The sequence below is a fragment of the Equus asinus genome, chromosome 4, assembly GCF_041296235.1.
Source record: "Equus asinus isolate D_3611 breed Donkey chromosome 4, EquAss-T2T_v2, whole genome shotgun sequence".
NCBI lineage: Eukaryota > Metazoa > Chordata > Mammalia > Perissodactyla > Equidae > Equus > Equus asinus.
This window is the reverse complement of record NC_091793.1, coordinates 92,293,520-92,365,608: the sequence shown is the minus strand read 5'-3', so window position 1 is coordinate 92,365,608 and position 72,089 is coordinate 92,293,520. Positions and strand designations below refer to the sequence as shown.

Genomic DNA, 72,089 nt, shown 5'->3' with positions numbered 1-72,089 from the left:
CAGTTTTGATTTAATGCATCATATAAGCATACCTATGTATTCAGAAACATTTTTTAAAATAATGTGCTTCTGAATCTTTCGATTCTTGTCACCCCTTTAAACTAGCCACCTTTTGAACTATAAGGAAAATTATCTGAACATAGAACATAGAAGAAATTGTTAGACAGATGCTGCAATAAACTACCTTCTATTGAACCAATATCAAAGTCCACTCACTCATAAACTGTTGCCATCACCAGCAGGACAAATATGTTTCTCGAGAATAATATTGACAATATGCCAGGTAGTAATGTTGGCATAATATGGCCTTAGCTTGACCAATGCAGCTTCTCCTCAGTCCTGAGTAGATGGAGCAGGAATCACACCCATTGTGGCCACTGGGATCCTGGACGAGGATCCAGAGCTGCAGAGGGCATAAGATCTCCCAGGTTTGCTGAGAAGAAAAGAGAAGACATTTTTCAAAGGACTTTGACATCCTTCACAAGAAGAACCTACGTGGAGACAGAGAAGAATGATTGTTGACTGAAGTACAAATGCACTGTTACTGTTTGATGATCAATGGAAATAACCCAGGAGTCTGCAGTATTTATCACCAGCAACGCACCCCCCCCCCCCCCCCCCCCCCCCCCCCCCCGCCGGCCCTGCATGCCCTTACTGGCTTTGTTATGCAATGATGGTTATTAGGTTGGTTGCTAGAGAATCAGGAAAACAAGCTGCTATTCTCAAAACTAGTCTGGAAAATATTAATTTCTGTTTGGGGAAAGACTTTTTAAATGGCTGTCAGGAATGCGTTTGAAGTGGAATGAAAGGATGGAGTGAACAGAGCTTCAATTTTCACAGTTTCCTATCAGGATAAGGAAAACAAAAGAAAACATTGTTTTCTAGAAAGCATTATTTCATTGTAATTATAATGAGTGATTCTGGCCATTTATTTTTTTTCCTGCCTGGGGCCACCTTTTGTCACAGTATATTTTGCATATGAAGTAGGGGAAAAAACTAATCTTAAATTAATAACTGCACAAAAGAATACATTTTTGATAGGAAAGGGGCATTCGTGTTTAGAGTTTACCATGCATTAAAAACAGATATTTAAACTTTACATCTAGCCCTTTCTTCTCATGAAAAATCACCTACTGCCTTATATTTTCCCCTTACTTTCCAAATCTAATTGCCAGAGTAACTGTGTGGTATAGACATGAAGAAGTAGAGATCCACTATAACTAGCAGCCTCTGCCACTGTCATAAAACCGAAATGTTGCTGCAGCAGAAATGCCATGATTCAGTTTTCAATCTTTTAGAGTCTTTCATTAATTAACTAATTTTAGCATTTGCTGCTATTGATAATAATAATAATAATAATAACAAACATAAGTTGTTGGGCACTTATGCTGGTCAGACACTAAGCTAGGCTCTTTTCTTCCCTTTCATTTTCATGATAGCCTGCAAGATGGCCATTATCAACCTCCACTTCAGAGCTGAGGAAAATAAAACTCAGAGAGGTGAAATAAACGGCATAAGGATACAGCAAGTTAACTCTGGGGCTGGGATTACCATGCTTATCTTTGGGATTCTATAGCCTGCGCCCACTGCCCTACATCCCACTGTGTCTCTGTCCTCTAAAACAGACTGTCCATGATTCTCCTTCTGTGATGATGGAAATGCTCTAAACTTGCACCTTCCACTGTTGTCATTAGTCACATGTGGCTATTGAGCAGTTGAAATGTGGATACTGCAACTGATGAAATGAAGTTTAGATTTTATTTAGTTTAAATTTAAAGTCATATGTGGCTAGTTGCTACTGTACTAGTCAATATAAGTCTAAAACAAGCAAGGCAGAGCTGTAAGGCAGAAGATACCTACCCTACTACGCTCAACAAGGATGACATTTGGACTGAACGATTTTTTATTGGAATCATCCGACCTTCATTCTTCTCCAGTGGAAATCGCTCGTGTTGTGCATTATGAGGAACACCTTTCCACCTGAAGGGAGTGAGGCTGCATGAAGGTGCCCACCACACCCCACTGCCACCCCTAGTCTGTAAGTAGATCTGGATCCCTCCATTGGTATTCAGTCTGCATCTGCTGCCCATTCTTTTCTCCTGTCCACCAAAATACCATGTACCCACAAAATTAAATATCCTACTCACACACAACATTAGTTTTCCAAATGGTAATGGGAAGACATTTCAGAACTTCCTCTCAAAAATTATAATTTCTTCTTTGAAGCATTATTAAATGTTATCTGCTAGCACCAACTTAAACATCAGCTCTCAGTCTTTAGAATTTAATAATGAGAGTGACAATCATTTCTCAAGGTCTACTCTGAGTAAAGCATCCATCTCATTTAACCATCACCACAGCCCTATGAGGTAAATATTAACATATTTTACAAATTAGGAACTTGTCTGGTTCACTTCAAGATCCTAAACTCTTTCCACCTTCCTACCCTGTCATTAACTTTCAAACTTGTCATTGACTCCTGTCTCTGCCCTGCTACATATTCATCTTGGTCATGGGACAAATATATCACACATAAAAAGAAGCAATTAGACAAATGTTGATACAAAAAAGTCTTGAAAAAGGCCCTTTAGGATCCTAACCTTCTCTAGATCAATGTTGGCAGAACAAGGAAAGTGTGTAGAAGTTAAAACACAATTGAACTTATTTGAGTTAAAAATGAAATCTGATTACTGCTCAAGATAAACTGCTGAGACCATATCTATGACAATGAAATTAGGTTAATGGGAAGATGAGATTTGATTAACTTCTTAGGATCATCCATCAAGATTTCATTGTGTTAAACTCGATTCTATTAGGTGAGGAAAAAATACCAACCGGTGTAAAGTTATGTCCTTAACAGATATCCTTGTTATACGTCAGATGAGCACTCCAGGTTGAACCTAAAGGTCTACAGAAATGTGTTCTCAAAAGACCTGCAATAGTAATGAAAACAACAAAAACGACATTTCACCAACCCACCACATAGTTCTCGAATTTTGTCTGTCTGAAGCTGTTAACCAGGAACAAACATGCGTTTGCATTTGGATTGACTTTTAGTATTTACAACTCTTTTACAGGGAAAGCTGTTATCAAGAAAATGTATCTCACTTCAGTATCTCAGTTTCTTCATGTGAAAGCAAAGGATGGAAGGAATTAGTCTCTGGGTCTTTTTAAATACTAGATTAAAGCTGCTTTTCCCCAATTAATGGTTTACCTACAGAATGTTATTTAATGTGAAGTGTGTATGTGTGTGTCTGTGTGAATATATGCTTTTTATTCTGACTTAGTCTAATTCTTACCATCATGCCTTTTAAAAATTGACATGTCATAGACAGGATCTACATTTTTAAAAATTAAAAGACAAATAGTAAGAGATTTTCTGCTTTGATCACACTCACTCAATTTTTCCATATAACATTCATAGCATGGGTGCAAAATTACATTAACTGTTTCTAAGTCTCTGAGATTACAATTCCAAAGTGTAGGACTGCTTCCCTTGATCTTGATTTCCTGAATGGTGATGGGAAGGCATCACTGCCATATTTTTTCTTGGTGCCTGTGACACTGATTTCCTATGTACCAACTAATCTTATTTTTCCCACAAGTCTATATTAAACAACATGGCTGCAGCTAGTCATCGTTCTGCACCCTTCTTCAAATGTAAAAGCTCCATCTCTGGGAGCACTCAGAGTCTGTCTAGGGACCCATTGCAAATGAAGATAAATTGACACTGTGCCTGGGAGGCTCTGGTCAGAAATGCAATTTTCAAGAAGATGGTGACTAGCCTCCAAAAGTATTCATGTCAATGAAACATGACAGGTGTCACCAGGAACAGAGATCCCAGGCAAAGGGAAATTAGAGCCTCTCATGTCCCTACTCATCTGTGGTTTCCTAATTGCGGTTGTTGGCATTAATTGATGCTGGTGCCATTTTTGATCATGTGGGGCTATCCTGAGTGGCTTGCATTTCCAAAGGGCTTGACATTCTGAGAGCCACAGCATGTTTGGATCAAATTCTCTTTCAACATGCCATATTCAAGAATCATCTTCCCGAAGGCCATTAGTGAAAATGACCTGGCAAATTCATCGCCCTCTGAAATTGCACGTACCGCCAAGGAAGCCATTCATGGTCTGTCTCTACTACAGCTATAAGAGTTGCTGGGAGTGTAGCGATTCATCAGTGTGGCTATGCAGTTGTATAATCAGGTATGTTTCTGATAGCTATCTTGTCTTCCAAATGATATTGTATGTTCTCCTTTAGGCACGCTTTGGAGGGTAACTATGTTTATTAAATGTTTTTGTTGGTTGAAATGAAACAGAAGTAATTCTAAGTTGCAAACAAGATTTCTTCTTTAAGGGGAGAGTAACTTTATTGTGTTAGATGCAACATGAAAGTTTGTCATAAAGGAAAGAAAAAAAGCCCACTTAGCTTTTTCTATTGATCGTGAATGTAGTAAAGCAAAGGAATTTATGCTCAAGTGCCATTTTGCTTTTCCAGAAGCATGTAAATGCAGCCTCATGAAATACACTGCTCCATTAGCATGGGTGACCTCCTGTTGGGTCTATTGAAGACTTACACAATTCACAGGACTCGGAGCAGTGATGCTTCCTTTATCTGTGCCCAGAGCTTAAGGATTAACATCGTTTCAGTGTTGAAAGCTTCACGATGTAATGAAAAATTGAGTCCAGGTTTGTAGCGATATGCTGCCCCTGGTCATTGGCTCTGCGTTTGCAATCTGTTCTGTTTGCCATTTAAGATCATAAAGAATAATAGATACATCCATCAGCAACAATGAAATCAATTACCAACATCTTTTTTATTATCATCATCATCCTTATTATATTATTACCAGCATCATTGTATAAAATGTTACATATCCTTTATACATTTCATTTAGTTTAATCAGAAGTACTTATAGTCATGTGCCGCATAAGGATGATTTCGTCAATGATGGACAGCGTACACTGTGGTCCCATAAGATTAGTACTATGAAGCTTAAGTGTGTAGTAGGCTCTCCCATCCAGGTTTGTGTAAGTACACTCTGTGATGTTCACACAATGACGAAATCGCCTAACAACACATTTCTCAGAACGTATCCTCGTCGTTAAGGGACGTGTGACTTTATTTGTTATATATGTAATACAAATATATAACATATCTTCTGGCACTTTGATGCAAACTTGTTTGAGATTTAGTTATGTAAACAGTCATGTTAAGATAGCTTTTCTTAATACCTCTTCATATCAGAATAACGCAGTATTTTAACAAATTTGTTCTTTTAGGATAAAGTATATATTTCCTGAATCTCTTTTATAAAGTCTACAAATTTCTTTTGAATGCCTCCTAGGTGAGTTAAGGAAAATTGTCCCATCCTTGGCCACCCAGAAGCATTTTTGTCCAAGGTCCATGATTGTTCCTGCAGAGTTTGAGGTTCTTTTTTCTGATCTCTCCTTCTCCTGCGGGCAATCATCCTGAGGTTTTCCTCTAACCTTCCTTCCTAATGGAACGGAGCTGGAGAAAGTCAACTCCCTACTCACGGAGATTTCCAGGAGACAATGGGAGAGCTGGATGGCCCGTGTGAAAAAAATTACTTCCAAAGAATCTTACAGCTGCTCTTGATTGTAGAAAACAAGGCCCCAAGAATCTTCTTAAAGTTTAGAATAGAGATCATGAGAAAACTTAAGATTTTATGTCTCTCTAAATTGTTTCCATTGCCCCCTCTGCCCTCAACTAAGGGCTATTGCTGCCAGACAAAAAACACAGTATAACAAAATATTTAAGGTGTATATTTGCTTCAAAACTGACCAGGAAGAGAAAAATCTTTTAGGGAGTAAATGGCACCCAAGGAGCAACCTCATTACTCAACCCTGTGGAGACAAATGAGCTTTCTGATAGGGCTGCAAGAGCCCATCTGGGTCCACCAACTGTACATCCCAAGCGCTCTTTGAATGCAGGGGCCCACACTCCTATCATCTTATTTATCTTTACTGACTTAACAAGTCCTTTTGTAGCATTATGTTTGGACATTTTATAACATACACATACAAAAAAAATTATAAAAGGGTGAAGTAAAATATAAGTACATACACAAGCCCTAACATTTTATTAGTACAACTAAATGTATCACCCCGTGCACACTTTGGGGTGCATGCACCCCACACATTTTGGAACACTGATTCCTAACAGAATGGAACCAACTTTAACCTCGAGTATTTCCTATTCCACTTTTACTTTTTCAGTCTGGAGGCCATGCTTGATGTACAAAGGTTGCTAGCAACTGATGTAATGATTTTTTATTTCTTCCCAATGGTTTGATAGCACAAACCTGACCACGAATCTTTGACTCTCTCCTTGTGATATTAAGACTCCATAACATAACTTGTATAAGAAATGCTGCAATTTCTCTCTTGCAAAAAGACATAAAACCAAACGCTTCTGGGTAGAATGCAAGGACTGGTAGAATGCAATCTGGAAGGAACCTTAAGTGAAGTATAATGATGGCTCTCAGAGAGTGTTTCGTTTTTCACCCATAAATAGGACAGATACCATTGAGATTTCCATGGCAACATGGGGGCAGCAGAGCCAATGTCGCCAGGGCAATGTATGAAGGAGCTCGGAGAAGTAAACGGAGACCTCAACTGCCTGTAGAAAGCCTAAGGAAGGGTGAGCACAAAAACAGAGTGTGGGACACACTTCAAATTTTTTTGAACAGAAGAAACTAAGTCATAGTGATAGAAATCAGAGCAGGGACTATGGGAATGCTGACTTGGAAGAGACACAGAGGAAATTTCTTGGGAGATAGAAATGTTCTATTTCTTAATTGGGTCAGTGGTTGCATGGATATACACATTTGTCAACAGTTGTTGAATCATACACTTAAAATCTGTGCATTTTGTTGTGTGTAAATTATACATTGATAAAAAGCTTAGCCAAAGCAAACAAAAAAAAGAAAAGAAAAGAAAAAAACCAGGCAGGTAAAGATTGAAAAAAATGCAAGATAAAGGAATTAGGAAATGAAAGTGAGTAGGTCTGGATTCTGTTTCTTAGATGTCATTTTGCTGTGGTAAAGCTTTCCCTTTGCCCTTATGGCAGATAACCTTTGGTTTTAGAACTAAGTATTCTCCATTTGAACGAGACCATGTTAGGACAACAGGAAAAGATACTGAGATACCAGTGTTCCTTTTGGTATTTTGTGAAATGTGTGCTGAAGAGGCAGAATAAGCCATCTTAGTGGACTCAAGTCAAGAGGAACTTATATGTTTTTTAATACTTGGAAATTTATCCCTAAATTCTCATAGCTTGGATGCTACATGATTAATTCTTTAATGACAAAAAATAGGTAAAATTTACTGATTATTTCCAATATGCCAAGTCCTGTGCTCAGTTCTTTATATACATCATCTCATTTGACCTTCATATTCACTTTATAATGTAAATACTGTTGTTATCTCCATTTTACTAATGAGGAAACTAACACTTTGGGAGGTAATTTGACCAAGTTTCCAACTAGATGAAAGATAATAATCTTGAGATATAAAATTCCATGCTCTTGGGGCTGGCCCTGTGGCTGAGTGTGGGCAGCACAGGGTTTCGCTGGTTCAGATCCTGGGCGTGGACATGGCACCACTCATCAGGCCATGCTGAGGTGGCGTCCCACAACCAGAGGCACTCACAACTAGAATATACAACAATCTACTCGGGGGCTTTGGGGAGAAGAAGGGGGGAGAAAAAACAAGATAGGCAACAGTTATTAGCTCAGGTGCCAATATTTAAAAATAAAATTCCACTCTCTTAAACACTATAATTTGAGTTTTTGATAAAGGTGGGTAAAAAAACACAGTGCCCATTTTCACGGAGTTAATAAACATAGCAGAAACAAACACTCCTGTAGATCATTCCATAGTCAGTGACTCTTTACGATGTTTTTGGATTACCAATCTCCATTTAATGAACAAGCTGGGTAAACTAGCCCTTGCTCTCTTTAATATATTGTCTATCACCTATGTCAGCTGATGTCCCTGACACAAGCTGTCCTGTGCAAAGACCACCCTACCTGCCTAACCCGCCTGCTCCCAACAGTTGAGCTGAATATTTACTCACAGTCCCGTGGGTTTATTAGAATTGTTCTTGTTATTATAATTATGAAAAGTATTAAATATGAATAAAATTACTAAAAGTACCAAAAACAGGTAGTTTTTGTTCTATTAAAAACTGTATAATTACTTTGTGGTGTCACAATCCGAGTAAGCCACTCAACTACTGTATTTATATGTAATCTATGAATCAACCAGAAAACTAATAAAAATTGGTGGTTGATCACGCATTTAACACACAAAGATGCTAATATAAAAAGGTACTCAACCTTCTTAATTATTGGGGAAGTATGAATTCAAACCACAATGTCATGCCACTACATGTATACCTGAAAGGCTAAAATAAAAATGACTGACAGTGCCTTGTGCTGATGATAGTGGATACGGAGTAGCTGGAACTCTCATACGCCGTGGGAGTATAAATTAACACAACTGCTTTGGAAAACTGACAGCATCTCTAATGATGAAAATTACATACCCTGTGATCCAGCAGTTTGACTTCTAGATGTCTACCCAAGACAAAGGCACAGTGTGTTCACCAAAGGAAATGTACTGAGATGTATATAGCAGAACTATGGTAATAGCAAAAAATGGGACCTGATCCAAATATCTATGATAAGTAGAATGAAATTGTGGTTTAGTTGTATAATGGAATGCTTCAGAGCAGTTAAAATAACCAAACTACATTTACACCTAACAACCTGGATGAATCTCAAAAGTATAAATTTGAACCAAAGAAGCAAGACACGAGAGAATGAATATATTCTATGTGATTCCAATTAGAGGTCAAAAACAGATAAAAATTATCTATGGCAACAGAAATCAGAATAATGATTACTCTTGGGGAGGATGGTGGGAAAATGACTGGGAGGGGGACAGAGGGACTTTGAAGATATTGGCAAATTTCTTGATCTAGGTAGCAGTTACAAAGATGTGTTCACTTGGAGGAAATGTATCAAAAAGTTTATACTCATATTATGTTAAGTATATTTTCTCTATCTGTCTATTCAATTTTTAAAACTTACTGAAGGGGCGGCCCGGTGGTGCAGAACTGAGGTTCGCATGTTCCACTTCTCGGCCGCCCGGGGTTCGCCGGTTCAGATCCTGGGTGCAGACATGGCACTGCTTGGCAAAAGCCACGCTGTGGTAGGCGTCCCACGTATAAAGTAGAGGAAGATGGGCATGGATGTTAGCTCAGGGCCAGTCTTCCTCAGCAAAAAGAGGAGGATTGGCAGTAGTTAGATCAGGGCTCATCTTCCTCAAAAACCTCAAAAAAACAAACAAAAAAACTTACTTAAGGAGAATTACTTTCAAATAAGGTATGGGGAAAAGAAAAACCAACCAAAAAAAGGCTGGACAGAAAATACAAGCATACAGACGGTTGCAACACTCTGACTGTTGGTTGAGGGTCTTTATTTTTTACTCCACTTTAAAGTCACTAAAACCGGACAGAGTGAATTATGAATAAATAAGATTTGCGTTAAAAAAAAAGACATGAAACTTATCCAAACTCAAAGACTATGGCCCTACGTCAGAAGATTGTCCAGTGTCTATGCACATATGTATTTTACATTAATATAAAATAATTATACAATTTAAAGTAGATATGCTCACACTTGTTTACATCATTCCACCAGCTAGCAGACCCCATTGATCAGTGGACCCAAGAGCAGGGCACAAAAGCTTCTCCTGTATCGACAGACAGATCTACATCCTCAGGCTTTCAGAAATCCCGACTCTCTAGGTCCCTCCCAAGCTGGCCATGAAACACTTTCATAGATGCAATTGTTTTCTCCTAATGAAGGGGGAGTGGATCTTTGCCTTTGACCTGGAAAATTACGAGGTGTCCTGGGCACCTCAGCGCCCTGTCACCTTCATTGCCATCCACGTCTACTGACATCTATTGGCCTTCCCATTTCTTAAGATGGCAATCTGTCCCTTGGAAATTGACCCAGCAAAAAGTTTACAATCACCTCAGACATTATCGGTAGGCGTGAACTACAATAAAATTCCCAACAACGTGTTTTGTAGTGAAAAGTGCCAGATAACCAAAATTAAAAAATGGAAATATTTAATTTTATGCCACAATAAATACTCAAAATATGTTGTATCTGCAATATAGTTGGGTAACTGTGTCTTTTTAAATTGAAAAGAATTCATCAATAAAATTGGCTTTCCTCCTTGCCAATGCCACCCACAGTTCCACTCCTATGTTCCACAGAAAGCCTTCTCAGAGGTTCTGTGAATTTCTGAAGCCTATGTTGTCAGGGTTTCTCTCCCTTTCGCTTCTTCTTCTCCCATACTCTTTTTTTTTTTTTTTTATTCTCCACAAAGTCCCCCAGTACATAGTTTCATATTCGAGCTGTGAGTGCCTCTGGCTGTGCTATGTGGGATGCCCCCTCAGCATGGCCTGACGAGTGGTCCCATGTCCGCGCCCAGGATCCGAACCCGTGAAACCCTGGGCCACGGAAGCGGAGTGCGTGAACTTAACCACTCGGCCACGGGCCGGCCCCAGCCTCCCCCATCCTCTTAATCTCCTCTTCTGCTCCTGTCCTCTCCTGTGAAATGCAAACATGTAGCAGGGACTCCTTTCCTCATTTCCACCAAAACACTTTAAAAAATCGTTGTTTACAATAAAAACACTCAGCATTTGGTCTGTCAGACACCAACCTCACTCCTCCAGCTCTTACCCAGAGAGCCTTATTTAAGTAACTGAATTCACTCTTAACGTATTCTTAAACTGATCATTTATTTCCTGGAGAGAAATTCTGTGGACTGCTCTTAAATCCAACACTTTTAATGCAGTGCAAAATATGTGGACACCATGATTTGTGTAATGGTCCGACAGACCTGCTTTATCATGTCTTCTTGGTGCATGGGTCCCAGCCGTTGTCCTCGAGACACATTTCTTTCCACCAGCTGCTCCAAAGCGCTCTGCTGTCTCCCCTGACCTGCCTCCTCTCCCTCCTCCCTCTTGCCTTTCTTTCTCTCCACCCTGTCGCATCAAGGAAAGGCCTGACATTTTGTTCATTAGCATAGCTGTTTAGTCTGGAATAAAAAACTGGCCCTGATAATAGGATTTGCATATCTCCCAGACAAAGGTTAAAAGTGTCGTCCTACCTGGGGTTCTCTGTCTGTGCTCTGGTTTTGCCACGCCACCGCCTGTGTGGGGAAGGCAGAGAGAGAAATGTACCCCTTTCAAATTCCGAAGCCTCAGAATGGATACTAGATGCTGAGTGTTTGATAGCAAAGTGATATATCAAAATAATGGATAATCTAAATTCTGGAAATCCAGATATGAAGATGGGCTTTGCCAAATAGGAAAGTATATTTAATTCAGGCATTCAGATTCAGATTATTCAAAAGAGCATTTCAGATGATAATAGTCTTGAGCGTTATCAGTCCATCTGGAGACAGTGATTTGGGGAAGCAGACTAATGGAATGTCTATGGAAATCCTGTAGGGCCAGCTGGTCCCAGGGGACTGGCAAGCCTTTCAATTATTTCCTCTGGGGTTAAGGCTGTATCACCCGTGAATTCTCCTTTGAGCAGTGAGTCTTCGCACCACACTGGTAACCCATTGCCTTTTTGGTCTTCTTGGGGATTCAGAAACTGTGTTCCATCAGTCTTGTCATCAGTCTCAGTTACAATTTCGCTGTTTTGTAATTATATGTTATTATCTGTACATCATCTCATCCCATTTTCTGAACTGGCTTCTCAGCCCTGTACTGAAAGACATGAGCAATTTTCTGTGCCACCGAAATGCCTGGTCTGTGCCCTCCCAGGTCCTTTTAAATCAAGGTCTAAAGCAGGGAGGGATGGCATCCTTGCTCAGAAAACGACCGTCACTGGTAAGCAATTACAGTGTTAAAAGCTAAATCTTGCAAGCTTTCCCTCCTGCTCCGCAGGGATACAGAAAAAAAGTCTGCTGTGTGGAAACAAAGCAATCACTTAAAATGTAACAAGACACATTCCCAAACTGAAACCATGACTCACCCTGCACATGCAATATTGATATTTCAGATTAGATATAATTGAACTGAGGTTGCAGTTTATTTTCCAAACGCAAACATGTGTTTAATTAGAGCAAAATGTGCATCTCTACAACACTGAATTTTAAGTACCAGGTTCTAAAGTTTATTGATTGATGATTATTGTGGGGAAACATGAGCTCTTATGCATAAATCTTTTGACAGGAGCTGTCTGTCAAAAATAATGATCCTTTTAAAACTCATGAATAAATAATGATGCAGGTCCACTTTACATAAAAATACATACTCATTTACACTCTGTCCACTGAAATGAAATATGGTTATTTAAAATAAAGACTCTGTGATGGGTGAGTAATGAAACATTATTAATTTAATACACATGGTATTTTATACTCACTCTCAAATTACACGCACCTATTTTCAATATTAACACATTAGGCTTTTTTTAAAAAAACCTCTAACAAAATATCTGGTACAGAAAATCCTTTCATGGATAAGATGGTGAATTTTAATTCTGCCACACTGGGGTCTCATTTTGGTCACTAACCTGAAAGTAATAAGTGGGCTGTCACTGTCGTGATGTTTTATTGTCTGCCCTGACTTAGAGCATCCAGGAGGAGCCACCTCCTTTTCCTCCCGCAGGAAAAAGCGTGAATAGTTGAGAGGGAAAGCCAGGATGCCATTTGTTCTTCTTCATCCTTTCCCATCTGGAATTCGATTCTGTTAATATGTCTTTTCTTCTTTTATCCCACCCTGATTTTCCATCTGTTTGCTGAGTAGGAGAAGATCCTAATATTTAGCACTTGTCTGAGTGCTTTCACCAGTAACTCAGGAACAGAGGAACAGGAAATTAGGGAAAATTACACCCCACTTTTCCTTTTAGAAGATTTAGATTCACTCCTCTGCTTCCCCTTTGACTTTTCAGGTTTTGACTCCTGCCCCTTTCTTTTTTCTCCAGTTATGATCCAACATCAGAAGTGGTGACAGAGGAAAGGGGGTCTGGTCAGGGTTGAGAGTGGGTGTGACCAGCTTTGGAAAGACGAGAAAAGAGGAATCATTACTCGGTTTCCTTTTCCTCAATTTTTCCAAGCCTGCTGTCCACCCTAGAAACTCCAGCTGGTTTTCAAAAGCCTAGGTTTTTGAATGTGAGGGACCCTGATGACAGTTTCTGTCACCATTTTATAGACGGGGAAATTGAACAGAATGATGCGCATCGTGCACACACACAGGCACACCTACTCGCAAGCAAGTAAACTGGTAGGAAACAAGTGCACGACGCTCTGCAAATAGCATCATCCTGGGACTGACCCTGGGGACTTCTTCGCCCTGTTCCTTGATGCCACCACTCCTGTTGTGCCAACACAGGTTTGGCTGCCTCGACTGCATGCCATTTTCCAAACTAGGAAATGTCCATGAGTTAAAAAGAGAAAACTATGTTCTACATTTTAAATCCACCATTGAAGTAACTCAGCCAGCGTTGTTCAGCCTATAAAAGTTTCCCACACTTGAAAGATAAAGTTTTGACTTTTTTCAAATGGAATCAATCTGGATTTAAGAATTTTGTAAACCCTTGAGATAATTTTAGAGCCCCTGTCATGTTGCAGTAGAAAGTTTAGGAATTCTCAGCTTACAATGTGGGCTTGAGAGACAAATAGCCAAGAGGAATTAATTTGAAATCTTTGGCTAAAGGTTAACTGTTTCTTAAAAATGATTTGAAAAGTGTCACCTTAAATGCCTTTCAAATGGATGTTTCATGCAAAAGACTGATTTAAAGTGATTCATAAAAATATACATCTACAAATTTCATGTTTAGATATGCCTCTTACATAATTATAAAGTGTGAATTTAGACACAGTATCAGGAAGGGGTTAACTCCAACTAGCAAATAATTTTCTTTTTAATTGTCTTCACATGGGACCTCTGAGCTGCAAATGGAGGTGGAATTGTTTCTATGTGTGTCCTTTTCACTTGCTTATTTATATAGCTAGATTGGCTCTTTTCCTTGATATTATCCAATTGCCAATTGTGTGCTAAAGTTACTCTTTTCTATTCTGTTTACATGCGATAAATTTTTGTTCTTTCTCATGTTCTAACTTTTTTGAGGAAAAAGACCTATAGATGTTTTATAGGCCTTATGCAAAGTTATTATTTTAAATTTGTGTCATTAGACTTAGGGAGAACACAATTTTTAACTGCATTTTACTGTGTAGTATAATTAAGTAGGCAAGTAACAAGTGTTGTAGTTTATGCTAAGTGTAAGATTGAATTGGGCCAGATAAAAAGAAATAGCATTAAAAAGACAATCACAAATGTAAAAGTTTCAGTATCACCTTCACCAATATTCTTCAAACAGATCATAGAAACATCAGACAAAATGGAATGTCACTAACTCAAACATCTCTCTTTAAGAATTCTAAGAATTTCTAAATATGCGTGCCATTTAGGGATTTTCCTTTTTTTATAAATAAACCTGTTCTCATTTATACCTTAAAGTGATAACTTCTGTCACTGATTCTAGGTTGTCTCCAAAATAATGCATTATTAATATTTGGATTTTGAAGCAATGGGAGCATAAAAGCAAAACTGACAATTTTCCGGCCAAAACCAGGAGGGTCCATTGAACCAGTGAGCGACATCAAGGGGGCATGCAGTTGATGTCACCCTCACATTCAGTGAGGCCATACTTAATCTTTCAGGCAGAGCCCAAGGCCTTACTGTTCTGGAAGCAATTTACTAATGTTTTTGCTTGTTTTCGCAGCCATTTTTGCCACCACATTGGTCATAACACTAGTTTATGCAAAGATGAGAATTATTAAGGTTGTACGTTCATAAAGATAGCTTAGCCTTTTGAAAATTTACAAATTAGGTAAAATCAATTTTGTGGAGGCATAGAGGAAATCAAAAATAAAATTACCATTTTCCAAAACAATAATTTATCTACTTCTGGATTGTATGTGAGAGTAAACAGACAAAATTTGACCTTTGGGCTACTTGTTTCACATTTAATAATAAATTACTTATTTAGGTATTTAATTTTGTTGTTTTTGTATCTTTGTATCTTTGGTTATTCATATAACTGAAACACTCATTTAAGATGAAAACATGTTTTAAAGACTTTCTAATGGAGGAAAAACTTTATAAAAGAGAAAATGAAAATAGCTTTGGTCCAGAGATCAAGAGCTGTCTTCTTGTGATCCTTGCTTTGTCATTATTTGTGTGACAAGTCACTGTTACATCCTGAGAGTCATTAGTTAAAAAACATAAAGTTTAGGGGCTGGCCTGGTGGCTAGTGGTTAAATTAGCGCACTCCACTTTGGCTGCCCGAGATTCCCAGGTGCAGACCAACATACCACTCATCAAGCCATGCAGTGGCAGCATCCCACATACAAAATAGAGGAAGTTGGACACAGATGTTAGCTCAAGGGCCAATCTTCCTCACCAAAAAAAACCATAAAGTTTGACAAAAGAAGTCAGACACAAAATATTACAAGAGCACACGCTGTATGAGTTTCTTTATATGAGGTACAAACACAATGCCCTTAGAGGGACAGCAGCTATCTTTGGGAGATGGGAAGTGTAGCGATCAGAGAGAGTAGGAGGAGGGCTTTTGGTTGCTGGAAATGACCTTTATTTTGTTTGAGGGTTTCTTTTTTTTGGTTTGGTTTTTCTTTTTAATGTGGATACTGGTTATGCAGGTGCATTTAGTTTTTTAAAATGTAGTGAGCTATATACTTTTGATATGATGCTTTTCTGTATGAATATTATATTTTATTATAAAGCAAAAAAGGAAAATAGGAAAGGAGGTTGCAGCAAATTTTTCTAATGGTTCTTCTTCCAAAATTCTACTATTCTGTGAAAATTGTCTTCTAATTACAGGATAAATCAAACACTTTTAGGCGACTCAGGGACATCATGTTGAACATTTAGGAATATACCGTGCAGTGATAGATTTCTGTTTGCTTTTTACATTTTTCTGCTTTCTCCCTCTATGCTAACTCTTGCTTGAGACTATCATTATGAGTGGCTTCCAATAGCCTTCTCATCCTTACTTCTTACTTACTCCTAATCTGCTGCAGGCTGGGAAAGAAACAGAAAATCAAGCTTGTCAAATCCAGATAAGCTTGATTATCCATTGCTGCCAAATTTTGCAGTAAAGATCAGAATGCCTGCATTCTGAAAGCTTAAGGTTGCTGGAAGTCTGACCTCAGATAACCATGCAGCAGTTATGTACTTTGCCACCAAAAAAACAACCTCAGAAAGAGCCTCAGATTTCTACAGTGGCCTTCCACATAAATGGGGAGTATTTTAGCTGGATCTTCAGAAGATTTAGTTGCTGTTTTATAGTCTCTCTTTGACTACTTCCAAGGATTCTCAAAAACAACTCTGTTGCCAACCCAGATATTCTATTGCAGAGTATTTATGATTAACAAGATTATTTAGGGGCTGGCCTGGTGGCACAGCAGTTAAGTTCACACGTTTCTTCTCTCGGCAGCCTGGCGTTCACCATTTCGGATCCTGGGTGCGGACATGGCACTGCTTGGCAAGCCATGCTGTGGCAGGCATCCCACATATAAAGTAGAGGAAGATGGGCACAGATGTTCGCTCAGGGCCAAGTCTTCCTCAGCAAAAAGAGGAGGATTGGCAGTAGTTAGCTCAGGGCTAATCTTCCTCAAAAAAAAAAAAAAGATTATTTATTCATTCTTTTTTTTTTAAACTCATGTGTACTTCTCTATAATTTCTGCACATTGGTCCTAAGACTTTCAATTAGAAAAGCAGAATCGGTCTACGCTGGTGGTTCTCAACATCAGCGTTTCATCAGAGCGCTCTAGGGAGTTTAAGGCAAACCAGATGTCCAGGCACCGTCCTGGGAGGTTCTGACTCAGTTGGTCTGGAGTGGGCTCTTTGCACAGCTCTGACAGGTGATGCGTATGCACAGTTAGGTTTGTGAAACACGCCGACACCATCTACATGACAACCCTTCCCCTCCAACATGGGAACATGGCCATTTTGTGTTCCCTGCTTTCCAAGCCTCATAGCTCTGGTTTCTTCAACTGTTCATGGGCCTCGGTTTGCAGGTCTCTCATCCCTTAGATCACTATCCCTGAGCATAACTTTCCTGATGCACTTTTTAAATGTGGCAACCGAGTGTTGAACTCAAAGCTGCAGATGTGGTCTCATGGGAGTGGAATCGAGTTTTTCCCTCCCTTTGTCTAGATTCTAGGCTTCTATTTCTGCAGTCTAACAATATGCTTGCTTTAGTCATGTTGTGCTATTGTCTTAAACTGAAGGTATGGCCAGTCATAAATTGCAGGATTATTTACCTGATTTTTCCTTCCTTTTTTCCTTTCTGCCTGCCTGCCTGCCAGCATTCCTTCTCTTCATCCTCAGTAACTACTGAGCTTTACTTGGGGTTTAGTCCTGGTGATTCAGAGGGAATCAAGAGAGACCCAGTGCCTGCCTTGCCAGAGTTGGGATCAGACACGTGGAGCAGCAATTACATCCCGAGGTTGGTTCTCACCTATGCTGTGCTGGTGTAACTGGTTTATGAGCTCCCCTCACTTGAGCCAGGAAAAATTGAGGGCTGTTGAGAGAATTCTCGAAGGAGTGCCACTTAACTCATCTTGCTCACATGGAGTGCAAGGATCTTGCCTGCACCAGCTGGGTTGGATCCAGTAACTGTATTTAACAAGACCTGGAAGGGCTCTTAAAGTCAAGACTTTATGGGGATAGCCGGAGGACCTGACAAGAACGACAGGACTTTGATTGTGTAGTGCGAACTATAAACATTTGATGACATAGTCTCTTATTCTCCAGTCATGATCGTCAGGCTGGTAGAGGTAACCATCTCTGTTCTGGTTCCTCTGGATCCCCTTTCCTTTGTCCCTCAGTGACTGTAATGACTGAGGGCATGTCACCATTCTCAGTGAGCCGATACTTGTGCTTAAAGAATCATTTTCTAGTGCTCACCTTTGCTTTCCTCCCAACGCTGGCTGGCTCTTTTGCCAGGTGGTGGGAAGAACTGTGGGCTGCTGCTGCTGCTGCTGTTTGGTTTTGGTTCCTGAAAGCTTTGTGTGTTCCCTTCACTGACCCTCTCTGAGGGTTAACTGTTCTACATGTTCCTGCAATTGAGTGGGCGTTTTAAATTCCCTCTGAATGCAAGAGCCACTTGTTTATGAGAGTCCCAAAGGCAGATCAACTCAGGGAGCCCTGCTGACATCACCACAGGGACTTTGTGAAACACTTCTTGGCAGCAGGAGCCCTGGGACCTTCTCTGTCTAACCACCAAAGCCCGACAGTCAATGTTTGCTGTGCTACGCCTACGTTATTCCTGATACATTTCCTCTTGTTGGTTTGGGGCTAGAATTACAAGTCTGTCAAGACTATTTTGAATCTTGATTCTGTCATCTTAGTTTTATGCTTCTGGAAATTTCATAATCATGGCTCCTTTGATGTTATATAAATCTTGAACCAAAGCACTGGCAATTTCAGATTAAGAAGAGAGAAATGAAAACACAACCAGACACATCTAAGTGGATATTGATCCACTAATATGTTCTATTTTGTTGTGGCCATTCAGCCAGTCCACATGGTTTTGTTGTTTGAACATTTTATATTGCGAAATGTAATATACATACTGAAAAGGACCCAAAACAAAAACATAGTTTAATAAATTATCGCAAGGCAAACAATTATGTAATCTCTCCCCACATCAAGCGTAAAATCTCCTCTCTCAGACGCTACCCAATCCTTACCCTCTTCTCCTAACCCCAGAGGGAACCACTGTCCTGATTTTCACGGAAGTCCTTGCTTTGCTTTATAGTTTTATCACGTAAGTATATACCCCTAAGCACAAGAGTTTAGTTTTGCTTGGTTTTGGAAGTTTATATGAATGAAGTCACACACCATGTCTTATTTTATGTCTAGTTTGTGTTTTTATATTCCTTGTGGTGTCCTTTGATGAACGCTTCTTAATTTTAATAGAATTTAATTTATCAATTTTTCTGTTATTGTGAGCATTCTTTCCCTACCCAGATCATGAAGATAATCTCTTATTTTACTTTTTTAGAAATTTTACCTTGTTTTGTCTTTCACATATAGATCTCTAATGAATCTAGAATTATTATTTTTTGCATGGTGTGAAGTAAGGGGGTCAAGATCCATGTCTCCATGTGGATATCCACTCTCGCCAGGACTGTTCGGTGAGAAGCCATGCAATCTCACTGCTCTGTAGTCACTCTTTGTCGCAAATCAAGAATCCGTGTATGAGAGGGACTGCTTCTGATTTCTTTAATCTATTCTACTTTGTGCCAAGATCATAGTGTCTTAGTTACCGGAGCTTTATAGTAAGACTTGACACTTGAGAGAACAAAACCTCACACCTTTTACCACTTCTTCAAGCATGACTTACCTACCTTGGTCCTTTGCATTGTCATACAAATTTCAGAATCAGTTTTTCAAACTGATTGCTTTCTCTTAATAATTTATAATTTTCTATCTTGGAAGTTGCACATAGATTGTTACATTTATTTCTAGATATTTGAAGCCTTCTTCAGATACTATTTTTAGTGAAACTTTTTTTTCTAAATTTTATTTTCTCTTTCTTTCTTGTATATATAGAAATACACTTGATTTGGGGGTACTTCCCTTTCATTTGACAGCCTTGCAAATTTCATTAATGAATTTTTACAGATTCTTTTGAAAGTGTGATATTTTTGATTCCTTATTTCTAACTCATATAACTTTTATTTCTTTTTCTTGACTCACTGAGGAGGACTTCCAATACAACTTTGAATAGAAGTGATGATAGCAGGCAACATTGAATTTTTCCCAATCTCAAAAGAAAAAAATCCAACATTTTAGCAGTAGGCATGATGCATGTCGTAGTTTTTTGTAGAGAGATCTGATAAGATTAAGTAAGTTTTCTTCTATCTCCACTTTGTCGTGTCTATTTTTAAATCTTGAATGCGTGTTTACCTTATCAAATGTTCTTTCTGTATCTATTAAGATGGTCATATAATTTCCTCTTTTATTCCTCCTATTTAGCAAATACATTAATTGGTTTTTAAATGTAAAAGCAATCTTGAATTCCTGGAAAACATCCAGGTCCTAGTTTATCATCCTTTGTATACATTGCCAGATTCAATTATGTAATATTTTGTTTAGGACTTTTACATCTAAGTTCATGAATGAGAATAGCTGGTATTTTTCTTTGTACTGTCCATGATGGATTTTAGAAACTAGGTTATACTGACCTAGAAAATGAGTTGGAGAATATTCCCCCTTTTACTATTCTCCAATATTATTTCTTCCTTAAGAATTTGGCATAATTCATTTGAGAAGCAATCTTTCGGGTTTTCTTTGTGAAAGTATAATCAATTAGAAAATCAGATACTATAGGACTATTTAGATTTTCTATTTATGTTTCAGTTTCAGTGTGTTTTATATTTCTAGAAATATGCCAATTTGCTCTAAATACTCAAAGTTATTGGTGTAGAGTATATAAATAACTTTTTCTTATGTTCCTTTTATTGTTGTTAGTAATATCTCTTTTGTATCTTAAAATATTTTCCAGTTTACATTTTACTTTGTTATTTGACCCATTGATTAATTGTCTTTCTTGATTTCCACAAAACAAAAGAAGAAAAAATTTTCGAGTTAATTTTAAAACTGATTGCTGGCTTAATTTTATTGTGATTAGTATGATTTCAAATCTTTGAAAGTTGTTGACAACAAATTTAATTAAGAAGCCTTAAATTAGACAGAATAGACTAATAGACATAAAGCAATTAATCTTTAGAAATTTGTTGAGGCTTGTTTCATAGAGACTTGCTTTGTGGCCCAGCATATTTGCTCCCTAAATGGCATGTGTTACTTAAAGGAATGTATTTTTTCTTAAGTTATTAGCTTTAGTTATCTATTAATGTCTATTATTCCAATTTGTTGTCAATAATAATGCTGTCAAATCTTCATTCTGTTTCATTTGGCTGATTGATCAGTTACAGAGACAAGTGTGTTAAAAATTTCCCATTGTGATTTCAGATGTGCTTATTTCTCCTCATGCTCTTTCGATTGTTGCTTTATATATTTTCAGTCTATTCACTATGTGCATATAAATTAGAATTCATTTTCCAGGTGAATAAAAACATTTATCATTATGAAATAGTCTTTACCTCTAATAATACTTTTCTTCCTGAAAGTTTAATTGGTCTGATATTACCAGTGACACTAGATTTCTTTTGATTAATTTTTCCATGATATTTCTTTTTCTATCCTTTTACACTCAACCTTTCTATATCTTTATGTCATTAATATGCCTTTTTTACTTTTCAGTTTGCCAATCTTTGCTCTTTGATTGTAAAATGTAGTTCATTTATATTTAATGTAATTACTGTCCTATGTTCCTTTCTCTTGATTTATTTCCTTCTTTTGGATCAATATATATTATTTTTAATGTATTTTTAGTAGTTACCCAAAGATTACAACATGTATCTTTTGTTTATCAAAATCTAAATTAATTGGTACTTTAACCATCTTCAGAAGCAATACAATGACCTTAGGACGTTTTTTTCCATTTACTCTTCCTCTCCATTTATCATTGTTGTCATATATTTAAATTCTATGTACATTAGAAAACCTATAAGCCACTGTTATTGTTTTACACAGTTAATATTTACTCTGATGTATCTACATATTTATCATTACATAACTTTCAGCATCTCTCAGGTTTGGGATCATTTTCTTCCTGCCAAAAATAAATCTTTTAGTATTTATTTTAAAATAGGCCTGTAGGGGGTCACTTAAAAAAACTTTACTTCATCTGAAAAATATTTCATTCTTGAAGGTTATTTTTATGAGTTATGGAATTCCATGTCAGGAGTTTTTTGTTTGCTTTTTTCAGATTCTAGAGATGTTATTCCTTATTCTTCAGTTTTATAACATTTCTGTTCAGTAATCAGCTGTCAGTCAAATTTTTGCTCTTTACAAAAGCAATCTGTTTTTTGCTTGTTTTTGCTACTTTTAAGATTTTATCATTGTTTTTGGCTCTCAGCAGCTTTGTTTTGATCCATTTAGATGTAGATTTTTAAAATTTTCTTGCTTTGAAGTTTTACAAATTTCTTAATATCTCCCATCAGTTTTGGAAAATTCACCACCATTATTTCTTCACTTGCTGCTTCTGTCCTTTTCTTTCTCTTTTCTCCTTAGAGGACTTCAATAAATATATATTACTTCTTTTCTGTATATATGTTTCATACCCACTATTCCATTTTCTATTCTTTTAACACTCTTATGCTTCATTCTGGATATTTTTTTCTAGTTTCCAGTTCACTAATTCTCCAACTGAGTGTAATCTGCTGTTAATCCCATTCGTTTAGACCTTATTTTCAGTTATTATAATTCTCAGTGTGGCAATTATAATCAGGTTCTCTTTGGTTCCAGATCTCTGTTGAACTTTTAATTTGTCTTTTGTATTTCTTAATATAGTAAGGATAATTCCTTAAAGTCTATATCTGATGACTTTATTGTCTTGAGCCACTGTGGTTTTGTAGTTCTGTTTCTGTTCGTTGTTTCTATTGGTGTCTACTCATATTGGCTTGTCTCCTTTTATGTCTGGTTACTTTGGTTTGCTGCTACTCATTTTATTAGCAAACATTGTTCATAGAAATAACTTGAGACCTAAATGATATTCTATTCCACCCTGCTAAGTCTCTTTGATTCTACCAATAAAAATTTCAGGGATTGAGGTGATTCAAAACAGTGCTAGGCTCCCCAGCACAATCTGTCCAATTGTAATTTACCATTAGCCTTAGGGTCTCAGTGTTCATGATTCCAACCATACGCAAAAGGCTTTCATTAGGGCTCCCAAATGTGGGAATTCTAATTCCTATCTCACTAGCTTGGTGAGACACTCAAAAGCACCATTAAATCTTTTTTCCCCTCAGCTTTTATTGAGATATAATTGACATATAAAATTATGTAACTTTGAAGCATTCAACGGGCTGATTTCTGTGGTGAGAACATTTCAGATCTACTCTCTTCGTAGCTTTCAACTATATAATACTGTGTTATTAACTATAATCACCATGCTTTATGCTAGATCCCCAAAACTTATTGATCTTATCATTGGAAGTTTGTACCGTTTGACTAACAACTCCCCTTTCTCTCACCCCCCAGCCCCTGGTAACTACCATTCCAGTCTCTGTTTATATGGGTTTGGGTTTTTTAGATAACACATATAAGTGATAATATACAGTATTTGTCATCCCCTGTCTAACATTTCATTTAGCAGAATGCCCTCAACATTCCATTCACGTTGTCACAAATGGACTATTAAGTCTTTTAGGCTCTCAGCTACTCCTACTGAAATCAGCAAGTGTACTTGGGAGAAAAACAACTCCAAAATACTGACTTCACTTCCATTGGGCATCAGTTTTCTGCCCAACATCTCATAAGGGCATATCTTTGGGAAAGCATTATCACCAAGAAGACAGAATATGGAGATGTGTGTTTCCTGTGAGTTGCAGCTTCTCACTGTCAAGGCAAATTAAAGTAAAAATAGTACTTGTCACCTTAAGCTACACAACATATATTATCTTGGGGTGGACTCTGATAAAGAAGTTCAAGTGTTGTACATGATGCATGAGATATGACAGTGGAGTACGGGTGGAAGGATAGGACTGTGGGATTAGTCCACCTTGGTAGAGGGGACTATTTTATCACTGTCATTATTTAGAGTTCATGTAGTACACTAATAATAAAAGGAAGACTGCCTTGTTGTTTGACTTTTTTACTGTAATTTTGTTTTTAAGCCCCCTACAGATAATATACTCCCTTAACGCCTATACTCAGAAGGGACTGCTCCCCCTGCCCTAAGCGGCCCAATTCTAGGCTAAATGTTAATGAATCAAACAAAAAATCTGAAGACTACAGTTGTTGTTTTATCGTATAATTTTGCTATTTTAAAAATAAAGAATGGAATGAATTAAGGCATAATTAATCAATAAATTATAATGAAGTTATAAATTTTGTTTCAATTTGTAAGGGAAGATTTATCCTGATGTAACAAATACAATTAGTATAAATGAGTTAAGTCAAAAGCAATGTGAGTCTTTTCAGAATAATGTCAGAATAGTACATGCAAAGAATTCTGCATTAAGATTCAAATGGCCTTTTTAAACACTTAGTTTTTGAGCCTCAGTTTCTTCATCCAAAAATTGGTACTTATGACTTTTTGACTACTTCACAAGAAGGTATGAAAATAAAAAAGAAATAGCAGTGAAAGCCCTTTGAACACTGTAAACCTGTGTACAACATAAGCCAAAATTTTATAATATGGAACAAAGATATAATAGAACTCTTTTAATAAGATATTTTCATTCATATTAAAATTTTACCACAGTTTCTGTGAAATGATTTAGTTTTATATTATTTCCTCATTCTCAGAGTACATCTGTTTCCAAGACTACTCCATTCTTATTCTAAAACAAAGTAAAACAAACACAAATGCTTGTTGTTCACATCCATCCCTGTAGAAAATAGACAATTGTCACATACTGTTTAATATTCTTTCATATAGTGAACCAAGAAACAATACAAAATAAAAAAGAACACTTTCAGTTCTTCTCTGTTTCCAGTTTTGTCTGATAGACTTCAAGTTGAATGGTACAGATTCAACCATGATTATCCCCCCAAAATGAGTATGATTTCTTTGGCATTTTTATGTGATGCAATATAAATTTTTGTCATTTTTTTATTACTATTTCAATCTAGAAAATGACATTTTCCCTACAGTATTTGGATCTCTGGTTTGTGAGTTTATTCATAGGAATATTATTTTTTTCTCTGTTTTTTTGGTGGGAAAATAATATTTAATGGAAAGATTTGATTTTAAAAAATGGGAACATGTGGTTTAAATTATATAACGAAGCAAAAATGGAGAGAAGGCAAGTAAAACACATCAAAGTTTTGTCAGTGTCTAAATTTTGAAGCAGGTTTGAGGCTGTCATTAAAATATAAAAAGTCATGGTTGATTTTATAGAATATATCCTTCCGGGGGTCAATCACTAGTATATGAGAAATTTGGACCCAGTTCTTTTGAAGGAGACATACGGAAAATATTTTCTTTCTTCTTCAAGTTTCATAAAAAAGGATCCTCAGAGCAGTTTCAGGATATCACTGTGTCTTACAACTAAAGGTCTGTGTGTATTTATATTTAAAATTTATATATTTCCCCCGAATCTACTCATCACAATAGCCAAGACTGTCATTTTGATGCTAGTATTATTTTTTCAATCATTTCTTCACCAGTTTTGCTCCTAACAATGTTTCTTATTTCTTTTTAAACCACAATGACAGAAGGATTTTGAGCAAATTTCTGACTTGATGTCTAGAGTGGCTTCTTACTATGGAATGGAATTATCCCAACATCTACCATGAGTGGCAAAGCTTTAGTCCAACATGTTTAGGGAAACTTGCCCAATTCTTGCAGTCCTAGAACTCTTTTAGATCTCTATTTGAATTCTCAGTTAACTTATCAAATAGGAGTGATAACATGGTTTTCGTTTAGTAGGGAAACAAACTCTTGTCAGAATTAGTTCTAAGGAGCACTCCTGCTGAAGGAGTTTGTATTTGACCCAAAATCGAGGTCCTTAACATGAGCAAACACTACAGAAGAGTCTGGCATTTCATGTAAAGTTCAAGCGGTCACTAATAATTATTAACACCAAAAGAGAGAGGTCATCTATCTCATTTTTAAAAACCTTACCTTTCTGATTCGGAAGGGACTCTATCATAACATTAAGAGGCACACATTCAATGGGAAAAGATGGGATATGCAACCAAATCATTGAGATCTGGGTTCTGGCTCCCATTCTTTCATTATATATATCCTATGTTGTAGACATAAAATAATTCTCTAAGCATTTGTTTCTTCATCTGTAAACCAAGAAGGTTAAATTAGTTAGACTTTAAGGTAGTTCAGTTATTCCTCAGTGGAAAGAGAGAGACATTATCAGCGATGGTATAAAGCCATATCTAAACCTCTCATTAGTGTTGAGCTGTTGGAGTGCTCTCTCTTTGTTGGCTGTGTAATCCAGCAATCTAAAAAGCTTTTGATGACAAAAATGGCTGTAAGCCACACGTCTGTGGAGCCAAATATGCCCTTAGAAGAAACATTTGACTTTTGTCAGTTAAGAGACATGGACTAAGTTGAAAAGGAATATGCTAAACAAGAATTTTGAACATTAAGCATTGGCACAAATTCAAAATATTTAAGAATTAGAGAGAAAGGCATTTCCTTTGAAATGTTCTCTAGAACCATTTATATTTTAAATATAATATTGTGCAATCTTGGATAACATTTAAGTTTAGCTGATATTATGAGAAATTTTACTTTTGTAAAGGAACTTGTTTTACTTCTTCCCTCCCTTTCGAACCAAACTTCTTGAAAGTGCTGCCTATACTTATTGTTGCCATTCCCTCACCTCCTACACTTCTTCCCCCCACCGCTGGGTTTTCACTATCACCACTTCACTGCCAAGGTCACCGGTGACCTATTTGTTGCCAAATGCAGTGGACATATCTCAGACAGTTTGATTTGACTTCTCTGCATCACTGAACGCTCTCTTCTTGAAATGCTCCCATCTCTTAGCTACCATGGTCCCATGCTTTTCACCTCCTCAGATTTTTCTTTTACTTTTCTGATCTATCCTTTTAGGTCTCTATTTTTTTAGGAGAAAAACCATTAATTATCTCATGCAGTGCACATGATGGTAGAGAAACCTAAACAAGAAGTAGCTCAAAACGGTGGCTCAGAATTCCAGTGTCTACAGTATCTTCAACAAAGGACAACAAAGTTGTAGAGAAATGATAGGACAAAGGAAAGCAGTTTTAGGCTTCCAAGGTCAGCAAATGGTGGGATGGTGGATATATGGGAGGAGACTAATGGAGTAAGTTTTGCTTGAAAATTCCTTTGGTGGTCTGATAAGAATGCCTTTTTTCCTCCTAGTGCAAGGAGTGTGCCTTTCACAAAGAAGTTGTATCTCCTTTTGGGCCAACTGATTGCTGCAGAGGTGTGATTTGGCTTTCCAGCCTGGAAGCTGTCCTTCCCCCAGCCCTTAAAAGTCTATTCAGAACTACACTCTCTCTTATCACACACTGGGTAACCCCGTCTCCTTCCAAGGCTGTGTGCTGATTCTCCTGAATTTGAGGTCCTTATATCCAACAGTCCTCTGGATATTTCCACTTGGATTTCCAACCAATACTTGAAGTGCAACATTCCCACAATAGAATTCATCAACTTTCTCCCCAGTCTGGGTCATTTTCCAGTGAGACAACTGGGAACTTGGGTTTGCTACTTAGATTTCGTATCCACCACAACTATTACTCATGAAGGGAACTGATAATTCTATATGTTTGCTGTATATTTCTAAAAATCACTTACTCCTTTCTCTCATTGTTGCATCATTGCCTCCATTATCTCTCACTTAGATTTCTCTAATTGTTTCCTGACTAACTGATCTACTGATGCTCTGTTCTCTCTACTCCAGTCATTGTAAAATCTTAAAAATATAAACATAATAACGTTGTTTTCTTTTGGGAAACTCGTCACTGCTTCTCATTGCTCTTAGAAAAATGCCCAAATTCACTAACAAGATAACTAAGTCCCCGCACGATCTGCTTTGGACCCTGCTCTCCTTTCTAGCCTGATTTCGCACCACTTTCCCCTCACCTGTCCTTATTCTCACCACACTGAAAGTCTTTCATTTCCTGAGGTACTCCTGCTCTCTTTAGGCTCAGTACCACTAACAGAAAGGTTTCTCTTCTTAGAATCACCACGTTATACCTCAGCCTCTCATGTTTGGCTAACTATTACTGACTCTTCATGTCTCAAATCAGCAGCACTTTCTTGGTGAAGCCTTCCTTCATGAACCACCTGTCAAGCCCGGGTAAGGCATTCTGCAAATAAATATATTTGCACAGATCTTTATATTGCCCTATAAAAGCACCTATTAGATTTTCCTTCTCTTCCAATGGTGTATAATCTCCACAAGGACAGGGACAGCGCAGATTTCATTTACCTCTGTGCTTTACACCCAGCAGGAGGCCTAACACATAGTTGGTGCTCAATAATTAAGTTTAGTTTTCATCTCATTTCCTTAGTTTCATTTTTTTTAATTTGTTTCATCTCATATAAACCATGCTTTTGCATAAAACATGACAGAAGCTACACTGCTCACCAGGGGTTATTGACCCTAGATTATAAGATCAGTTTGTTGGAGTCATGAAAACAATCCTTTGAAGGCTGGAACATACAGACATAGACACAACTGTTAATAGAAAAGAACCATTCAGCCTGGGCAAGGCCTAAATTGAGGTCACTTATAACATGACAAACTGTGATTTTATATAATGATGTTGATGATGATGATAATGATGGCCATAGTAAAATAAACGTCATCATAGCACCAAACCCCAGATGCAAGTTATCATTTTAAACCTGGCAATCAGCAGTACTCAGAATATATGATTTTCAGAATGTAGTATCGGTAACACAAGACTCATTATCCTAATCAAATCACAAATAGTCAGAGGCATTTTTAAAATCAAGTTTGTGGATTCCTTTAAGCACATTCAATGCCTGATTCCCCTTTCTGCTGTTTGTGTCACTGGCCAGCAGCTAAGAAGAGCAGGAGAAATTAAAGGGAATGAAATTCACACCTTCTAATCTTGCTTAAGGCAATTCCACTATTTTAAAAACCTTCAGGTTGGAGGTGGGCAAGAATAACAATCAATAAATGGGTTTGGGAGGTTCTCTGTCAAGGATAATAAAATCAATGAATGAGTCAGAGAGACTCTCCATGGAATTCAATTATGCTCTTCTTGCCCTCCATGAGGATGACTAATCCTAATTAAGTTATAAGTTAAATTTGCCTTTGTGTACAGGAAGCTCTGACCCACAAACCAAATATACATACATCATTTGAGAGTTTTTCTTATGAAACTCAGTGTCCTCTCTGAAAAATGAAATATAAATTATTGCTATCCATCACATTCTTATTCAAATTGGATATTTCTAAACACAATAATGTTCTACCTGAGGATCATGCCATTATAAACACCAAAGGGAATGCTGTCCTGTTATGGGAAAGAAAATTATAGTGAAAACAAGGCAAATCTATCCCAGAACTGAGCATAATCTGGTTCCTTAAGGATGCCTGCACAAGGAGGAGTCAAAATATTATATAATATTGGCAGGTTTGCTCATTAAACACAAAACTTTTGATTTAATGTGTACATGGAAATCTTGATGAGATTCATCTGAACTGCATCAGCTTGAAATACGAACCAAGTCCTTACTTTATCTCTTTTGCCTAAATGATAATACATAGATGCTTCAGCAAAACTCATGGAACAGACAAACCATCACAATAAGAGCTGAAAGTGCTTCCAGGTCTATTTTCCCTCAGAAATTCATGTTAAAACATTCACACACAACTCTTAGAGAAGCCACTTGGTGTTTACATCCCCTCACCTCCATAGTATCCTTATCCCTACTCCAGAAGAACATGAGTTAAAAAAAATAAAAGCCCAGGACCAGGTGGCTTCCCTGGGGAATTCTATCAAACTTTCAGAGAGGATTTAATACTTATCCTTCTCAAGCTATTCCAAAAAATCAGGGAAGATGGAATGCTTCCTAACAGATTCAACAAAGCCAACATCACTCTGATACCAAAGCCTGACAAGGACAACAAAAAAAATGAAAACTATAGGCCAACATCACTGATGAACATAGATGCAAAAATCCTTAACAAAATATTGGCAACCTGAATACAGCAATACCACAAAAAGATCATATATCATGATCAAGTGGGATTTATATCAAGGACACAGGGATGGTTCAACATCTGCAAATCAATCAATGTGATACTCCACATTAATAAAATGAGGAATAAAAACCACATGATCATCTCAATACATGCAGAGAAAGCATTTGACAAGATCCAACAGCCATTTATGATAAAAACTCTTAACAAAATGGGGATAGAAGGAAACGACCTCAACATATTAAAGGCCATATATGACAAACCCACAGCCAACATCATACTCAATGGGGAAAAACTGAATACTGTCCCTCTGAGACCAAGAACAAGACAAGGATGCCCGTTCTCACCACTGTTATTCAACATAGTACTGGAGGCTTTGGCCAGAGCAATTAGGCAAGAGAAAGGAATAAAAGGAATCCAAATAGGAAGTGAAGAAGTGAAACTCACTGTTTGCAGACAACATGATCTTATATATAGAAAACCCTAAAGAATCCATTAGAAAACTATTAGAAATAATTAACAACTACAGTAAAGTTGTGGCACACAAAATCAACCTACAAAAATCAGTGGTATTTCTGTACTCTAATAATGAACTTACAGAAAGAGAACTCAAGAATACAATTCCATTTATAACTGTAACAAAAAGAATAAAGTACCTAGGAACAAATTTAACGAAGGAGGTGAAGGACTTATACAAAGAAAACTATAAGACATTATTGGAAGAAATAGATAATAACATAGAGAGATGGAAAGAGATTCCATGCACATGGATTGGAAGAATAAACATAGTTAAAATGTCCATACTACCCACAGCAATCTACAGATTCAATGTAATCCCAATAAGAATCCCAATGACGTTCTTCACAGAAATAGAACAAAGAATCCTAAAATTCACATGGGGTAACCAAAGACCCCAAATTGCTAAAGCAATACTGAGAAAAAAGAACAAAGCTGGAGGCATCACAATCCCTGACTTCAAAATGTGCTACAAAGCCATAGTAATCAAAACAGCGTGGAACTGGTACAAAAACAGGCACACAGATCAATGGAACATAACTGAAAGGCCAGAAATAAAACCGCACATATACGAACAGCTAATCTTCGACAAAGGTGCCAAGAACATACAATGGAGAAAAGATAGTCTCTTCAATAAATGGTACTGGGAAAACTGGACAGCTGCATGCAAAAGAATGAAAATAGACCATTATCTCACGCCATACACAAAAATAAACTCAAAATGGATCAAAGACTTGAAGATAAGTCCTGAAACCATAAAACTCCTGGAAGATGATATAGGTAGTTCACTCTTTGACATCGAACTTAAAAGGATCTTTTTGAATACCATGTCTTCTCAGACAAGGAAACAAAATAAAAAATAAACAAGTGGGAATTCATCAGACTAAAGAGCTTCTGCAAGGCAAAAGAAACTAGGATCAAAACAAAAAGACAACCCACCAAGCAGGAGAAAATATTTGCAATTCATATATCTGATAAGGGGTTAATCTCTATAATATATAAGGAACTCGCACAACTGAACAACAAAAAAACAAACGGCCCAATTGAACAAAAGGGCAGAGGATATGAACAGACATTTTTCCAAAGAAGATGTACAGATGGCCAATAAACACATGAAAAGATGTTCAACATCACTAATCATCAGGGAAATGCAAATCAAAACTACACTAAGATACCACCTTATGCCTGTTAAAATGGCTATAATCACTAAGACTGAAAATAACAAATGTTGGAGAGGGTGTGGAGGAAAAGGAACCCTCACACACTGCTGGTGGGAATGCAAACTGGTGCAGTCACTATGGAAAACAGTATGGAGATTCCTCAAAAAACTAAAAATAGAACTACCATGTGACCCAGCTATCCCACTACTGGGTATCTACCTGAACAACTTGAAAGTAACAATCCAAAGTAACATATGTACCCCTATGTTCATTGCAACACTATTCACAAAAGCCAAGACATGGAAACAATCCAAGTGCCCATTGACTGATGATTGGATAAAAAAGTTGTGGTATATATATACAATGGAATACTACTCAGCCATAAAAAAGACAAAATCATCCCATTTGCAATAACATGGATGGACCTGGAGGGCATGATGCTAAGCCAGACTGAGAAAGATGAACACAACATGATTTCACTCATATGTGGAATATAAATGAACACATGGACAAAGAAAGCAGATCGGTGGTTACCAGTGGGCACAGGGAGTGAAGGAAGCACTTATATGGTGACAGACAAGAAATAATGTACAACTGCAATTTCACAATGATGCAAACTATTATGAACTCCAAAAAAAATTGAAAACAAATGCAGCCCTAAAAATGCTTTAGAACTTGGTTCTCAATCTTTCATTTCTGTGAGGTTTTGGGTTCTGAACTTCCAAAGAGAATTAACTAATTAGTTTTTATTTTAAAGCATGAAAGAAATGTATATATGTAAGGATATATATCCTTATTCAAAAACAACTTTTTTGTTTGGCTGAGGAAGATTCGCCCTGAGCTAATATCTGATGCCAATCTTCCTCTTTTTTTTTCACTTGAGGAAAATTAGCCCTGAACTAACATGTGTGCCAATCTTCCTCTATTTTGTGTGTTGGTTGCTGCCGCAACATGGCTGCCAATGAATGGTGTAGGTCTGCACCTGGGAACAAAACCTGGGCTGCCAAAGCAGAGTGCACCAAACTTAACCACTAGGCCATGGTGCCAGTCCCTTCAAAATCAACTTTTAATCTTGACTGGGTGTGTCTAAGGCTCTTTCCATCCCTGCTCACATGTTGACCTTTATAAGCCTCAGAGGCTGCAGTGGTTGTGAACTTTTTTCTTTGAATGATTGTCTTTAAGTGCAAGAGATGACCTGGTAACGTATCACACATTTCTGGGTGTTATGGCTAGGGAAGGGGAGGTCCCATCTATGGGGGTACTCAATACTGCTCCATCTTGGAACAATTTTTGTCCCTTTCTTTTCCTAAAGCATCTCCATGTAGAGGTCTAAGATTCTTTGTCATCTTTTTAAAAAACCCTTGATGATGTGTATAATTCAGTCAAAGTACAAGACTGAAAATTGATTTCTTAGAGGTAGCATTAAATAGCACAGTTTAATTGCCTTCCCCTATAATACTGCCATCATGTGACTCCAATTTGTTACGATAACAAAAAAACACATCATGATATGTGTTCTGGGTAAAAAAGTCATCTCTCCTTGTCCAAACGTTGGACCATCCCTTCATATTTTTATGTTAGAATTCTTGTTCTTTTAGCTACTCTCAGAATCAATATGATGTTAAGATTTCAGGAAATCTGATATTTTAAGCAATATTTTAGTTCAAATGTGACATTAAATATTCATCTTCTTAGCTATTTGTAGTCATGTATATTACTGATTACCACATTAAATTACCAATTTAAATATTTATTTAAAAAATATTCCTTGTAGTAGGGAATGGTGTGTGCTTCCTGGAGATGGGCCAGGTCGCTGAGAAACAGAGTCAGGAGGAAGACCGCCTAGAGAACTTTTGATATTTGAACCATGTGAATATTACCTACTTAAAAGAAATACTAAATGTTTTTTAAAAATGCAAACGCAAATATTTTCTTTGATACAAATTACATACGGGTTCTGATGGCTCAAAACCACTTTCCAAAGGGAGGAGGTCATTGCCGTTTGAAAGTTATTAAGAATTCAGATCCGTTTCCCCACTCTTATAGGCCTATAAATAAAAAACATAGAAGTTCTTCATGTGGCATCAAAAATAAAGATGTTTGCCTCGGATTAAAACTCATAGTTTGATTGGGAGATGAAAATTAGTCTATGATTTTGAACCCAGAATCTAAGGAAAGTTGTGGGGATTGCTGTGCATAATCCATGAGAGAGAGAGAAAAGGATTGAGGGACTCTTCCAGGACAACATTCCAGAGAATTTCCAATGTGCCGCTCTGCTGGTCTCCCACACCTGGTCTGCATTATCACTCTGGGGCCTGGAAGCTATAAAGAATAGCAACATATACAGGAAATGGTTGTAAATACATAAGAGAAAGTGGATTAATAAAAGAATAGCTCAGGGCTGGTCTCCTCAGCAAAAAGAGGAGGATTGGCAGCAGATGTTAGCTCAGAGCTAATCTTCCTAAAAAAAAAAGAAAAAGACTATCGGGTTTTAGAATACCCGATCTGGGTTCAAATCCAGGCTCTGCTACTTACAAGCTATGTAAATAATTTACTTAACTTCTTTAGGAGTCAGGTTCCCCATTTCCAACATTGGCATATCGACAGTGTCTGTCAGGTTTTTGGGAGGATTTAGTGCAACACATGGAAAGAAAGTACTCAGCATGGTGCACAGCACACGAAAAACGCTGACCACAATTATTATTATGCTTTCCTGCATTCCATTCATCAACTAATTTAGTGACTTACACATAGCTGTTACTGAATAAATGTTTATTATTTTTTAGGTAATGACGATGTTTAAATCATTCAACAAATAATTATTGAGCATACCATTTGTCAAAGACTAAAATATGATGCTGAGAACAGAGGCATAAATTAAGATCTGGTTCTCTGCCCCCTTAGAGGGGCTTTTTTTATTAGTCAGAAGTTAGATTAGACATTGCAATGAACCTAAGCATTATTGATCTTGTCTTGTGGCCAAACGCTAAATAGAAAAAGAAAATTTTGATATTGATGATAGGTGAAGATATAGCTATTATTGCTTGGGGAAATATTCATTCATTCTTTTATTCAATAAACATTTATTTATCAGTTAATATCTTAGAAGAGGAAAATAGGGTCATGTTGGGTGATAAAACATATAAAGTGGTAACTAGATAGAAATGAAATACATTATAGGAGAGCACAGAGAAGAAAGAGAAATGACAGCAAATCCATGTAAAGATGCATCATGTTTCTAAATGCTTCCACCACACTTTACCCACACATAAATCTAATGAGGCCGCTCATAACATCAGACATGTCGTCAAGTAAGATAAGCTCTTACAAGTTGATGACAATATGTGTCGTGAGTATGAGCATGGGCTTCAAGTAGGACCAAGATTGGAATACTAACTCTGCCACTTATTAGCTGTTTGACACTGGGAACATTACTAAACCTATTTAAGTCTTAATTTTCTCATCTGTAAAATAAAGACTAAGTACCTCCAACGGTTGTTACTAGGATTCGATGAGAAATATACCTAAGCTGTCTAAAGCAGTGCTTGGCACAGCCAAACTTCAGAAGGCACTTGTTATTATGACATGTAAGAATTAACACTAAGCTCAGGCTGCACAGCAGACTGCCAAAATGTGTCCCCCAGACCGCAGGGCACACAAACTCTTCTTGAGAACCCTTGCCATAGACCTTCATAGAGTTGGTGGCTTGGCTCAGTGCTCTGCTCTGATGTTGACCCACTGAGTCAACCTCCCATAGGACAGCTGTGCCTTCATCTATTCTACTTTTTAGTCAAAGCATATCTGTACAGGGTATAGCTCAAGAAGTTAAACTCATTCAAAGATGTCAACTCTGTATTTCTAAATAAGGTCTTCTGATGTTTTTGGTTGTCTCTTTGTTTGTTCAGTTTATTCTATTTGGGGGGTGCAATGGAGCTCCTGATACATGATGGCAAGTTTCTTTAGACTTTGCGTCTATTACTCCACAAAACATGCACAGTTTTACACAGACCATCTTATGGCACAAGCAGCTCCTCTGAACACCTCCTAAATGATTATCCACAGCATTTGATAAATATGAAAGCTTCTGAGCTTAAATTCTTTCTCTGTGGATTTGTAATATATTCCAGCACCAGCTCAAGATACGTTGTTCTACCAACACAGTAGATGTCCAATAAATATTTGTTGGTTGATTTATTTTGGTGAGTGATTGAACTCCAAGGCCTCATACAGTGTCCTTACGCACAGCTGTGTAAACTCTATTGAATGAAACTGAAGCTTGTCACATTCCAGGAGTAATAAGGAATGAGTTAGCCAAGTACCTCTTCTCTGACATGTCGTCCATCAAACAGCTTTAACATCTTGCTGACATAAAAGCAGCTTCAGGAGAATAACACTATGACAAAAAACAAAACCACTTACTCAAAGGATTAAAAGAATAATAGCAAAAGTATCAAAATGTGTCCATTAACAAGGGGAAGAGAGAGGGAGAGGAGATTGCTTTCAAATTGCAAGAGAAAATTAAACACAATTTCATAAAGTTCCCATGGTTTCAGCTTCGCTAGTGTAAAATTCCAAATCAACATGCTAGTAGGCCAACGCACTTAAATGAAATCCCTAGATACGCTCCTGAGTTTAACAAGCAACCTTATACCTTTAGACAGACGTGCTGGGAGCAGGAGGAATTGCTCCACGGCAGCTAGTGTTCGAGAACTTTAACTACCTTTGCTCCAACCCATCACAATAGATTCATAACCGGAGGAAAACTGAAACTCATTATATTCATCTCTGTTCATACTTGTTCCAAAAATAATTTTGGAAAAATTAGCTTGCTTGTTAGGGTTCTCAGAAAATCAAATTGGTTTTCATTTCTGGCTTAGAGATGATTAGCTAGATAGATAAATTGATTGAAGGACTCCCCTCCCCCATTCTAAGCCCTTTCCAATTTAAGTCTAAACTCATTCTTTGCACTTACGTGTAATAGAAAGAAGTGGAAATTGTATTATGTATGCTTTTTTGGCTAAGCCCAAATAAGCAGGATGCAGTAACAGAAGAAGGGAACATACCTAAACTCATTGCAGGGCTTGCTGAATTGCTGTTTCTCGCAGAAGTTTGGCATGGGGGTTCCCAAGGTCTCTTATCTTCTCTGCCCAATGTTTTAGCATTTCGACTGCTTCCTTCAGTTAGTGCCCATCCAAATCCTTCAAACTGCTTTGTCTCTTATTTAGAGGGAGAAATTACTTGTCAAGGAAAGGAAAGGAAGACAAGATGGAAAAGAGGGAAACTATAGCATATAGCTTGGAATACCATATTTTCACAGAAGCTGTCCAGAGCCCAGAAAAGATCTTGCTAACAGTGACGAAGAGAGAAACCCCATTCCTTGTGATCGTCAAGGGCCTTTGGCCTTGCTTTATGGAAATCACACCCTGGACAATTTTGCGTGGTTTGGAACATGACATGGAGTGGGAATACACCTTGGAGTTTAGAAAGCACTCCTCCTCCTAGCCCTTGGAGCTCAACTCAGCACAAAGGAAGAAGGTGACATTCTGAACTTCAATTCACACTGTGGAGCATGTGTTCCCTCTGGAGCCTGTGTTCTCCCTGATCTTACAAGCACTTAATTACAGTGAATTCGACTCCCATGACCTTTAGGGAAGCGCAGAGGGTTTTTTCCCAGTGCGTCCATTTCCGTCTCTCTGTTCTGCAGTCCATACGGAAGCTGATCTGAGAACCAGGCATTTCAGCAGAGTAAATCAAAGACGTGAGAGGGAAAATATGTCAGCTCTAAAACACAGGCTAAAAGATTTGCACTTCTTTTCTGTGGATGGTGATTGAAGTGAGTACCCAACTGAAATGAAGAAAATTCTTCCTTCAAACATACACGCATGCAAATGTGCACGAATGGCATGGGCACCTGACCCAGAGTCCTTATATCCCTCTGAATTTCCGACTTTCTTACGCGCTCTCCTTTCTTAATTATGTTTTACTTTCATGGACTCTTATTTGAGTTTGTTTGATGAACTAGGCATTCTAACACCATCTAGCTGTCAGCTCCTACGTGCTGTAGCTAAAGAGACTATTGCTATGAGAATAAAGTAGGAATATGCAAGGGCATGATTGCGCTTTGTATGGAAATTCTCACAATTCTGACACATGCCTTTAACATTTTGAGGATAATTAATTAATTATTATGGAATAATTTAAGCAATAGAAAAATAAAATTTCTAATTTCAGTTGTCTGGTCTATTACACCTTTAAACATACCCACACACTTTACAAAATGTGTCTTGATTTGGGGTTAGGAAATTGTTTGCCATGATCAGAGCTTCTATTTCTTATACAAGGGACATTGAGACATATTGTTTACAAACTTAAATCCTCATAAACTAAGCATGTGTTTTCACTTAGGCAACCTGAAGTGATCAGGAGCGTGAATGACGCTGATGGGTATCCAGTGCTCACTCTGCATTTGACATTCCCTCACACACAGTTCCCACGCCTCTCCATCTCTTGTTTCAAAGACTTCCTCCAGCCAATTCAAGAACTATATAAACACTAACACTTAATAAGGCACTAATTTTGAAATATGGCTTTAAGATGCAGCTCTGCTCCTACAAGTTGGATGATGTTGAATTGCCACTTAATCCTGCTGGGCCTCAGTTATTATAACTGCAAAATAAAGGTGTTGCAAAATATGATTTTTCAGTAACCATCCAACTCTACCATTATGCCTGTCGTACGGGATCTCTCAGGTGTTTCAGTTATTTACAGTTGTCTGTTCCCCCTACCTTTTTGCAAGAATTTTATGCTTTTCAAGGAACAAATTTTACATAGGTCTGACTAAACATAACTGGGAAAGAGTTCTGTAAAACATGGCTATTAACCAAGAACATTATGTTTTCAAATAAGAGTTTTGCTTAGCAAATTAAAGCTTTCATTAGAAAAACTATTACACTGATCTTAGAGAAAATTCCACAAGGGCCAAAGTGTATTGATCCAAACACATACTGAACTTCAGTGTCTCTGCTTCAATTTAAAAGGATAGAGAAACACACTTGGCAAATGCACCATTACTTTACAAAGCCCTTACATTTCCTCCTTTTTTTGAGTGGTTTCTGCTAATACTACCAGAGTAACAAAACTTCCTTCTAGAATTTATCCTTTTTCTTACACTGATAATTCTATGAAGCTGCAAATGGTAATTGAAACTTCAAAATTAAAGTCATGCTGAGACTTAATCTCTTGCTAAATTATTTGTCAAAATGAAAACCATTAGGGCACGTGCCAGGAGACATTTGGTGCCTCTGACTATTTGAATGCAGGCTTTTGACAATAGGGAACAACTCTTCTTAAGTGGTAAGTGGCTATTGCTCACATATATATAATGCAAACACATCGTCATTGCTTTATTATTTGTCCCAGAAGAAAGAATTTTCCTTTTCCTTCTAAGGAAAACAATAAGACACATGGCATTACATTAAAACTTAAACAGAGTGATAGCCAATGGAGCAGAGCCCTAGAAATATGTGTTTGGAAGTGGCGGATCCTGATGCTCCACTGTCTGCCCCAAGATCAAGGATTCCAGGGCTTAATGTTCTTCTCAGAGCACACCAGCATCTGTTCCCTCTACATTCCTAATTACTTACCTTGGGGTCTCCCAGTCCTCTGAGGGGAAGATTGTCAAAGAGCAGAGAAATAGCAAAGGCAACCAGGCATGCACAAAAAATTTGTTACATGCTTGAGCCAAGCTTGATTTCTTTTAGAACTGGGTTATGTGGCTGTGCGCAGAGGGAAATTCAGGTATAGGCATACAGATGTCTAAAACGTGTTATTTTTTACACATTTGTAAGAGCTCTTTACTTAAGAACAACTTAGCTGGTACATTACAGTCCAAGGGAAGGTGGCAAGTTATAAAACATATCACATTAAATGCTGGGAAGATATGCTTAGTAATTTCCTGGAATGACTTTTCCAAAAACCTTCCCAAGGAATAAACCTTCCCTAAGCTGATCCTCTTCCTCCCTTTTTGGTGAAAGGATATTCAGTTAGGAAATGTCATTCTAGCTCGGCAGAAGCAAGGTCTAAGCCTGTCTTTGTTAGCTGAAACCTACAAGCAGGTGAAAGCTTGTTTGCTAATTTCATTTGCATGCAGTGGTGCTACTGTGTGATGATGTGCGAGAAGATCCTTCTCCTTTTGCTTCATTCTTTTCTTTAATCGAAAGAGCAAAATCCTCTAAGAAAAGGTTTTCTATTTTTCAATCCAGAATTCTGACCATGAGAATAGAAACCCCATGCTATTAAAAGATATTAATGACTGAAAATCATTAGAATAACTAGCATATCTGCCACTTGAATTGTGTGCATTGGAGAGTTCTGCTAAAGCTCTTATTCTGGACTATTTTAATCAAAGCCCAACAATCTTTTCAAAGTCTAAGAACATAAAGTGATTAGGCTGTGTCTTAGAAGATTTAAATACGAAGGGGACTTCCAGCTATTCATGTGCCATGTGAACTGGATAGGATTTCTATCAAACATCCATATGATTCTCTCAGATGAAAAGAGTGGAATCTGATTTGGACGTCAGTTTGTACTATACGGTTTTGGTCAAAAAAGTATACCTAAGCCTGTGGTATCATCCATAAAATGGGGGTAATAATATTTACCTCAGAGTTATTGTGAGTGGAAAACAGCAAGCATTAAATAAAAGTTAGTGACAATCTCTTCCCTTAATTTTTCCTTTGAGCTGGTGTTGGTATTTAAAGATATACCACATCATCTCAAAGAAAGACAAGAAATATAATGTTAGTGAGCACATCGATCATGGTCCAGTCAGGAAAACAAATGCCCTAAAATTTCCAAAACAGGGAAATTTAATACAAGAAATTGATTAAAAAAGTTTCATTGGGTGGGTGAGTAAAGTGGGGAAAAGGGGTACTATACAGAGCCCAGAAATGTGCAGTTGCTGCTGGGGTTGCCACCAATGATGCTGGAGCCCGTGGTCATCTGTCATCCCCACTACTGCCTCCTCCTACTCTCAGATCCACTGACACTGCTGGAGGTCACTGTCACCTACAGTCACCTGTACATTTGGCCACAGCTCCTGCTGGATTCCCCCTTAGCTGTCCTTGCAATGGCACTGAAATACTTCCTGATGGCAAAACTTAATAGAAATCAGTCAGCAACAGAGTTAGGGCAATGCAGTTTCTAGGCGTCCAGACACTTCAGTACAGGGGAGGGCACGAAAGGGAAGACAGAATGGGCTGAACTCCAGCAGACATTGTTCTGAAGAATAAATAACCACATTAGTTACCACCCTGGCACCGGGAAGCAAGCAATAATTCTGGTTCGAAGGGATGGGCCTTGTTTATCTCTCCTCCAAAATCTCGTGGAAATGTCATAAAAGATGTAATGGAACTGAAATTGAGAAAGGGATCTGTGATGGTTAATTTTATGTGTCAACATGACTGGGCCATGAGGCGCCCAGATATTTGGCTAAACGTTATTCTGGGTGTATCTATGCATGCGGTTTTGGATGAGATTAACATTTGAATTGGGAGACTGAGTAAAGAAGATTGCCCTTAATGTGAGTGGTCCTCATCCAATCCGTTGAAGGCTTGAATAGAGCAAAAGAATGAGTCAGAGAGAATTCCCTCTCTCTGCTTGACTGTCTCCAAACTGGGACATAAGTCTTCTCCTGCCTTTGAACTTGCACTGAAACTTACATTATCAGCTCTCCTGGTTCTCAGGCCTTTGGATTGAGCTGAAACTTACATCATTGGTTCTTTTGCGTCTCCAGTTTGCCCAACTACAGATCTTGGGACTTCTCAGCCTCCCTAACCACATGAGCCAATTCCTTAAAAGAAAGAAAGAAAGAAGGAAGGAAGGAACTAAAGAAAGAAGGAAGGAAGGAATGAAAGAAAGAAAGAGAAATATAGGGATAGGAATAGATACACATAGAGATATAGATATCCTATTGGTTCTGTTTCTCTAGAGAACCTAGACTGATACGATAGCCATCAATAGATTAGAAATTTTGGTAAGTTCCTAGAAGAAAGAACATAAATGGAATCATATTGATGAATAGACCCCAACAGAGAAGGCTATATTCTGAAGATGCACAGGAGTCTGTGACACTGGACAGGGCAGCTAGTTTTCTTTAGTGGTGCCCAGCAGGTCCAGCTTATGCCAAAGCCAGAAAGCAAGAGTAGGCTGTAATCAGGGCAATTGCTAATGAAGTATCTATGGAATAGCTTGAGCAAATTATTCTTCCTCATGTCCCCTACAAAAAAAAAAAACCCAAAAAGTTGTGCAAGAAAAGTACGGCCCAAATATGAAGTTAAATAAAATTTGGCTCAACTTTACACCAATTAGGGAGTAATTGGATAGTAGAGCAAGAAATTCTCCATTTGACTTTGAAGTTTGGAATATTGTCATTCAAATGAAGAGCTTAATAACACGGGATTATATTCTTTCTCTATGAGCACAATCACACTATTTGGTTCTTGCAATACAAACATATTGTAAATATTGCTTATTGGTTTTCAATCAATTTAAAGTAGAAAACTTCATTACAGTTACAGAGAAGAATGCATGAAATATATTTTGGGAATGGAAAAGTAAAGATACAACCAACCAAGGTTGGGAGGGAGAGGTGGAGGAATAGAAGAAGATTCTGATGCATTTATTTCCTCATCTAAGACAATATGAAATCAATGGATTCTGTCTAAAGTTGATGGGTCAAGAAACATATTTACATGTATTGTTTCACAGTTGTAGAGTTAACCCTTAGAAGAACAGGAAAAAAATTAACAACTGACGGAGAATGAAAGAAGAGATAGAAATAGGGCTAAATTCTCCATCTTTCACATTCGGGAGTAAATAAAGTCTAAAACTGACGAATTAACAAGTCAAATTTCAAACATGTAATTTGGTGTTGGGAACATGACCATAGAAAACAACATTAGAAAGAGTAAAAATTGTTGCCTCTTGCAAGTAAGGCTATGGTTGGTGGAAAGAGGAGATTTAATTTTTTAATTTTTAATTTTAATACATTTTTGATATTTAATTTTTTATTCTGTACATGTATTATAATTTTATAATAAAAATAAACAAGTACAGAGGGAATTTCCCTGTCACTGGAGAGGGTATAGGAAAGGGCGTACATAGAAGCCGTTCCTTTTGCCTCCATTCAGTGCTTAGTTACAGAGATTTTATGAATGTAAAGCAGCTACAAATGTAAATTGAAGAGATAGGGAAATTCTACAGTCTGATAAAATGGAACTGACAGCGTTTATGTTACCAGGGACACCGCACCTAAGCAATCATTTGGGAGTGAAACCTTTCCTAACGCCAGCTGTCAAAGCAGCAGAGAATTTTCAAGCTGGTTCAACCCTTTTTCCTCCTCTTCCCAACGTTTAATTATGACATTTGAACTCAAAAAGAATTATTGGAAAGACAAACATGAAACTTTCCCTACAGGAAGCACTCCTTAGTTCCTTGTAGAAGGTATCATCACCATCAAAAAAGTAAATAAATAAAGCCTACAATGCCTGACAAGGTTATGTGGTCAAGAAGTCACTTTGGTTCTACCTTAAGGAATAAATCAAGTTGGCAGCACTTTTCTCACTTGTGGTTGAACATGCACAACTGGAGGGGAAGTTCTCTTATATCTTGTATCAGACCCTGTGAAAAGGGTCTTTGAAATGAAGCCTCAACTTCTCTTGCATTATGAGGAATCAGCTCGCAGTACACACTGAAGTTTCTGGCATTTGACCACACCTCTGTCACTCCCTGGAACTCTACAATCATAGTTCACGTTCATAAGGCTAAATAGTGACAGTTGGTACTTACTTAACTGATCCATGAGAAAATTGTGAGCAACCCCCTGGGTCCAGAAGGCCATAATGCCCAAACATCAAGGTTACAACCTTTGAGGTAGAATGGCAAGTCAATATATCTTTTTTGATCATCTTCCTATTTCCATCGCCTTCACTTCCTCTAGTTAAACCTCAGCTCAGCAAGTTCTTTCACAGTTTATACTCTTTACAGTTTATCTAGATTGTTCCTAATCCTCATTTGCAAAAATTTTCCCAGTTCTTTTCTTTGAAATAAAAGCCCATTACCTCCAAACAATCTTACCGAGTTACTTTTCACTAGATGCATAATGACCTTAGTGTTTAGCTTTCCAACGAAGGCTCAGAGCCCAGAGCTCCCATTTCCAGTGGGTCTTACTTGTCTAAAGTTCTCACACAAGTTTCCAACCTCATCAAGAGACTGACACGGTCAGAGAACCCTTGGAAATTCATGTATCCTTTTGAAAAATAAAGTCTCTCTGTTTAAAAATGCAACAGACCAAAACACAGCCGATGCTAACCCGTAAGAAAAATAATTTCAGTGCCTGTATGTGGAGAATTTCCAACTTCTAAACTGCTTGGTGTTCCCACATGGTCAAGATTAATGGGATTCCGTTCTGACTGGTTCTTCCTGTCCCCACGGGTGGAAGTGGGCTTGGAAACATGCTGGATGAAGAAATTTCCCAGTGTATCACTGTTACCAAGCCAGCTGTGCAAAGTCGTTTTTACATGGACACAGTTGAAATATTACAGATTTTTGACAGGCTTCATTATTGTACCTATCTTGTGAGCTCTGGGATTTGGGTCAGATGAGGGAAAATATGGGAAGTTTGCTGGACAACGGATAAGAATGCCCCCATGTATCATAAAGATCTTTGGTCTGGGACTTAGCAGTTCCAACTCTGCATCAGCACAAACAGACCCTTGGCCTTGTTTATCAGGACATACACAGCAGTAACAATTAACCACAACGCTTAGAGAATTGGGGGTTTGGGTTCCACTTAATTTACTTTTCTGGTTGAGTTGGGATTAAACAAACAAAAAACACTTTTTTATTCAAGTCTTTGGAGAGGGGAAGGAAAGAAACTAATATTTATTGACTACTGTAGCAAATCTTATGCAAAATTTTTTAAAGTATGTTATCTTCACTATAAGCCTATGAAATATGTATTATTTTTAAATTTTTTATAGATGAGAAGACAGACTCAGAAAGGTTGTTTCTCAAATCCTAGCATTCAGAAAATGTAAAATTAAAACCTAAGTTGTTCTGCTTCCCAAAGACCATGTCTGTCAGCAATTTTAACAATGTGAAATTCTATTTCCTTATATATGTAGATGTAAAATAATTAGTATATTTCAATTTTTCTTAAATCAATATGTTTTTGGCATCTATTAAGTGCTAATCTCTGGGCTCACCGTTAAAGATAGAAAAGTGAAGTCTATGTGACAATGCCTTCAAGAAACTTTCAGCAGCATAGGCATTACATAGTAATAAATACATAGAAAACAGAGTATTTATTTCTGTGAAATAGTTGTTTTCATGGTGTTCTGGGGACAAGATAGCAGGAGCTACTACTAATAGCCGGGGATAGAAGGATGGCATTAAAACAGGCTTCAGAGAGAAGGCAATTTAAGTTGATTTTATCAATGAGAAACATACATACACCAGGCGAGGAACAGCACGTGCAGGGGTAAAAAGGCGTGGAAGCACACGGCATATCACAGGCTCTACAAATGGTCTGGCACTGTTAGAACAAAGGAGACATATGGGACATTCATGAAAGTGAACCTAGACGGTAAGCACAGAGCCATAGCACTTAGGCAATAAAATGTGGTCTGCTTGTTCCGTGTGGGTGACAGAAACTGTGAAAGAAAGTGGAAAGACATCAGATTTGCATTTTAAACCAATCTCTTCAAAACCAATGGGGATCATTTAAAGTGACTTTGTAGACTGCAAAAACTTGGTGAAGGATTAACAGTCCAAGAGAAGGGGAGGCCCGGTGGCATAGTGGTTAAGTTCGCCTGCTCCGCTTTGATGGCCCAGGGTTCGCAGGTTTGGATCCTGGGCACAGACCTAGCAGCACTCATCAAGCCACACACTGTGGCAGCATCCCGCATAAAAGAGAGGAAGATTGGCACAGATGTTAGTTCAGTGATGATCTTCCTCAAGCAAAAAGAGGGAGATTGGGAACAGATGTTAGCTCAGGGCCAATCTTCCTCACACACAAAAATAAAATAAAATAATTGAGAACTTTGCACATCTTCAGAGTCATCTGCAGGAGGCTCAGTTACCTTTGGGAAATGCTATAGGTATAGAAGGCAGATGATACTGGATTGACTCTCAGCGTCTCCCAGTCATACTCTAAATTGAAAAAAGTCTGTTATTGATTTAGGTAACTAATATTTGCTTTTCTAAAAAAATGAGGGATATAGAAAAACTGAGTGTTTCCACAAATACAAATTTTACTGTATATTTCAAAAGATCAGTTGCTGAGATTTCTCCTGATGCTGTCGTCCTAACCCCCCACAACAGTGGATTTTGCTCATTGCCTGCAAAGTGTCCCTAAGGAGGGGAGGGTGAGTGACTACCCCAGGATGTCTGGGGAGAGGTCTCAAAAAGCTTGCCACTAGCTTCATATTTCTTTGAAGTCATTTTTATTTAAATTATGTGAATCATATATTCTGCTCCATAATATGTTCATTTTTAAAAATATAAAATGCCATCGTAAATTCTTTTACTTTTTTCCAAAATCCTTGAACAAATTTGAAATGCAAGGGAAATGTATCTGTTTACCAGTTGGAATTCTTATTCCTTCTCTGGCATAACCCCCCTTTACTTGGAGATTCCAGTACTACACTATTCTGTTAGCCAATGGCAGGCAACCCAGTAATTTAGAAAATTAACAAATAGATCTTCATTTCTTATGTCAATATGATGTAGGTACTCTTTATCAAACTTTATTCACAAGAATCCCATTAGTTGTTAAAAAGAAAAAAAATCAGATTCCCAGGATTCATCCAAGTAGACTATTTTAATTTAACATGTCCATGGAACTGATATTTAAAAGAAATAAGCATAAGGGCTTCTGTTGTTGTTCTGAAGTCCCCATGCTGAGAAACTCAGTTTCAGTGAAACTCTGGGCTGTGGGCAATACCACATGGCTCACAATCCCTATCATCTTCCACTATGTCGTCTAGCACGCTAACTCTGCAGCTGCCTCAGCCCCACAGCCCTTCAGCATTTGATACAACACAGACAGACCTCCAGGTAAAGGAGCCAGAATGTTCACATCCTCTGGACTGTGGGTATCAATGCGCTCAGACTAGAACTGCTGGACAGTGGAACTGTAGAATATTATAACAGCAAATTATGCTATATGAAAGAATATTTCTAAAGCATATAAAGTAGATTATAAGTATATTATAAAATAATGCCAAAGCAAAAAAAGACAAAGACAATAAAAAGAGAAAGGCAATCTAAAAATAAACGATTATGGGTTACCTTCTAAAATCTGCTAAGCTGAGTCTTCCATGATCATTTCAATCATTTAAGGAGTGTGAAGGGAACTAATAATTATTAAACATCCACTGTCTATCAGATAGAATCAGTAATGAGGTATGAATATTTTCCATTTTTTCCCAAAGAGAAGACAAAGCCTTACTGAGTTGTTAAACAGCAGAGCTAAACAAAAGAGTACTGAAATTCCTCCAAACTTATTATTAGGCTTTCTCTGGAAGCACTGATACCTGCTCGTAATGCACAACTTGGCAACAGTTACTTCCTTTGGGCTGTCCATTCACATCTCTTTGCCATAGCTTGGAACTCTAAACAAACTCTCCTTACTCATTGAGGACAAAGGTGTGATAACAGCTAAACTCAGGGAAGCCATTTGTCACTAGAGATGCCAGCAAGGCCTCAGAAAAGAGGAACATCATGCCACTCTCCCAGTTCAGTTGCCTGACCTAAATTAGCCTGGGCACCCCACCCTGTATCTCCCTGTGCCATCTTACCCCCATGCCCAGGGTCATCTCTTTGCTCTAAGAGCCAGAGGTACACACACACCACCCTATCCCAGGAGTGCCAGGAAAGCGTCTCGTTCTGGGGGAGGATCACCGACCAGTTGTCAGGAACCCAGCCAGCCTAAAAAGTGGAACAAAAGAATCAATTGAGCATGTATCTCCATTCCAGATTCTCAGTCCCATTTCAGTATTACAATGGGCTGAAATGAAACTAGAAGAAAAGACGTAGATATCTTCTTCTTTACATGAACAAACAAACTTGGACATAGAAGGTCTTCAAGAGAGTCTTTAGCCCAGTGCTTCCGTGGCTTTCTGGGCATTGCGCTGTCTTGTAGAGAGAAAAATCCTAAAACCTAGCAGGCAGAGCCTGCATCCCCTAAAGAATTTGTGACTTAAGTGGTTTTATTCTGAGTAAACTTCTCAGCCCCAAAGGGCTTTACCAAAACGGCAAGTTGGGAAATGCCAAAGTAATGCCTAATTGGTCACACCCAAATGCTGTTGCTTCCTGCCTTGGAAGTAAAATCTTGCTGTTACTTGCAGTTCAGAGACACACCCGGAGTCCGAGTCATGCAAGTCAGGCACCCTTTTAATAAAACTGACAAGCAGAGCTGCATTGCTTGACAGGTTTCTTTCTCAGGCCTTCTTGCATCTTCTAGAGGAATCTTTGATGTTAAAGTCGTATCCGTTTCTCTTCTCCCAGAGAAGAAATTTGGTGGCTATTCTTTAAGTGGGTGGTCTCAATCCCCTCATTTTACAGCACCAACTGTCTGTCATTCAGGCAGAAAAAGTCTTCAGGGAAATGGGGAAATAGCTCTTTCACACTAGCATTTTATAGTTCTTCAGAATCAACTCCAGATTAAACCCAAAAGTATAGTTTCTCAGTTTCTGATATGCTTTGTTGGGTTCTGCTGGGCTAACTGGAAACATTTCAGTCCAGGAATGAAGAAAAATGAAGCCCACCAGTTGCTCACTCGAACATAAGGAGGAGCTTTCAGAAACTACAATGAGGCTTCATGCATCTCTAAACCCAGAGATCTTTAGAGACTCAACAGCAGTTTGATACCTATGGAGAACAGAAGACTCACATTCTAGTTCTAGCAATGTGACCATGGACAAGCCAGTGTCCACTCTATGAAATAAAGATGAGCAACAAGCCATTTCAAACATATTTTTTCTGATAAAAATTTACACAATTCTAGTGAAGCACTGTGTGTTGGAAAGGAAACAGCATCAAGAACAAGGAGCAAATAATAATAATATTTTTCATGCAAGCACACTGCTGCCCTGAATCTTCTCCACAGCTGTTATGAGGCAGGTTATATTGTCCCCATTTTACAGATGAAAAAACAGACACTTGGAAATGTCAAGGGGGGTAGCCCAAGGTCACATTTAATCCATAGCAGAGCAGAGATTCAAACCAATGTCTGTCTTATTCCCAAGTCCAGTACACTTCACGGCCTCCCACCTGGCTCACAAAAAATTTGTGCGGCTGTGTGCACGTTACTTTCCTTCTTTGGACCTTAAACCCCTTTTACACTCTACCCTGAAGGGACTTAAAAGTTGTACCTCAAGCATATCGAGTGTGGGGAGGGGTCTGTGAGGAGGTAAGGGAGAAATGTTGAGCCCTCACTGCCCCAATCTCCTTCTCTCCTTCCAGAGAAGTTCAACTGTCACATATTTATATAGAGATCTTCTTAATGAGATTGTTTAAAAAGCTGGTACCAATGCTCGAAAAAAGGAAGGAAGGAAAGGAGGGAGGGAGGGAAAAAGAAAGCAACAAAGAAGAAAAGAGGAAGAAATAGAAAAATATTTAGTGACTTTATTACTTTACCTCTACGAAGTTTTAGATCTTTAGCACTCTTTCAAGTGGAAAATTTAAAAAGGACTTCACATTTATAAACTATTTTATAAACTACTTCATATGCCAGGTTGCACCTATCAATTTTTATGCTGTAATAACAAAAATTCCCAAATCCTAATAGCTTACGGCAACTGATGTTTGTTTCTCACTACTTATCCTGTGCAGATTGACAATGGTTATGTTCCACGGTGTCTTCATTTCAAGACATGAAGAAGAAGCTTCTATCCGGGACATTCAGCTTTGTGCCAGAGAAAAAGGAGCAATGGTAGATCCATGAGATACTATTTAAAGCTTCTATACAGCAGTGAATTATGTGGATCCCACTCTCACTTCATTAACTTAAACAAGTCACATGGCCAAGCCTGATAGTCAAACGTGGGGAGAAATTATCTTCTTACATGTAGTCACAGCAAATAATTAGGAACCATGTTTTTCCTTACACAACGTACCTTACATGACTATCCTCTAGTTACAAATTTTTGTTTCTGGCCCTTCCTTGAATAAAATACACTCTCCTCCTCTCCAAGACAGAGACTCCAGAATCCACTCCAATTCAATCATAGCAAAAGGCTCCATGTCCAAGATTTTATAATATTATCTATATCAGGGCCAGATGGGAGTCTTTTTTATCCAGAGGCTGTGAAGTTAAAATAAGTTACCTGCTTCCCTTGTCACACATACACAATAGTTAAATAAGGGACAAGACAACCGCAATAAATAATCCCATCGTAGAATGAGAGACATATAGAAGTCACTGGCCTACAGCAACTCTGAAATTTTGCTGGTCAAACTTCGCAAGAGCGGCCTTCCTAGGCACAGGAAATATTCCTTGATTAAGCCCTGTCTGCTCCCTTGGAGGATTTCCCTAGACCATCTACCCCATGGGGGTCTTGGCTCCACTCTCTGAAAGGGTCTTTCTTTCTCGTAATCATCCTTGTCCACATATGAAGACAACGTTAGCAATGTGCCTTTCGGGGGGACTACATAGCTTTGTTAGGCTGCTTTCTGCTATAGAAGTTCGGGACAGCAAAGTTGTTTTAAATCTCAAACAGTCACAGTCTTTTATAATCCAGGTTGGTGGCTCTTTTGATATTACAGTTCTCTCTAAAACTTAATTGGTTATTTATCTATTTGATTCCAGACAGTACCATGTACAAATAGCCACAACTTTAACTGTTTGAGACATGCCTCTCCCATAATTCTTACATACAACAAATAACTGGGGACAATGATACAAAGCACCATATAGAATAAGAAGGTCCAGTAAGTCATATGGAAGATATAGGTACTGCAATCTCTTTGCAGGTCTGCGTGAAGTTTGGAATAATTATGAAAGCCTGTATACGTACAGGGTCAAATTCACATTCTTTGACACTAGACTGATTCTTCTTAGAGTGTGTGCCGGCCTGTGTCCCCTTCTCTAAGTAACATTGATCCACTGCCCTATCTCTGTCTCCTTCTCAAGTTTGCTTCAGGTGCCTTTACGGAGAGGGCAGCTGGCTGAGTAAGACCATCTGTCCTGTTCAAAGTTTACTGGGCCAGGGATAGACACCTGAACTGAGGAGCTAATCAGGTTTCTCTCTGAGAATTTGGTTTGGGACTCAGAGCCTCTAGGTAGTCTCTGCCAGAGGGTTGAGCAAGGAGGCCATCGCTTGGGCTGTATCACCCTGGGCACGGAGAAGCTGATAGGAAACATATTGGAAAGAGGAGCAAATACCTGTGAGGGTAGTTTGGGATATTGTGACAAAGGATAGTGGATACAAATATTTATTGACTTAATTAGGTAGATAATAGAAACTAACAGGAGGAAATGATGTAATCATTTGGAGATCGGAATCAATGTATATGGTAGGTTTGGATGGAAGAGAAACTATAGCCAGGAAAATTAATAGTCTATTGAAAGTCATAATGTCTTTCATCAGACAGTCTCGGTGTTAGCAGGAAGGAAGTGTGTATAACTGGAAAGACAGTGCACTTAGAAGCTCGAGGGCCATGCATCTTATTGGATATGAGCACCTAGGACAAGGGGGATTTGAAGAGGAAATAATTCTCAATTCCTTCAAAGAAAATAAGGACAAGAATGAGATGTTGGAAGGCAAAGGGTTTGAATTTGAAGGATTAAATACGCCAATGGGATATCCAGGCTGAGATAGCTGTAAGTCATCAGATATGATAAAGTTCTAGAATTTTAATCTACCAGAGTGCTTAGAAATCATTCTGTACAACACCCTCAGTTTACAAACAAGAAGACAGAGGTGTAGAGTTGGTCTTAGTGCCTCACCCAAAATAAAGCTTATAATGCAGGAAATCTGTTGATAGAGATTTAGGAGTGAAAATTCAAGGTTGTCAGGCAAATATCCAGGCTGAGTAAGAAGAGAAAAAGTAGCTGTATGACAACTCTCTCTATTTTGTCGGTCGATGTGGGAAGTGTGTACATGCTGGTCATTGGCAACGTGGCGTGCCTGCTGTGTGCTAAGTACCACACTGAACACTGTGCAAAGCTTCAAAAGGCACGAATGACACAGACACCGTGTGCCTGGGGAAGCACAGCCTGGGAGGGCAGGCTGATTCTGTGAGAACTGAGGGGTTCCAACCCGGTCTGCAAACAGGGAGACCTGAAGCTCTCGGGATTAATCAAGGAAGAATCATTCCAAAACAGACACAGGAAAAAAAAAATTCGTTATGTCTTAGTAACAAGACCAAGATGTACAACTTTGTAAATTCTACCAAGAATCTTGTCAGAAGTTGGAAGTGACTCGTTTTCTTCACTCAGGGCGGTTAGATACTGTTTACTGAATTTACATTCAAGAAAGTTGGCGGTATTAAATATGTTCTGGGAATACCTACAAATTTTCAGATTAATAAATTGGAATTTGTACAATAAATATTATATATTACCTGTGATTTTTAGATTTTAGGAGCTATTAAACTATTTTAATAAGAAATTGTATTTTTAAGGCAGAAGTAGAAAAAGGAGCCTAAAATATAATTAAGTATTAGTAATGTGTATGCATACGTCGTTTTAAAATAAAGTCTAAAGATATTCCTTCAGGAGATTTGGCTGAGATACACAATTGGTTTCAATACATATTTATTATTGAAAAGTCTTAGATTACAAATGAAAACTATTTTGAGTAACGCTGTAGTGGAAGCAAGCTTGGAAGACTTGGGATGGTTCTTAGAATAACATTCAGCTTTTCCATCTCATCTGCCTCTGACCCTCATCGTATTTGAAAGGACTAAGGAAGACAAGAGAGATGAAAAAAATTCTCAGCTGTGGCCATGTAGGCACACTTCCAGCCTGTTGGTGATTATTTTGACCTATTTATATGAAAACGAATAAGGGCCTTGTCCGCTTTAATTTGGAAATCTTGCTTTGACAGCTGGGATTTTGCTTTCTTTATCGGGCAGTACATTCTTATTCCCAAGATTTCGCAACTGGGTGAAACTCGCCTCCTCTGTAAGTCAGCCTCTCAAAGGTCCACATCAGAGGGGATGAGGAAAAACCTCTCGCACAACATCACCAAGGTTAGGCAGCTTGTGGGAAGCCAAGTTTGCTCTCAGGGACAAAGCTTTTCAAGGCGCCCACATTTTAAGAGACACACAGATGGTGCCACTTAAGACCTGAATAGGGCATTCTTCCTGATTCCACAGTGCATTTCTTTCAGAAGCAGCATTTCCAATCCTGCAGGTTACAAGAATGTCAAAAAGTTTGGTCCAGAAAACACCTACACAAACTCTCACACAAAAAGAAAAACACACACAGCACAGTTCCTGGATCAAACATATTGTAAGACATTTTTCTTTTTTTTCTGATGCTAATGACTGATTTTCTGCATTGGGAGGAAAAAAACCATCTTCACAAAGATTAGTGTCAAAATATCAAGGTAAGCCTGCCAAATAAAGAACCTCCACCAGGAAACCTCTTTATCCTCTTGCAGAATGATTTGTTGGCTACAGAATAACATGCAACATGCTCCAAGGTTCCCCGGAGGAAAAGCAAAGGGAATGATTTTTTTCTACCGGCATAAGAGAAATCAGGATGACTTACATCCCAAAAGAGGTCAGTTGAGTTGACTGAGAAGTAGAAAAGAATGTGGCTGTTAGATTTGGGCTGTAGAACACTGATACTGCCCTTCCTCCACTGAGTACATTGGGGAGTGGCTCATAAATTTAACAATATTAATAAAATAAAAACATGTTTTAAAAATGACTTTATATTATAAAATAAAAGAACTGGTTTTGAAGCCAGTGAACTGGAATTTAAATTCTGGCCTAACCACGTACCTGAAGTAGGCTGTTGGGTAATTTATATCTGCCAATATCAGATCCCTCATTGAAGTATTCACATCTACTGGGCCTGTCAAACAAACAACACACACACAATTTAGGATCTGAGGCCAAAATTGATTTACGGGAAGGAAGGTAGCTCACAGAATGAGCTGACAGTCTGGAGACCTATGTTGGGAAATAAAAAGAAGACAAGGGAGTCTAGGTGTGTGTGAACACACACTGAGCCAAGGGGACTGCCTGGTTAGAGCCCAGTCAGTGTCACCCGAGCACCGGACACTAACTGCTGCCGCTACAATGAATTTCTGTCCATCCCTGCTTCTTCAGGGATGCTTGTTCTAGAAGCCAAATTCTTGTCAGAGGCATCTGATTGGTCACACCCAGATCACACATTTCAGGCCAGCTTCTGGAGTCCTGGGAGAAGAAATGTCTGGTCTTCTCGGCTACCTCAGAGGGGGGCCTAGAGCAGCCTTCCAACAAAAATCACACAAGGAGGATTTCTGAAACATAAACACGCTGCTTCCTCTTTGTAAGACTGTAAGGATAAAATTAGAGACGGCATCTAAATTTCATAGTATGTTGCTAAGCCCAACCTACTTTAATATGAAAGGAAGGAAAAAGAATTTATTGAGTACTGTCTATGTTGTCAAGAATAATTACACTTAGAAGATCAATTGAAGTGAGTGATATATATATATATGTGTATATATATACACACTCATATATACAATTACACATAATTTATTTATACATAAAATATGTATTGCATATATATTATAATACAAATCTGAAGTTTGTTGGTTGTATGGCATTTATGTTTTATCTTTTCTACTTTACTGACAAAAAAGTAGTCAATATGGCACTACCTGTCCTGGATAGAGGTTAGGGACCTCCTAATAGAGAAAAGACATGAGCAGAAGTTGAGAAGGTGGGCTAAGTGTGGAACAAAACAGGAAGTTGAAGAAGCTGGAGGCACCATGAGAAAGGAAAAGGAGTGGGGTAAGGGGCATGCAGGATATGGAGCCTGAGATGACATGAATTTCAAAAGCAGAGGGAAGCTGTAGGGAGCAAGACGAGAAAAGGTGGCCTGGCCTCAAGATGACACTGAGCACTTGAGAGGGGATCATGGAATGGTGCTGAAGAGCTCACAGAGGGGACGCCTGGGGGTGGGGAGGGGCAGGGGAAGGGGCAGGGAGAACCTAGTTATAATTCAGTAAGGCCAAAGACTACGACAGAGAATTCTTGGAAGAACCAGAGAAGGCAATCAGAAAGTGACTACTTTAGAATCTCATCACGGGCCATTCACTCATCATAACCTCAGTGGAGGTGATTCAGAGCAACGTGCTGCCTGACAGTCAGAAGTCAGGAACAGAAACTATGAGCTATCTTTGGGAATCAGATAGGTTCTAATATATTCAAAGAAATATTGATTTTTTTTTAATTTATGCCTGCCTCATTGTATAGAAAAAAATTCAAAAGAATATGGGACACTCTCATTTTTAGCTTTTTCTTTTGAAATACAACCTTATGAAGAGTTAAAAGAGTATTCCAAAGAACTCTTGTATAACTTCGCTTGAATTCACCAACTGTTACTGTTTTGCCACATTTGCTCTATCATCTATCTATCTATACCTTTTTCCTGAACCATTTCAGGGCAAGTTGCACCTATCATGATGATTTCCTAAGAATACTTCAACAAATATTTCCTTTTACCTGAAAAAGCTCCTCAACCTTTCTTTTTCTTTTATGATACTGACTTTTTGAGAACAACGCATCTTCTCGATTTGGGTTTATCAAATGCTACTCATGATTAGATTCAGTTTGTGCGTCTTCAGCAGGAATATGACACAAGTGATGTTCTGTCCTCAGCATATCACTCCAGCAAGCACACACTTTGGATTTGCCCCATTATCGGTCATGTGAATGTTGATTGCTTGGTTAAATTGGTGTCTGCCATAATAAAGTTAGTTTTTCTCTTATCGATAGGTATTCTGTAGGGAAATACTTTGAGATTATGTTAATATCCTCTTTCCTGTTGAACTTTCGCCCAATAGTTTTAGCGTCCATTGATGAGTCTTGACTGAATCAGTTATTACTATAATGTGTATGAAATGCTGATTTTTCTACCTCCATTATTTGTTTTACATTTGTTAATTGATGACCTATTGAAAGAAAGAAACTTTCCTTTCTAATTCATTTATGTACTTATGTGTGTGTGTGTGTGTGTGTGTGTATACATATGTATTATCTCTGTGGGTTCATAGATTATTTTATTCAATTGGTTATAATCCCTTACTGTCACTATAGGAAGAAATTTTTGTGTCTATTATATGGAAATAAAATTGTTTATTGAGGTATAATAACTAGATTAATTATGGAGAGATTGCCATGTTTTACATTAATTGACTAAAACATGACAGATCTAGGGTATAATCAGGGGACAATAAATGACAGATCAGACTAAAGCAGAGAGTAGTAGAAGTAACCATCTGCCTGGATCTGTTTTCCAGGGAGAAGGAGGCTCTGCGTGTTGGGCCACCACTATGCTGGCCATGAATACAGCTCTAAGCAGGATTTCAAAGTGGGTCACACCATACTAATGGCTCCAGGTGTGGTAAAGAGAAACCTCAAGCACAGAAATGCAGAAATGGCACTTTATGTACATCATTAGACAAGGCGATAACACACCCCTTCAGCCAAGAGTCTTCAGATGCTGGATAGACCATATGCAGCACTTGGTGGTGCCATTCATGAGGCAGATCTCTAGAACACTCTTGATTGCCAGGGAAATGACTGAGAATGGAAAGGCGGCAATCTAAAGCAAAGAAAAACTCAAGTAAAACAAAAGGAAAAAGGGATCTTGACAATAGTCAAGGATAAAAAACAAATGGGAGCAACTGAAGAAGAGAAATCATTTTTAAAACTGAGCAGATGGAGAAGAGAAAAAAAAATAAAGCACAAAGTAAGCAATCCTGAAACAGATGCTAATAGTAGCCAAGGAATGAATTCAAAATAATCTACTGGGGCAATTAGAGAGAGACGTGGGCCATTTCTTCCTGTCAAGAGTCTTAAGGAAACGTAGGTGAAGCAAAAGTTATTTCCGTGACTGAGATGCCAACATGGGCAGGAGAGCAGGAGACGGAGAGCTGGATGTCCTGCCAACCAGTGCTGAGCTTTTCCAAAACAAACGGTAATCAGGACATACTTAAAGATCTTCAAAAATTTATTTAAATGTAATATACACACAGGAAAGTGCCCACATCATAAATTCATTGCTCAGTGAATTTGTACAATTGAGCACACCTGTGTAACCAGCAGCCAAACCAGGAAACAGAATATTGCCAGCATCCCAGAAGCCCTTCCTGTGCCCCTTTCAATCACTACCCCCTTTCCCACTAAGGGTAACGTCTTGCAGCATGGGTGAATTTGCCTGTATTTGTATTTTATATAAATGGAATCAGACTAAGTGCTATTTTGTGTCTGCCTCCTTTTGTTCAACACTATGTCTGCGAGATTCATCTCTGCTGCCTGTGTTGATGTCGTTTCTTTATCCTCAGTGCTATGCAGTAGTCTATTGTGTGAATATGCCACAATTTGTTTATCCATTCTACTGTTGATGTGTATTTGAGTAATTTCCAGTAGGGAGTATTATAAATAAAGCTTCCATGAACATTGTAGTACATGTCTTTTGGTGAACATATGTGTACATTTCTGCCTAGTGTATACCTAAAAATGGAATTATTAAGCCATAGCTATGCTTTCAGAGATACTGACAAACAGGGAATACAAATTCCTATTCCCAACAGGCCCATACATTTTTAAAACACAAAGGTTAATAATAATAGTTGGTGATCCTAGAAGTAAAGAAATAATAGCATTAAGGAGTAGCATTAATTCATGTAGATTATAATGAAAACACTGACAAGTAAACATAAGAATACAATATAAGAAAGAAAAGATAAAAAATTCTTACCTCATAAGAGGGATTTCCTTGAATTCACAGATTTTGAAATTCTCATTTTTGTGTCTCCATAAAGCTTGGTAGAGAAAATGGATTCAAAAAAATATTTACTGTTTGTAAAATGATTTTTTTAAAGCACTGTGATTTATATTATATCATTCATACTTCCTAATGAAGACACACACATACACACACAAACACAGATTGAAAGAGAGAGGGAGAGAAAGAGAGAGAAGCTGAAGTTTCACAAAGTTAAGCAGCTTGCCCATGATTAAAAGAAGTGAAAGTTAGAAAGTCAAATCTAGGGGCCGGCCCCGTGGCCGAGTGGTTAAGTTAGAGAACTCTGCTTGGCAGCCCAGGGTTTTGCCAGTTCCAGTCCTGGGCGCGGACATGACACTGCTCATCAGGCCATGCTGAGGCGGCATCCCACATACCACAACTAGAAGGACCCACAACTAAAAATACACAACTATGTACCCAGAGGCTTTGGGAGAAAAAGGAAAAATAAAATCTTAAAAAAAAAAAGGAAGTCAAATCTAATAGGACTCATCATCCAAACTCTGCAAGTCAGTAATGACACAGTACTTGGCACTCTGTTTGCTGGAAGAATTAATTAGTGGATTATGATCAAATCACTTTGTTCCATTTGCAGCACATGATATTAAAGTAGTAGTTAATTATAAGAAGTCAGGAAAATTTTACATAAGGAACATCTGGAGTTTTTCTCCTCCAGCTGGGCAGTGTGAAATACAGTGGCTGCCATTCAAATTATATTCACCGTCCATCTACTCTGTGCCCCAAATCACTGAGTGCTCTGATCAACCGAATGAGATCTTAAGGCACTTTCCAAACCCAAAAGAATAACATAAACCAATTTTTTTACAACTTCGCTGTGAAAATAAACCATAACCACTAGAAAGGCCAAATGAAAGTGCAAGAGTGGAAAATAAACAAGTAATCGGGCAAATGAGAACTTAGAAAACTCCACATGGGACAGACAGCAAGCGTGGTGAGGTTCCAGGAAGGTGAGGCCCCTGTGGGTGGCATGTGTGGGAAAGGACTTACAAAGGAAGTAGAACTGAGATTGGGGCTTGAAGGGCAAGGAGGACGGAATGTGGGTAAGTACATAGAAGTTTGGAAGTACATTTCAGCTAGAGTGACAACGACCAAATGTGGGGAGGCAGAGATGCATGTGGCTGTTTAAAAGACCATGAGGACATATTTGGATGGAATGGACGGTTGAGGTTAGTCTTGAGCAGCAATTGCATAACCCAAAGCTAAGGAAAGATGACAGGCCTTGGAATGTGTGGCATTTTCATTACTAAGCCCAGGTTTCTTTGGGTGTGAGAATTGTGGTAGCGTTGCTGGAACACCCACGCCTTCCACCTTTGAAAACAGATCTTCAAATGTGAAAGTTCATCCCTGCTGCTGGAAGGCTGCCATCAGGGCTAGATTTCCCAGATCGGTCACATGACAGACATACACTCAGCCTCCTGATCACATGTGGCTCCAGGGGCTTGGCATGTTGCGAATGACGGGATGCGCATTCTACCAAGCATGAGCTGTAGATGTAAATATCGAAGAGAGAGTTATCCGAGAAGATTCTCCATCTGGGAGGGAAGGCCAAGGGTGGCCACAGTAACCTTTAAGTGGATCAAGGGGCATCATGAAGATTTAGGGAGGAAGAACCACTTTAAGTAGGTGGAGAACTGAGCTAGAGGGGAAAAGAGGTAGGTATGTAAAATGTCTAGTGGGCAGAGATACCCACCACCTGGGCAAAGCATGATTATTCCCTTTGGAAGGAAATTTTCTCGAGCATTTAACAGAAGATGTATTTCAAAGTTTAACCTTACAAAAAGACTCTGCCACTTGCAATTAAAAGAAAAATACACAATATCACTTACTTGCAAATAGTACTTAGAGTGAATGCTGTTCTGAATTGCTGGAGTTGGAGAACCTAATGTTCTTGCATTGGTTGGACAAGACTATATTTCTCTATATTTTAATAGATCTCCTGTGCTATAAGCCCCATATACAGACAGTGTTGCTTTTAGAACAAAACTTTTTTTGGGAAAAAGAAAGGACTTAGAATGTAAATAATGAGAAAGACATTAACCACAGGATATTTGCTATACTGAACGAAAACACGAGAGCAGACAAAGCACACCTCCCTGAGTCTGATTGCATGATGATTTTTCAGTTTTAGTTTAGTAGGGATTTTGGTGGTTGCTTAACAACAGTACATGAATCATGACTTGTAGAAAGTTAAAGTTTCTATTTTATTTGAGAAAAGTGCTTTAAAATTCCTAAGGGGAATTTATATCTTAATATTGCCAAGTATAACCGAAATTTTCCCAGACTTCTATAGCCTACAGCTAAAAGTGAGGACCCATTGATATTAACATCCCAGTGTTGCTGGCTCATCACCCTCGTGTGTATAGCTGGGGCTGGCCTTAGAGCCTTCTTTTCCCAATCTCCTCATGCTCTGTCCCCAAGGTCTCTCTCACAAGGTCACAGGGACAAATCCAGACACTGTAGATGCTTGCTGCCTCAAGCTTACTTGTGCAGCTACTTCAAATGTACCAACATCTCTACGAAAAACAACTTTCCAGCCTGCATGCCATCTCCCTGGGCTACTGAGGCCCATACAACCATTAGGGTGCCAAATTGTACCGGGGTACCTTGAACTTTCATGATGCTGAAGGTAAAATGAAAGAATTCTCCCCAATTCTGGACCTTGAGTTAGCACTGTTTGGAGTCCAAGTTTCATAAGTCTTTCATGAAAAAGTTCCTCTTGGCCTCTACTTGGAGGAAGCCCAAACATTAGTCTCCGTGCTCTAAGTAGGAGACAAATACAAACCTCTCCATTTCGTGTTACTACTCCAGGGACCTGCATCAAAACTTAGTCTTTACAAATTCTCAACAGCACCATCTTCCCACCATGTACATCAACTCATGTTAGAGGTTCATAGATCATTAGTTTTGCAGGCACAGACAGACATACTTTCTCAGTTTAGGTTTAGCCAAAATGCCCCTGCTACTGGAGAATGTGTGCATCCTAGCACCTTAAGCCTTAACTATTTTCCAAGTATGCACACATCGACAACAAAGTAGAAGCAACGTGTTTGCAGTCTATAATATTCCCCATCTTGGGATATATGCATTTCATCCATGCCAAGCACAGAAACCCCCCCCAGGGACCTGATAACAGAACCTTCACAAGCTCTAGGACAAGATGGCAGCTCTGAGAACTCTGTCCTATGAACAGTCTTCATGATGACTCAGGAAACCTGGCTCTCATACCTACTCACCAGTCATTTGGCATCCTGGGCAAGATGCCTCGTTGATCTTTTATTGTAGTTAAATTAGGTATTTTTAGGCTGCTCTCAGTATTACAATTCTATCATTCTGTTAGTCTAGAGGCATTTTATAAAGCATTTTCCCCTCTCTTAACATTTTTCCTTTGATACTGCAGAGGAATCAAAATGTTTGCCCTGGAAAGGGTTAAGAACAGAGTCACACAAAGATAAAGCATCAATAAACACAAACCTTGCCAGCATAAAACTAGTGAAATGACCTTGGTATCTAAGGGACAATCATTTCTTTAAACATGAAGAACCAGGTCTTGCCAGAAATTCAGCATCCGCATTTTTGTGGTCTCCTTTCTCATAGATTATTATCTTTGGATGCTCCTTGGGTGGGTGGTCCCTTGTGCATAATGGAGACTGTTGATTTTGCAGTAGGGCTTGACTTAAAATAACCACAGGTTTGGTATTTTCTAGCACTTATTGCAGATTTCCTTTCCTAAACACCTCCCTGTTTTACCTAACCTCCAAAAGGAAGTTGGGAGTCCTGCTGGTCAATTGCCTCTCTTTTTACTTGGAAATTGCTAATTGGCCATTTGAAAGAATTAAAGCAAAATATCAAGGCAGTGGGGCAATTACCTTATACCTCATTCTCTTAGTTGCAAAGAGCAGACAAGTTCTGGATCTTCTCTGAGGATGCCAGTTCATCTTGGTTGTGATCACCATGAGAAGGATTTTAGATACTGACCTAAGTGAACTAACTTCCAGCCTCCTGAGGGTTAAAGTAGACCAACTTGGCTCTAGAACAAAATCATCACGACCTTTTTCATCTTACATGTACTTTCAAGGTATCAGATCACAGAATTGTGAATAAGAGGTGCTTGCCTCACTCTTAAACAGGGGCTTGCAAACTACAGTCCCTGGCGCAGACTGAGGCTGCCACCTGTTTTTTAAAATAAAGTTTTATTGGACACAGCCACACCCACCCAAATATCTAATTGTTTAGATATTGCCTGTGACTAATTTCACACTACAGTGTCAGAGTTGAGTAGCTTTGACAGAACCCATATATGGCACAAAGTCTAAAATATTTACTGCATGTCCCTTAACAGAAAAGGTTTGCAGACACCTGATGAAAAGAATCTCGTTTGGGGGTGACCAAAAAACTAAAGGCCGCAGTCCAGAGAAACTTTAACCTCTGAACAATATTTACTTATGTTTCCTGTATTTAGAACAGTCGTCCAAGCTGAGGTTCCTGGAATATTTGCTAGTTCTGCAGAATCTTACTAGCTTTAACAAAAGAAAAAGGGAATTGTGGTCAAATAAATTTGGCAAATGCCAGAATAAGTCAAGTGAAACATTTACTTTTGGTAGCCCTTTTCGGGTCATTTAATGTGCAAGTGTAGACAAGTCTACAAAAGGGGGTTACAGTATCCAGAATTTCTAAAGTCACTTGGTCTTAGCAAACCTTTCTCACGGGGCGTCTCATAGAGTGAATGTTCAAGAACATACGGTGGGAAAAATGACTTGTTTAGAGCTGGCAAGTGATAACATTGTATCAGATCACAGCATTTGTGTGTCTTCAAGAATGCTGAACTTGAAGAAGGAGTTGGCTGACAGGAGAAAGGTAATTACCACGGGTTATGTAATTCCTCCGGGTTCACATAAAATGTAACTCTAATGGCAGCAGTTAGCTCCTCAGCCAGAAAGCATTAGGGACAATGTTATATTCACAACATGGCTATGATGACAGAGCAGGAACTCCATGCACAAAACTTCCACTCAATCTAGGAAAATTCTCAGGCCCTTTCTTCACCCCAAAATTTTAGAAAAGCAAAAAGTCTGTGGAACAAGTGTTCAAATCACAGTCCCCAGTGAATGCAGCTCCCTTCTGATCTGCCAGCACTTAGTTGGGGGGAGTTTATATGGGCGTCCAGAGGTCTAGGAAAGCCTTATGTGTCCTTTGGGGAACATCGCAAGGAACAATGGAAAAGTTCCTGGATATCAGGAAATGTTTTCTCAAGGTCAAGAGATATATGGGTACGTGGGAGAGATTCCAAAGCAGCTGCATGACCCAAAAGATTTCACATTTGACTGCTAGGTGAGACTGCCAGGTGAGAGTGCCAATTTCGTCAAAGGGCAGTTTCAGTAGAGTGGCACACAGTGTCCTAGGCTGCCTGAGTAACTTAGGATCAGTGGGATTGTGCTTGTTTCCAAAGGAAGGGTTTTTACCACCAACTATATTTTTTAAATTCCTACCGACATTGTCGTCTACTTCCTTAAGAATGTTATTGATAATAAGCCAGATATTTGTTGACTGTAGTCAAGCAGGACTTGGAAGCTTAATTACTCCACAGTCCGAAGATTTGGCAGCTCTAGTGACTGACTTCTACCTCAGAGAGTGCTGGGAACCTGCCTGCTCTCAGGCAGGAAGACAGAGCTGTCGTCTGGCTGATGCTTCTGCAGGCATCTAGGTCTGAGAAAGAAAGTAACCCTTGCTCAGTGCCGGTAAGAAGCAGGGGGTTGAAAGGCGAAGCAGACCACAACCAATCTGAAATTGTAAGGTTTCCCAGTGTCATACTTTGTAAACGTTTGAACAGATGCACAGAGGACAGGCCGTGAGCAGGGGTCCTTGGTCTAAAGTCTTTATCGTGGTGCTCATTATATAGTGGTCCTTGGCTGGATGCTGCAAGGAGCCTTCCTGATGATTGGCACCACTCTGTCTTTCCAGATTAATAAACTCTGCAACTCAGGACTTCTAAAATCAACAAAAGAGATTGTTTGGGAAGAGCCAAAATCATGACATCAACAAATGATTCTTAGCCAGATCCATTATTAATATTAATTGTAATAATGACCTCTATTTTTGAATCCTGAGCAAACCACTTTTGACAGTGAATTTGTTACCTCATTAATCCTGATAGAAATCCATAAATTAATGATAAATAAAGCTGTCTTACATAAGAAGAAACAGAGACTCAGAGACGGTTTGTTTTGCTTTAGGCTAAGTATGACTCAAATCCAAGTTTGTCTGCTCCAAGACCTGAAAACTATTGCCTGTGTTTTACGTGCTGAATCTTATTTAGGCACAAGTTCCTTCCCACTAAGAATACCCTACTATCCAAAATCTCACAATCAAGTGCTTGCTGATTAGCCATTCATTTAGCAAATATTTACCAAGGGCCTGTTATTCATCAGGCAATGTGCTTGGGGTTGGGGATATAGCATTGAGCTCAACAGCCAAACATCCCTGGAGCCTTCTATCACATGGGGAAGGACAGGCCTAAAAATAAACTTGTATTATCTTATGTTCTCTTATTATTTTATATTAGAAGGTACTAAGTGCTATGGAGGAAATAAGTCAGGGATGAGGGACAGGGGATCCTGGAAGGATACAATGTCAAATAAGGTAGGCGAGGAAGACCCCTGGAGAAGCAAAAGATCTGTAGGAGGTGAGAAAATGAGCTCTGGGAATATCTACGGGAAGAGTGCCGCAGGCAGTGGGAACAGCAAGGGCAAAGGCTCCGAGTCATGATTGACATATTTGATTCACAACAAGGAAAGCACAGTGGCTGGAGATGATGAGCAGAGGAAAGAGTTGGGGGTAAAGAGATGAGCAAGGCAATCAGCCTCCTTTTATACCTCCGTGCATCTGTCCTTGACTCCGTTCTCTTTGGCTGCCTCTCTCTTTAGTACAAGTGAGCAAAGTTGTACTCTTCCAAGCTGTCCTTGCCTATCTGTTGGTAGTACAGCTAATATTTTACCTTTTCATGTAGCTTTTCGTTTATTTTTTCTGCCCTGGTTCCACTAGCCAGTGGACATCTTGACCAGTGTGTCTGGCATTGCGATAGCCCACATAGAATCCAAAAATTTTATCATTGATGTCTCCTTCCCTCCTTCTCTCTCTGTCTCTCTGTCTCTCTCTCTCTCTCCTGTGACTCTCAGGAGTCAACCATCTGACTTTTTGTATTTGTGAAGTGAATGAGCATTTGAATTTTGTAGGAAGTCCGTGGGTTTGTCAAGAAGAGACGAAGTTTCCATGGGTCTTCTTTGGTAGATCCCTTCCCCTCCATATCACTGCCTTCTCTCTTTTTCTTTTTTTCTCCAGAAAACAAGGATATGGAGAGGGAGCAGCTCCACTAAACAACCATGGAAACTTAGCCTCTTCTCCAGAAAGTCATGGAGCTGCCTCCGGAATTTAAATATCCAATACCTCCACCTACCTTCACCCATCTCAGAAACCCAGACAAAGCTTCTTTGTAACTCAATCTTCTAAATTTCAGCTGATCACTATTTTCACATTATGATCTAGTACTCAAACCTAGGCCTCTGAAATTAGCACATGAAAAAAACTAATAATTTCCTTTGGTAACAGAAGTTGCCCTTACCCTGCCTATATCCTTCAGAACGTCCAGCTAATTTCCAACTGCCCATATCTGCATCTCTATGCCTAAGGATACCCAGTCCTAGAAGTTCAGAAGGCCCTTCGTTCACATGCAGGCACAGGGCAGGGCAGATTACCAGGGAATTCATTCCCCGGGAGTAGCCCACAACCTATGAATCTCAGGAGTTGCTGTATAAATATGCCAGAGCCCTTGGCCCTCAGTAGAGATAAATTGAAGTGGGTTTTGGAACATTTCCCTGCAGGATTAAACTCCATTCACTCACCGTGGTAGATGGATTAATACCTTGCCCTTTATTGACCTCTTCCCTTCCTGGTATCAATTCCTCACTCTCTTACTGGTATTTCCTACACTTTCCAAATTAATTACTTGTACTTGAATCCTCATCTCAGGTTTTGCTCTGGAGGAATACAAACTAAGGCATCTTCCCATTAATATTTAGATTGTGTAAAGTTATATATTACTTGAATGAAGACACTTTTCCTTTGTTGGGCGAGTTAACTGCTACTTTTTGTTATCTAAGCTGTTTGTCCCCAAATAACATAAACTTAAACATAAAATAGAAATGAGTGAGTTAGAATAAACCAATGATGCTTGAGTCTAGGTATGCTCCATCTGTTCAGGAGATGCTAGTCAAAATTCAGTTAAAATGTAACTTAAAAAATTAAGTTAGGGGGCCGGCCCCGTGGCCAAGTGGTTAAGTTTGCATGCTCCGCTTTGGCAGTCCAGAGTTTTGCCAGTTTGGATCCTGGGTGCCGACATGGCACTGCTTATCAGGCCATGCTGAGGCGGCATCCCACATGCCACAACCAGAAGGACCCACAACTAAAAATATACAACTATGTACTAGGGGGCTTTAGAGAGAAAAAGGCAAAATAAAATCTTAAAAAAAAATTAAGTTAGAATTAAAAATTAAGTTAGAATGCTCTTAAAATGTGTGTTAGAAGGTAGAGCATTTTTTAAAAATCGATTGATCACGGTAGAAAAATAAAGCTATATAGAGCAAAATATTGAAGAAAGAATGATTTGCAGCAGACAGAATTTGGTGCTTCTCCTGTATCCACAACTTTCCAGATGGCTCATTCGGGGCAAATCACCTAAGTTTTCTGAGCAACTTAATAAAGCTACGTTTCCCCATCCAATGATTAAATCAGACAACGTACCTAAAGTGCTTATCACAGGCCTTGGTGTATAGTAAGTGCTCAATAAATTTAGATTTGCTGAAAACTTAGGCAGGTATTGCCCAGGCAGGCAAACAATTCCTGAGCCATTTCCCAACCCACGTCACAACCACAACTTTCCTAATGTCACCCAAATAACTAATGATGCTTACTGGTTCTAATCTGCAGTTACTCTGGCATTGGATGTGTGTCTTTAAACAGACAATTCACATTACTTACAGTAGTACAGAAGTGCCTTAGCTAAGGTAAAACATTTTACTATTCTAAAAGTAATTTACAGCCGTGTTTCTCTGGTTCCATCACCCCTTCCCTACTCTGAACTCAATCAAGATCGCAAGCTGGTCAGCACTGGTAGGTATTTTGTGCTGAAACTGGAGGACATGGCCTCCTCCCTAAATGGACTTAGAGATAAGCTGGCAAGTAGCCTTTCATGCCTACATTCTCCAACAGTTGACTGAAGCCTGCTCTGTAATTGTGCTCCATGGGTTAACCCATGTGTGGCTTCTACTTTAGTCTTTCTACCCACAGTCTCATTTCTAAGTAATTTGTTCCCCTCTTAGTTTAGTTCCATGGACAATAAAGATCCTAGCATTTGGAAGGAAAAAAATATTTTTTCTTAATTTAAAATCTACCTAGATGATGACTGAAGTCATTTAATACAATGAAAATTTTGAACGTGAGAAAGTCAGATATCAAAACTATAAACTGCTTAGGAAAAGGCTGACTAAGAGAACATGCTCCCTTATTTCTCAGATGCTTTCTGTGAGTATTAAACCTCAGACATTGAAATTATGTGGAGCCTTCATGGTGGAAATTATAGTTAGAAAGTATCATGATAAGAGGCCTTTGCTGAGTTATTCATAGACTTGTGTTTTTTGGAACTTACCATTATTGGCTCTGGCACTCTCTGTGGAGGTGGTTGGGCTTCGATTTCTCTTTGTATGGCTGTCACGGGCAGGACAGTGCATGCCCAGTACACAAGGGTCTGCAAGTTGAGGTGCCCCTGCCCTCATCCCCTCATCCCCCACCCCACACAATGAATCGCTTCCCTTCTCCCTCACAAGGGTCCAGGGTAACAAGTCAGTCTTGCTTTCTTATCACCTGTAGTGTCTTGAAAATGTTCTTCTAAAATACATTTTATTCTTAGGCTTTTACAAGGAAATACTTTCCTCTGACCCTCAACTAGAACCTTGCACACTGTGGGAAAGTATTAGTTTGCTAGTGTTGCCATGACAAAGTACCGCAGACTGGGGAGCTTAACCAAGAGAAATTTACTTTCTCAGAGTTCTAGAGGCTGGAAGTCCAAGATCAAGGTGCCAAAGGGGTTGGTTTCGTTACGAGGTTTCTCTCTTAGGCTTTCAGATGGCAGCCTTCTCACTCTGTCCTTACACGGTCTCGTTGTACGTCCTAATCTCTTCTTGTTATAAGGGTACCGGTCAGACAGGATTAGGGTCCACTCTAACAGCCTCATTTAACTTAATTACCTCTTTAAAGGCCCTAACGCTGAATGCAGTCACTCTGAGGTACTGGGGACAAGGGCCACAACATATGAATTTTGAGGGCACACAATTCAACCTGTAACAATGACATTTTCATATCATCAGATTTATTAGTCACTGCTGCAACTCGAAAAGCCACATTTCTCAGAAAAATTGTGGCAAAAAGGGGAAAAAAGTAGCCGTTGCTCATTTATTTGAGAATATTTATTCATTATTTTAAAAATTTTAGCTTTATTCTCACATACAAAGTCCCACTTTTTATGAGTACTGCAACACATAAATAGTATGCTGTGTTGGAATCAGCGTGCAGCTTTTAGCTGGAATAATTTGAATTGCCCTACCTGTGTCAGTGACTTCCAGAACTCAGTAAGGGCTGCTGCTGGTTGCAACTGCCAGGATGTTGAGATGCTCGCTCTATGTTAGTATTTACTACTAACTGAAATTCTGAGGTTTTTTTAAAAGAAACCATTAACTCCCTCTGAGACCTAACCTTTTACCTGTGGCTGGTTTCTCTTATAATTGGCTTGAATGGGAGAGTCAGTACAGTAAACCAAGAATTAAATATGTTGAGCTCATCTGAAAAGTGGAAATCAGTGAATCCTTGTATATTTAACCTTCATTAAAAATACATGAATACATCCATTTGCCAGATAGATGACTGATTGATGTGGTCTGAAGTTTCCTTAATGGATTGCACTTTTTTATGTTTCTTGAAAGAGATTTCCCAAATCTATTTTCTTATGAAGTAATTCATACTGAATTCTTTGCACAGATATTGGGTCAGGCTTTTCTAAGCTTATCTGCATACTCATCCAACAGTCTTCATGTGCTTTCCAAACTCTAAAATGACAGCTCTGATTTGGGGATTGCCACAGATATTGGAAGGGGCTTCTGAAAAAAGGTGAGAGAATCTCAGAAGCTAGAAAGATGCTATAAGCTTTAAGAATATTGTCCATATATCACTTTAACATGAATTTTATTGAGCACAATTCAACTTAATTTTTTAAATGCAAAAGGAGAATTATTTTGTTTGAAATAGTCTCAATCCTTATTTTTCAGATCATAGGAAGAAGTTTTTATTTTTTAGAAGTTATAGCCAACGTAAAGCATTTTAATCTTTTTATTAAAAAGATGATATATTATCATTGAATTGAAACACTGCAGGCAGGTATAAAGTAATAAGTAACTGGTCTCCTTTTTTTTTTTTTTTTTTTGCTGCTGTCCTCATCACAACTCCAACTTAAATCATCTCCGTTTCTTGCTCCAGAGGAAACCACTGGTAATGATTTCGTGTACACTCCTACAGATATGTTCTGTCCACGTACATACACATCATTTTTATGCAAATAGATCCTACTCTGCATAGAGTGCTATGACTTGCTTTATAAGCATACTTATAAATATATTTATACATGCTTGCAAGCATATCTACTGGATAAATCCCTAGATGTCTCAAATAGCATTCACATTTTGAATTTTTGGAACCAGTACCAAATTGTCCTCTTTATACCACTATCTACCTATTAGAACAGCTAAAATCCAGAAAAACTGGCAACACCAATTGCTGGTAAAGAAGCAGAGCCATGGGCACTCTAATTCATTGCTGATGGAAATGCAAAATGGTACAACCACTTTGGAAGACAATTTGACAGCTTCTTACAAAGTCAAACACAGTCTTACCATGTGGTACAACGATTGTGTTCCTAGGCATTTACCTAACTAATTTGAAAACTCATGAATTTATGTCCACACAAAAACCTACGTGTGAATGTTTATAGCATTTTTGGTTTTGAACTGACAAAAACTGGAAGCAACCAATGTGTCTTTTCATATGTGAATGGATAAACAAACTGTCACGCAAGAGACAAAAATAAATGAGCTATCAAGCCACAAAAAGACGTGGATGAATCTTAAATGCATATTTCTAAGCTAAAAAAGCTAATCTGAAAAGGCTATATATTGTATCATTCCACCTACATGACATTCTTGAAAAGGTAAAACTTCAAAAGAATACAAAAATACAAAGAATATAAAGGAATTGCAAGTGATTTATGTAGATTTTCTATCAAGGAGGTGGGGCATAATTCCCAAGTCCTTAAGTGTGAGCTGCACATAGTGACTTTTTTCCAGAGTACCGTATGGAAATGGAGAGAAAAAGTAATCTCACAGTGGAGAAACGTGACAGGTCAACAGCAACAGTGACAAGTTATGCTCCTAGTATGTACCCTTGATGTGATGTGTTGAAAATGGCACTTGTCCTGTGGTCTCCCTTCTAACATAAGTCTGGTCATGAGAGACACATCAAACAAATGCCATTTGAGGTGCATTCTACAAAATACCTGACTAGTACTCTTCAAAACTCTTAAAGCCATCAAAAGTAAGGAAAGTCTGAGAAACCCTCAAATCCAAGAGGAGCCTAAGGAGATGTGATGAATAAATGTAACGTGACAGCCTGGTTGGGATCCTGGAAGAGCAAAAGGACTTAGGTAAAAATTAAGGAAATATGAATGAAGTATGGACTTAACATACTAATATTAATTCATTAACTGTAACAAATATACTACATTAAGATAAGTTAACAATTGGAGAAACTGGGTGTGGAGTAAATAGGAGCTTGGCGTTATCTTCACAATTTTTCAGTAAATCTAAAATTGTTCTAAAAATAAAATGTTTATTTAAAAATGTATATAAATTTATAGTCATGCCAATGTTTAGGAAAGTTTTTATTTCCCAAGATCTTCTGCAACAACAACTATCACTATATTTTGTCTTTGCCAATCTGATAGGTTAAAAAAAATGTTATTTCATTGACTTACCTCTTAAGCCTTTAGGTATGGATAAAATTGAGCATCATTTGCTTTTGGCAATTTTTAGTTTTTTATTTGAAAAAAATTTTGGATAAGCTGCCTGTTTATATTCTTTCCCCATTTCTCTATATAGTTGGAATTTTATTCTTTCTTATTGGTTTGTGGATGTCTCTTGAATACCAATAAAATTATTCTATGTGCTTATATATGTTGCAACTATTGTCCTATTGTGACATTTCTCTTTTGACGTACTGTTGTGACATATGAAGACTTGACTGACTTATGCCATCTCTCCTTCTCTCTCCCACCCCATCAGTCCTCTCAGTTGAGTTTTACCACTATTTTTAGTTTAAAATTGATTAACCTTATATCTTAAAATAGTATACTAATTCTTTTATTCTTTATCTTATCAACATGGAGAGTAGCTTTTGACTATTTTGTAAGATAAAAAGTTTGTCATCCATACTACTTCTTTCAGCTCACTTAACTGTTTAACTTCCAAAATGATGTCATATATATTTACACATTTACATTCTTTTCTATAATCATGACTAAATTTTATAAATGTGGTTACATTTTTAGGACTACATAAATATGTTTTCTCTGAAGAACTGTGAATCATTACAAGTTTCATTGCCTTTCTTACATCTTTCTTGAGTTTCTAATAGTCTTGATTTTCCATTTTCTTTTGCATATTTTGTAATAAATCTATCTTTAAATTCACCCAAATTTCTGAGAGGAAAGAGTCAAGCAGCTGGCTATCATCATTTCCTCCCTTTCCAGTGGGAAACCCCCAGTATAAAGGAAAGAAAGCCAAGATTGGGGTTGAGGCCTGTCAACTGGACCTATATGTATACTAATGAGATTTGCTGGGAGGAAAAGACCTAATCTATAGAATGCCCTTTGTAAGATATCCTTGGCTAAAGGATTACCTGTAGTAAATAAGCGCAGAATCTACAGATTTTGAAGCCTGGCACCCTGAAGAATGCTATATAAACTAAACAACTCTCTGGGGTATAAAATGGAGATGTTTCATAACAAACATTTTCTGCTATGTGAGAAAGTCTACAAACCTCACTTAGAGACTTCATCTATTATTCTGGGCCAGATGTACACATCCACTGTCAGAAGGAAGGACCCAGGGAACATTATGGAATGTTTCATTCTCTCCACTTCATCTAGAGCTTGTATGATTACCTGTGCCCTTGAAATTATCAGTAAAGCTTGTTACTGGCTAAAACCTCTGATTTGTGTGAGTCTGGTTGACAATCCAATCTGTGTGTTAGCTCAATATCCATCCAATTAAATCTTTCAAATGTTCTTTATCTATA

At 38.4% G+C, this 72,089-nt stretch overlaps 2 long non-coding RNA genes across 4 annotated transcripts in view; both read right to left on the bottom strand.

Annotated features, from left to right (window-relative positions):
• Positions 1-471, bottom strand: part of LOC139045109 (uncharacterized) — a 22,518-nt gene extending 22,047 nt beyond the window's left edge. The window contains exon 1 of the long non-coding RNA XR_011502814.1: positions 217-471. This is a non-coding gene — a long non-coding RNA (uncharacterized lncRNA). The remainder of the gene's footprint in view (positions 1-216) is intronic.
• A 33,491-nt stretch (positions 472-33,962) lies between these two features.
• LOC123285026 (uncharacterized) lies at positions 33,963-57,910 on the bottom strand. 3 transcript variants are annotated; one of them, XR_011502813.1, is made up of 5 exons: positions 57,576-57,906; positions 53,600-53,672; positions 45,092-45,176; positions 36,646-36,798; positions 33,972-35,975 (listed from the first exon to the last, which is right to left on the bottom strand). It is a non-coding gene; the product is annotated as an uncharacterized lncRNA (long non-coding RNA). The 3 variants fall into 3 exon arrangements; XR_011502811.1 differs by having other exon boundaries at positions 33,963-35,975; positions 36,646-45,176; positions 57,576-57,910; XR_011502812.1 differs by lacking the exon at positions 45,092-45,176 and having other exon boundaries at positions 33,973-35,975; positions 57,576-57,904.
• Between the last annotated feature and the right edge of the window lie 14,179 nt (positions 57,911-72,089).